Source organism: Morone saxatilis, unplaced genomic scaffold (genome assembly GCF_004916995.1).
Source record: "Morone saxatilis isolate NCDOM2014 unplaced genomic scaffold, NCSU_SB_2.0 Contig20, whole genome shotgun sequence".
Taxonomy (NCBI): Eukaryota; Metazoa; Chordata; class Actinopteri; family Moronidae; genus Morone; species Morone saxatilis.
In genome coordinates, this window is record NW_023339763.1 from 18,207,917 (window position 1) to 18,280,005 (window position 72,089).

At 39.9% G+C, this 72,089-nt stretch overlaps 3 protein-coding genes across 6 annotated transcripts in view; all 3 read left to right on the forward strand.

Moving 5' to 3' along the window:
• Window positions 1–32,191: 32,191 nt before the first annotated feature.
• Window positions 32,192–37,106, forward strand: LOC118331378 (protocadherin beta-15-like). Its single transcript, XM_035666257.1, has 4 exons — window positions 32,192–34,803; window positions 35,473–35,534; window positions 35,634–35,746; window positions 35,953–37,106. The coding sequence occupies exons 1-4, from the start codon at window positions 32,275–32,277 to the stop codon at window positions 36,222–36,224; spliced, it is 2,976 nt and encodes a 991-aa protein (XP_035522150.1). The 5' UTR covers window positions 32,192–32,274; the 3' UTR covers window positions 36,225–37,106.
• Window positions 37,107–40,831: 3,725 nt separating this feature from the next.
• On the forward strand, window positions 40,832–48,783 carry LOC118331379 (protocadherin alpha-C2-like). Of its 4 annotated transcripts, none has more exons than XM_035666260.1 (3): window positions 40,832–43,434; window positions 45,011–45,047; window positions 46,027–48,783. In XM_035666260.1, exons 1-2 carry the CDS (start codon window positions 41,002–41,004, stop codon window positions 45,020–45,022), a joined length of 2,445 nt encoding a protein of 814 aa, XP_035522153.1. In that variant the 5' UTR covers window positions 40,832–41,001; the 3' UTR covers window positions 45,023–45,047; window positions 46,027–48,783. The 4 variants fall into 4 exon arrangements, with proteins under 4 accessions (XP_035522153.1, XP_035522156.1, XP_035522152.1 ...); XM_035666263.1 differs by having other exon boundaries at window positions 46,030–48,783; XM_035666259.1 differs by lacking the exon at window positions 45,011–45,047 and having other exon boundaries at window positions 46,030–48,783.
• An 8,926-nt stretch (window positions 48,784–57,709) lies between these two features.
• The window catches only part of LOC118331412 (protocadherin alpha-C2-like), a gene marked incomplete in the record, with an annotated part of 17,592 nt that continues 3,212 nt past the window's right edge, over window positions 57,710–72,089 (forward strand). Inside the window, 3 exon segments of the mRNA XM_035666328.1 lie at window positions 57,710–60,500; window positions 62,782–62,840; window positions 66,376–66,461. Of these exon segments, the coding sequence (XP_035522221.1) occupies window positions 57,957–60,500; window positions 62,782–62,840; window positions 66,376–66,461 (2,689 nt within the window).

Sequence of the window (72,089 nt, forward strand, 5' to 3'; positions counted from 1 at the left end):
ACCAAGATGAGTTCCCCTTGCATTATGCAGCAATGCGACAAAGACAAGCTCAGAACTGGAGATAAAAAAATACATTTTAAAAATTGAACATCCACATTACCCTTTACCAAACCACTATGTCATCATGGCTAATCTGGTAGGAGCATGCCATTTCCCTTTTTATGGATACCATCTGGCCAATGGGCCATAAAGTTAAAAGAAAAAGAAAAAAAAATCACCCAAACTGACCAATCTTGTTTGGATGCTACAGGTTTGTGAGACAACTAGCCCTATTTTCAGCAAAATGCTTAAATGGGTTGCAGGATGTTAATATACATAGGGGACATACATAAAATCTTATGTGGGAGACACTAATATTTTACATTTTGTTACACGCTTAACCAAATTAATATGAAATTAATATGAGTAAGTACGCTTTATTTGTTGAGAATATAATTCAAAATGTAATAGGATTTCCATGTGGTCATTTTATTTACACAATTTATTGATTGCATTTACATTAAAAGTGCTATATCATGATATATATTGTTATCGGGATATAAAACGACTGATATCTGGATATACGATACATTTTGGTCATGTTACCCAGCCCTATCTCAGACACCATAATTATAAATGCACAACTGTTTCACTTTTTAAAGAGAAGTAGTGGAGTTCATCTGGGATACACAGCACAAAATATTCAGGAACATCTAAGACCTCATTCTTAAAGAGCCTGTACCAGCTAATAATCAACCACAAAGAAGAGCCAAGACTACGCCATGTTAATACATCAAAGCAGCTTAGGTCCATGCTTACTGCAAAATGGCAATTAGTCATGCATCCAAATCACTGACAGACAGTGAAGGCAACTACGAAGAAAAAGTTTTGTGCTATTTTACTTGGTTTTACACATTCCCACCACCTGTTTAAATCTACCATACCCCTGTGGACGGAAACCAGTATAAACAGTAAACTCTATCATATGAAAACTACTCACAGCAACAGAGTCCTGCAACAGGATGGGTTACCCGCAAAAATGTTGTGTATCAGGTAAAAAATCGAATTATATAAATGTACGGGTACGGGTAAAAATAAATTAATTGGGGGCAGTGGCTGAGTACAAAAAAGTGCTGTATTTTTTGGAGAAATCAATCAAATGACAATGACAGCGCACGCTTTTAACATTTAAATCAGTTAAATATCATCAAGCCTAATCGGCCGCCAGGATTTTCTTCGATTGTGAAAGCTGCAAGCTCGAACATCATCCGAGGCCATGTGTACGCAGCAGCAGCGTAGTGAGTAGCAACAGTTGGTGATTGATACAGCCAAATGGTTAATTATAATTTTAATTTATGTTTCTACATGTTACACTTATAATTGCACAAGTAAAAATATGTGACGCACAGGCCACGGTTCGGATTGTGCATCTAATAATAACAGGTCGAGTCCGGATTTGACTAACGGGTCGGGTCCGGTCTAGAGCTCTGTGGGTGCGGGCGGGTCTGCACAGCTGTACCTCCTAGGCTTCAAACGATGAATGGTAAAGCTTTGCCATCATCCACAAACCTGTACTACTATTACTTTAGTACCATGTCCAGAAATATAATATTTGGTCTGTGCCAGGTTTGTGCTTCTTTCAATAACAAACAAAGAAAATCCCAAAACCCCAAAAATCCAGTAAAGCAGACTGAAAAGCCATACTACTGCCTGGACTAGCTTTTCATCATCATTTTAAACTAAATGTGGATTATACTTTTTGTACCATGACTTCATAAAGCCAAAATCATTGCAAGTGTAGTCGTATCAAACAACCCCCGCTGACAGATGTGAAGATGAAGTGATCATTATATGCATTTGCCTCCCACTCTTCCTAGAAGTGGTAATGACGAAGCAGTGCACTGCTGGAAAAGGAAAGAGAGTCCTCAATAAAAGTCAATGATTAGTTGCGTGATGAAGTCATGTGTGAAAAAAATTGAAGTACACGTGCTTTTGAACTTGTGTGTTGCCGTTCTACCACAGAGCAGAATGTACAGACACAATGTAATTTCTAATTGCATGTGCTTGATTTCCACCAACATAAGTCTTGGCACGTGTTGTACTTTGTAAAGTAAGTCACTGGTTTAGAACTGGCTGTAATGGCTTATGCTGCATGGATTTATATAATGTATTGTGAGAAACCCTATAACAAAATACACATACACATCTTCCCACACTCAAATTTTCCCAAAATGCTTTCTTGGTCAGGATTATGTGTATGTATATTTTCAGTAGTGAAATATTAGTAAATTCATCAATTTGTTGAGCAGTAGAAAATTAGTCATTAACAAATTTGACCAAGGAAAAATATGAAACATTAGCTGGCTTCTGTTTCTGACAGGTATTTAGTATGCCGAAATATACTGTCAGCCTGGGTTGTACATGAAGGTTCAACTGTAATGAGGGAAAAAGCTCTCTGGTGAGAATTCATTTGATTATTGAAAACAAAATCTATAATCAAAGGACGTCAACCCAAAGCCAGCCAGCATCTACCCCTAGCCCAGCGCAATTATAGTCAACACAAACCACAGAATAAATAAAGGGGCTTGCTGTGCCTCTGGATAACAACAAAGGCCAGAGGGTCACAGCAATACGCCTGTCAATCAAACAGCATGGTGTTCAGCCCAGATTGGGTTTAATAAAGCCCAATGACTCATGTACTGAATGGGATACGACTCCAGTGGTGCATCTGTTATGGATTACCAGGCTTTGTTCCAAGTGTATATTCAGTGAGGGTCTTTGCTGGATAAAACATTTTGTTGTAAGCATGCGTTAAAATCACCAAAACATCTTTTGCCAGCAGATAACAACAAAGTAGACAGAATAGGGCTGCAGCCAACCGTTAATTAAGAAAGTAATAGAGTATTCTATCAATTATTCCATAGATGAATCAGTAGTATCAACTAGTAACGTTAGGTTGCAGTATAATAGTTACTGAAAGGCTGTGTGTTGTGTTTCCTGCCACAGAAAAGAAACAAAAACTCCCTGTTTATGTAACGTTAATGTTACTACGGCGTCTTCTTGTACTGTTCACAGCTGAGTTGGTGCAGACTGTGGACAGTTAGCTATCGAGCAGCCACGAATCAGGTTAAAAGAAAATTAAAATAGCCTAAATTGGATGTAAAACATTTCGGAGCTGCAGAGCTGGATGCGGCACACGCTCAAAGTAAAGCACTAACAGTGAGCAATCGATTCAGCCCTAAGACAGTAGATGCATCCATATACAGCTAGGAACTGCTTTTATTTGATTATAATCTATTCATTTTCAAGTAATGAATCCATGAATTCATTAAGAAATAATGAATTCCTTAATGAATTAATAGATTCATCCATATTAATGAAAGATCAGTTATTACTAGTGTAGCAGTATTACATTTTGTCTGATAAACTAAACTAAGTAGACTAACAAGTAGTGTAGGGCTGGCCCCAGGATTTTTGAGCATGTTAGATCCCTCAGTTGCTTACTGCAGTCTACTTACAAAAATGTCTTAGTTGTTTTGTTTCATTTCATTCAAATTATGTTGCAGACTTGCTATGATTTGATTTGTAAAGCATGGCTAAATACACTTTTACAAGTTTATTTCTGAGTCATAAGCAATCACAGTTTGGCAAATCGAAGTCTGGAAGTAGAAAATAAAAAATATATACAAACTATATAACCCATGTAAACTACCACACAAGGATGTGATTGAAGACACCCTGGTAAAAGAGGAAATGATGGCCGATATCTGTCAAGATTACACCAAGGGTGGTGTGATTCCTGAATATGATGCATTTCCCAGATGAGGTCCCACTTACTATAATATTACTGCATGGATGTTAAGGTACAAGGTCCTTCAGATAAAATAAGTTTTTCTTACCGTGTTGCCAAGTTTGCAAAACTCTGGAATAGTTGCATAATCTCTCTGGTACTTTACCGAAAGACCCGCAGTAGACTGGGGCATCTTTGCTCAGTAGATCCTGTCTCTCCTGGCTTTTTTTTATTATAAATTTGTGAAAAGCCAGAGCAAGGCATTACTATTTCTGTCTTCAGGAGGTTGAGAGCACTCTTCTGAATGAATACTGCACAATACTGGACACATCAATAATAATGAAATTTCCAAGGTGACTTATAATTTTTGAATAGTTCCTCAACAATGTATTTAACAGAAAGGGGCTTTAGATGTGCAATATGTAAGAATGAGAAGCACTTTGTATTGCTAATGTATGAACAGATTTTAACTTAACTTAAAAACAAAAAACTCTCTTCTCTGACTTTCTCGTTTGCCTATAACAGCCTGTCAGTTACACATCCAATTAAAAGGATGGGAAGTTTATGCATGCTCCAGAGTGCCTTGTTTCAGCTCCCCTACAGTGCCAACAATCACAAGGATAATTTATTGTCATTCCAGATCACAGTACACATGAAAGGAACCAAAATTAAGTACTCAGGTCCTGGTGAATGAATCAATATATCCAGTGCGGGCCACCCCACAGCACCAGCCAGCAAAGCAACACGCAAACAGCAAGCCAGCCAATCTACAAGCCAGATCAGCCCCGGGATACTGGGAGAATTAGCTGATATTACCTTCTCAAGACAGTATTTTACTAAATTAGCTATCAAGCAATTCCTCTCAGCAAGCAGCTAATCTAACATCAGCTAATTCATTCAGACTAGCGAACTGTATATATCTTTATACTTTGCAGTATTATCTGCTGGGTCCCCCCGCTCCTACGCTAGACAACTCCCCTTGTCTTTCAAGCCCCCAGTACAGGAATAGTCAGCTAATAAGACCACTAACTAACTAGCGGCAGCAGCTAGTACAGTTAGCATATGAAACGGCGCACCGTTAATTGACTTGTGTTACAAGAGAAAAGGTCCGTGTTGCAACAATCTCCTGGCAAGGTGCACCTCCTGAAAGGAATTTTGGAATTTTGTTTTTCTGTGACTATGCGAAAAGTGGGGTAGCCCAGATATCATGATTGTCTGAATTGGTATTTTTATTCTGAGCTGGTTGCTTAATATTTAGGTTGCTGAATATTATTCCATTCAAATAGATTTGCATATCACTTTGTAAGGTACAGTTACTGTAGCCTGTATGTTGTAAAGTATAGTATCAGAGTTTCCTACATTAGTATGTGACCTTGTCACTGTACTATAAGCTGACCCAACAGTGCTACATCATCATCTCCATAAGAGTCTTATCAAATGTGAACTTAAACAGTTAGTCAAAGTGTTAATGCCCCTTTTTGATGAGGTATTCAAAATAATGGTCCCAAGACGGTTTAGTGTAAGTGATAAATCTAGGGTATTTGTAGGTGCTCTTTGTATTTAAAGTGCCTCTTACCCAGTGTAACAAAAGCATTCAATGTTCTTGCACAAGCCATCTTACACCAACAACACTACCAACAAAAAATACCCTGAATACCTTGAATATACCAAGTATTGGTATTGCTTTGTTCACACAGGAATGCCTTGAAAGCTGCAGTTCTTTTGGGTGTTGTTAATAACACTGGTAACTGCAGTTTTAAGAGACAGTGGGATTAGGTGCATTATACTTTAATGTGAATGAAAATTGAGAAACTGAGTAAAGCAAAAATAGAAGAATAGCAAAGATGAAGTTATAAACATAGAAATGAATTGAAAGGTATATAAACTGGTCAATCATTCTATCACATTATTGCCAGTCTTCTTAGCCGTTCACATTTATTGGCACAATTCAGTCAAATTTAGGGATGTAGAAATCAGGGTCAGGGTGGTGACTAATTTAATTTAATACTAATTTGTCCTCAAAACACACACAACTGGGTATGTGTCCCTTGCAACACTTATGAGTTTTTCTGGCAAAAAGCATGCTGTGTGCAAGTGTATGCTGTCTCATTTCCCAGGAGCACTACAACCACGTAATGTGAGGATACACTTACATCTGCTTCAAGAGCGGGGATGAGCTTCTACCAGTGCAATGGACATAGGAAAATCACTTAGAGCTATAAACAACTATCAATCACTATAAAAACTAGTATATTGATTATTCCAAACTATATCAACAACATGTCACATCAATATTTGTTTTATTCAATCATCGTGTCCATCAGCACCAAGCTTAGGGTTAGGGGTATACAGGTGTGGTTGGGGTAAGGGTTAGGGCTAAGGTTAGGTTGAGGCTGACTCTTAACAGGTTAAAATGGGTCTAATATCCTCATTACTGCAGTGTTAACAATAGTACACCCTCTTTTTAAGACGTCTAAACAGAAAAATATGGGACACATAATGCAGATCAATGTATTTCCATATTCGATTATGTGGATTACACCAAGGAGTTGCCCCAGCCCTAGAAATCCCACAAACATTAGAAAAGACGAGATTAAAGACTACCATACATTACCATATTATATCAATGGTACATTATTATTGCATCATGTTAATAGTGCAGGTACCCCTCTGTTCTATGACTGTTTTTATATACGTATTTCTTATTTGGGCCCATTCAACTGAAAGAAAAATCTAATTAAGGTATATTTACACTTGAAAGTGTAATAACCTTCTTAACACAGTGACAAGACCTTCACCTGAAAAGAAAGAGACAACAAAGTTGTGTCTTCAGCCCTAAATCCATGTCTGACTTAATACTTTCACTAAGAAAACGTATGCTGTATGATATTGACAAACTGTTGTAGAAAGTAAGGGATGAGGCTGCCTCCAATGTGTCCTCAGGGGAGAGGGAAGCCAAACAGTGGTTACAAAATAATGACAATCTTACAATGAAGACATCTGACAATGGTGTTATCAGGGTAATAAATATATTGATGAAACCTACAGACAACTCAATAGTAGGCAAGTCTATGCCCTTCTCCCCTGTAATACACTACAACTTATCAAAGATAAACTCAAAAACATATTTGCCTCTGTCTGCTTAGTAAATGGTTGACAGGAAAATGTGTTTTTTTGTGTTGCCAAAGAGTCAGACAACGGCTATTTTTTAGCTGCTTTGTAAGACCTAAACAATCACAGACGCCGACGTATTATTAGTGTCCTAATTAGTGGCACTCGGACAATCACTGGATCTGCAGTCAAATACATAGATTTTCCTAATACATCATAAAGATGCTATTTACTTGCCTCAAAACAGAGCCGATGTTTGTTTTTTTTCTGAGGGATTTTTATGATGGCTATTGAGGCCCTGCACAAAACACTGATTAGGCAAAACAGCAGGCAGTTTTTGATGTGCCCCAACCTCAGAAAGCGGTAAACCATAGGCGCCGCTGGGGCATCGAGTATGGGGAAGCTATTTTATGATGATGAGGGGGAGGGGGCTGCTCCCGATGACAGATAAAATACGATTTCATGAACCTTCGTCAACTGTGAATATTTGACTGTAAGTTACAATCAAATGTCCTACTGTCATTCATCACACAAATTAATATTAATGTATCCTGAGCTCAATTTGCCTTCACCAGCCAGAGATGTTTGTGTTGCTACTGTTGTTTGAAGATCACAGTCATACATTTCATATGATTTTTAAAAAGTGCTTGCATGCATCTAAGTTGTAGCTTACAGATGCATCTATAAGTTGTAGGCAGCTTATAGATGCATCCATAGGTAGATGATCTCAACCCCATAATTATAACCTTTTTATTTTACCAACACATAGACATAATACATAGTGAGTTGAAAGTGAAAAGAATCATAGATTTTTCCACTACAACTATTAAAGTAGGCTATGACAAGTACGAGAAGACAATACACCATGTATGCAATATGTGAGTGAAGCCCATATAACATTAAATAACCAGCCCAGAGTGGGTTGAGCTGAGGCAAACTTGACACACAACACCCCAAAAACACTGCACATTTTCCTGAGATGTCCTAAAACAGCATATTAGTCATTACAATAGCCTAGGAGTCAAAACACATCAGCAGCAGATCAAATAGCTACTTAAAAGACCAGAGTGAGAAAGAGCATGAAACAACCGAGGCCACACAAAACACGACAAAGTCAGTATGGTTTCCAAAACGATCCTATTATAAAATATATTTAAACTCACCACTGAGGTTTTTCAAAAGTAGCACCATCTGCTGGTTGTTGTTACCCAGCACCCCTTTTGTCCAGGGATGTTGGAATACAAATCCATCCATAATTTTCCAACTTACCTAACTAATTCGGCTTACTTATTTTAGCTACAAAGAATTAACGGGAGTGACACAGTGATGTCACCAGCTGATCTAAGGACAGTGACAGCCTAATTCTTTTTCAATTCAGTTCAATTTTATTTGCATAGCACTTCATAACAAAAGCTGTTTCAGGACTCTTTTCAAATAGAGTAAGTCTAGACCATACTCCATATAAAATTATTCACAGAGGCCCAACAGTTCCCACCATGAGCAAGCACTCTTTGTTGAATACCAATATGTGGGTACTGAATGGCGGATCTGCTACTTAATCAGATTAGTGTGGTGTGATGCTTACAGAACTATAGCTACGTGAGGTAGGTGGTGAAGTGACTTTTTTTTAGCCTTTTAATCCGGATACCTACACTGTAAAGCATTTTTAAGTGGCATGGACAGTATCATTTATCAAGGTATGCTTCATTTTTTTTTCAAGTTTCAACATCATATTGATTTTCATCAGTACCTCAACAAACTCAACATAAATATTAACTCAGCTTAAAATAAAATTCTTCTGCTTTTCATTTCTTGGACCTTCAAATCTTTCAATTGCTATGGACATGCACAAATCTACTGCATCAACAATAAACAATATCTTCACCTCAGGGGCTTATTTCTAATATTCTTTTTCACCTTGACTTTGAAGGATTTAAGATAATAATACAGAGAAGATATCCCGGCAATGGATGATCAATCAGTTTTAACTAAGGTGTTATAAAGTAGATCATATTTGTATATCACATCATATTTAGTGGAGGGCAGTAAAAAAACTTAAAAATGAGTTTTCATAATCTAACCTGAATAGAATGTTTTTCATTACACAGTTCAGCAAACAAGTGTATGACATCAGACCGATAATAAGGAACATTTTGGATGTTATTCTTAGTAACCCCACCTTCACCTCTCCATCCCCAGCCTCCAGGGCTCCAACAGTAAAATAAAGCAGCTATCTCCATTTCCCCACAGCTACAGCCTTGTTTCCCCAAAAACCCATGGGCAGCTAATTCTGCAATTGTAAGAGCATGACTAGTGATAGTACAGAAAATAATGACTTTGCTAATTGCAACATAACCTCAGCATGCCAGAGTTTTAACCGTGGTTGCTTTTACTGTACAGTATATTGGTCACTCAAAACACACACTCAAAGACTCCTGCACAAAACATATGCAGCTTGATCTCAAAAAACTATCCCATAGCACAAAACTACAAAAGATGCAGGGTCACAAGCTGCAAACTGACCTAAAGTTCAGGTTATTGAAGTAATCCCAAAACAAGTCATGGCTGGGGGAGTGGCAAAGTCAAAGATCTCTTCCTGTCACAACTCCATCCAGGTTCTAAATTTCCTTTTTGTTTCTTGCTCCGTTTCTCTTTCTTCTCTGAACTCTTCCTGCTTCCTGGTCTTCTGGCAGTGGACCTTGACCATAGACGACCAGGTAAAACGGTCCTGTTCCGAACTCATCTAACCATCTATTTAGTGTGAGTGAGTCAGTGCTCCTGGTTGGCCTGTCACTGCGCTGTGGTTCCCACTCTGGCCCTGCTGCGTCAACTCTTTTGATAGGCGTCCATGGAGCAGGACACTCAAGAGTTTGTAGCCTGCCAGATTTTCTCCCAACACAAAATGGCATTACATTTCCCAACATTACATATTATGGTCACATATTACATAATTTGTGGGAAATATGGCAGTAATTGCAGTCTTGCTGTACAAATGCACACATTTCCTTTGCAAAAATGTTTTTTTCTTCTGGCTTACAATTTCATAGTCTGAGACTTTCAAATGTTATCAAAGATATGCATAATGCAATGTCCCAGTCAAACAACCTCACCTTGTCATAAGTGTATAATGGAGACACTGTGATGCGACCTGCAGTTCAGCTTGTTTCACAGTACCACAGCGTGTGTGACATGCGACAAAATAAATCCTGCAGCACTTCTTTCAAGAAAACCATATAAATAGATTTAGAGGGGAGAAATAAGATTGCCTGATGATTGCCTGATGGGATGTTAACATCAGGTAGACAAGCGATTTATTGTACCACGGAGAATTCATTGTGGACCTCACAAGATAGGAGATATACAGGTTGTTTTTGCTTTGAGCTACAAAGCAAAGCTGCCAATGTCATTTTCTCCAACTGTACTTTGGAAAGACACAATGAATCAGTCATCACTGTCCCTTAGCTCAATCCAAGCTGTCACAGTCTATGAAAGAGAAAATAAGTTATGGGAAGGTAAGCATGAGCAAGGATTGTGAAAGCAATCATCACTGGCCAAAGAACTATCTCTTGAAAGGGGCTTCAGGAGGCAGTGATGTGTTGCTTTGCAGTCTAACATATTTAGAGATTACAAATACAAGTATTATATAAACTCCATACACTTGTTGGTTCCAATTCATCTGCAAATCTGAAAGGATGGAACAGTTAACAAAAACATTTCTTTGGTTAAATTCATGTTATTCAACTAACACTAAAAAAACTAGGACTTCCGAGTGGAAACTTTAACTTGAGGAAATGACACACAGAGCTGCTAATAAATGAACACGTACTACATGAACATGGAAATTCACAGACTTGCAATGCACAGTAGGTGATACTGTAGGTAATTCGTGTCAGGATCCAAACTTCCGCTGCATGTACCCCAACCTGCTGATCACAGGAATTATGGGTAAAGGGAAGAATGGGCAATGGACCCCAGTGAAAAATCCTCACCCTCTGGCAGTGCCCCATGGAAACGCTCCAAACGGTGTACGGATTCAAACATATCAGGGATTATTAGGAGACCTGAGAACAAGGTCAAAGACTTGCAGAAGAACACAGAGCAAGTTAAACTTAACTTCCACTTCATCCCTGAGGCTCTGAAAATACTTAGGAGATAGTTGAGGCAGGCTCTGTTGAAAGCTCCCCCGCCGGCACGCAAAGCTTTACTTTTGATGTTAATTCCTTGAAAGCTGTTTCTTTAGCTGGGGATTAGTGCATGAAGAGCTAGGCTTACCATGCTCTGGCTAATAAAGATGAAACATCTAACACAGGTACTCGTACATACACTCGCCTGGGAACAGTGCCTATAAAGTTGCCTTAATTATAGGGAACTCACTTCGCTTCAGTAAGTATAAGAATAGGACGACATTTGTACTTTGAAAATACTGTGGTATTAAATGTTGAAAATCCTTTGTATTCTTTAGACACAAGTCTTGAGGTAAAATAATGAGTATATAGGCACATCACTTTCTGTGATCAAAGCTGCCTGCACTTCATAGTATGCTCCGAGCCTCCCCACCTTAGGTCTCCTTACCATACCACAAAAGACTGACAATTATGAAGTGTGTCCATTACAGCTGCTGATTAGCCTCCATGTCTGTTCTGGCTTGAGCGACTGTTGTAGCTAATGATTCCGTGGCAACGTGCATAGAAAACCGACACTACAATTCATCTGCTCGGCCAAAATCTCCATGATTAATAGGTGTTTCACAAGAACATTCGCCCCTTTGAATATTTGAAATGGTTCTCCCCATCGCTGAGTCCTCTGCTTTGACAGTTTAAGAAGTAAATTAATCAATCCAATCACTGCATCCATCCTGCTTTCAAGTACAATGAATGGCTTTCCTTTCATCACTTACTTGGGTATTTTCCAAAAACTAATACCAGGATGATTAATTTCACTGACCTTTATTTACTAAAAGTATAGGTATTATTGAACATCACATCAGCTAATTACCTCAATAAGCTTTAAAACCTGAACTGTGCATTAAATGTACTAAAGCAGTATACAGGTAACCATATATAAAATCCTTTTATCACAATTCGGCTTAACGGAGATTCATTAGTTGTTGGACCACAATAAATGTGGCTCTGTTTGTTCATTCCCGGATCATCCTTGCCGCTTGTTTCCTATGAAAACCTCTATTACAAGGTATATTTTGATTATGGATAAATCTATGACCCAGTTTGCTCTTACGGGACATGCATTAATATACTGTCGTCACGGTTGTCAACTTGCATACAGTTATATCATAAGGCAGGAAGGCACAATTATGTAAAAGCCAATGAGGTCTGTAAGAGGGTGCTAAATCTTATCTATCTAATCTATAATGATAGGGATGGAAAACACATTTGCCCCACTTGTCATCATGCATATTTTGTCTAGCTAAAAAAAACATTAAACATCTGCAAAAGACTCGAAGGGAAAATGGCTGCTGAAATTCCTGTCAAGTTGTAAATTTAAAAAGCTGTTAATTAAACCATTCATTTCCTTGTTTCATGGGGCCAAATTGCCTCACCGGCAAACATTCCCATAGAGTTTCATAGTCTATGTTGTAATTACTGATTGTCAACAATTCAGTCCTTGCATAATTGCCCCAACTTTGTTTCCCTGGGTAACAAATCTAACATCAGGTATCCTTCACATTTCACTGGCATTTTACATTCTATGTAGGACTGTTCCTGAATACTCAAGCACAGTGGAGAAAAGGTGATTCACCTGTATACAGATGACAGAGTCCATTTCCTCGGGGCTCCAAAGAAAACATAAATCATCACCCGTCTGTCACAATAAATGTGCTCTTTGCTGCATTTTCACGATGGAAGTCAGGGCTGGTTCACTTAGTGCCCAAAGCCAAATGTAAGATTGAACAACCCGCTCAATTCCCTGGAAAACAGCCTTTATCAGTCAGTGCCAGTTAAAATCTTAACACAATAATTATCTTTAACCCTTACCTTTACATATTCAGTGAGTGACACATATACTGTAAGGTGACACATAAGAACCATATGCATGGTGGCATGGTGGTTTAAATAGAGACAGAGAGAGGGGAAAAAAGTGCATTGTCTTATTTTTTGCATACTGTGTCTGGAGGGTTTATATTTTCTTTGACACCTCAGGACTTGCACCCAAATGTCACCCATTAGTGTATCAAGGCATACATCACTACACATAAACATAAGCACACTGAAATAGAAAAATGCAAAGAGCCGCAGATTTAGCGCCTAGGGAAGTTAAGGCACTGGGTGGATAGTCCGAAATACAGCTCGGAAAGTTATGCGGTGCATCATGGGATATATGAAAGCATCAATCTATTTAGCCTAAGGTCTGTCAAGTGCCAATGATCTGTCTTGCTTTCTGACAATTCCAGTAGAATGTTCTTGTTTTACATAAAAAATAGCTGTTATATACTCTGAATTCCACAATGCAGAACACAGCACTTGGTGCGGACAAAAACCTTTCTTTAAACACTTGTGGTACACACATTTAAGGATGTGCCTGTTCAAATTCAAAGGTACAAACGGTTAAGGAAAAGATAATTCATAACAGTATATAAACATTTAGGCATTGCTCTAAATGTGATATTACAATTTTCTGGCATATAAGTTGTTCAAATAAAATACCTGCCTATGTTACCCATAATATGCTGTGCCAGATATATACCAAGTGGCTTTGATTTGTATTAAAAGTGAATATTAACTAGTGTCATACTACAAACTAGTGTATAGCTGACATCATTTTTGAGATTCCTGTAATTATCTTATTTTTAAATAGTATAAAACGCATTGCTATGAATTGCATCACATGAGAATTCAATTCTTTCACCCTGGCAAAACAAGGGAGAGAATTGCATTACTCTGTGATGTCATCAGATAAGTTGGCATGGAGAGGCACTATTAAAACAGTAGGGATGAACGTAGCTTGTATTACTCTGACATGTCATCAGCACATAGGTAGAAGAGATTCTCAATGCATTTTTTCCATCAGGTGTGTGAGTAAATCTGGAACTATTAAAAATGATAAACTGATAAAGGCCAAATTTGTCCCAGTGAAGCAGGCTGAACACACAAGGTCAAGTTCTTTGATAGACAACAGAGAAAATGTGTGCAGTATATTTTCCCCTCAGGACTTCCCCTAAATATGATTAATGTATTGTGTTAGTTTTGAATGGAAGAGCAATATAGCACTTCACATGTTATCTAATAGCTCTAAAGAGAGCAGCAGCCCAAGAAAGTCTAAATGTGCACTATTATTAACTATTCACTTTATTTTCCCCTCCCTACTGTTAAGATGTTTTTTTAACAAAGCATCTAACCTTAAGTTCACCAGAAAATAAAATGAATTCATATAACCATTAAAAAGCCCAGCAATTTAGCTGCTGCAATTCCATCCCAGCCGCCTCCAAAACAAGTGTAATGAACTGGGTCCAAAACAGGCCATCTTTTTCAACCATTAAATAATTCAATGAACAATTCATTGTTGTGCAGGCAGCTTGAAACTTTGTGTTGAATTGTTATGTCAGCACATTTTACTGCTACTACTGACATCTACTGATTTTTGGTTTTTGTTTGCCCGGCACTAATTGATGAGCGATGCCAGCTTATGTGATAGTGCGTGTTTTATATCTGGTTCAGTGAGTCTGGAGTAGGGGAGTGAGTTAAATTACCTAGCTTAATTAGCCCTGAATTACTGTAAGAGACTTAAATAACATTATTGGACAAACTGACCTGCATCCATTAAAAATGCTCGTTGATTTTATTGGACAGCACCTAGGTGTCACATCATGCATACATTAGCTGTTAAAAGGGCAGCTTCCAGTTGCCAAAAACTCACTAAGTGAGTGTAGCCTGTTGTTTGAGGACATCAAATTAAAAGCTCTGGCACTCATTAAGCTGTTGGTCTTTTAGACTGGCAAGGCAAAGATGCAAGCCCTGGACATGACATGGACATGTGCCTGGCTAAAAACCGTAATTATAGCAACAGTACATACAGTATGTACTTGACAACCCTGATCAAACAACGGTGAAAAATTGCCTCTCCAATTAACTACAACAGTTGACATAGTGCAGGTTTAGGGAGTTAAGACTGACACTAATCATTCGTTCAGTCATTACTGAACGAAAAACCTAATCTTTTAAAGCATCTTACAAGACATATCACATAGATAATTAATTTTAATGGTAGTCTATACTTGGGCATTACCTCATTAAGAACACTTTGTTTCATGTGATAACTGTGGAATGAGATGGCAGTTGATTGAGTACCTTTGTCTGTTAATTGCAATTGGGGTTTTTTTAAGCTGCAAAATGGATTGACTTGTTGAGGAGATGAATGTTTTTCTTATCCAACCTAGTCCCTGGGCTGTTGTGTTATTAATAGCATCACTATTGATGAACTGTCAAATGCTCAGCATTCGGCAGATGGACACTACTTGATAACATGTTCGAGGCTGGGGGCCATGTTCCATTTACAGAGCTGAGGGACAGTAGTGTACGTGCTGTATCATACCTGACAGCTGCATCAACACTAATTTAGAGTTAGCACATGTTTATTACTGTAGGATGCATGTAGTATTGTAAGATTAATACCCCAGACTTGCTTAACGACGCATGTTCGCCTTTAAAGAAATTTGCTTCAGTATGTGTGTGTCAATGTCTGATGTGATGCATTTCTTTAACAAGGATCACTCTGTTTAAAAAGAAGACAGCAGAAAGGGGGGGGGGGGGGATAAAAGTGAGCTAACCACCTTACCAGTTTTAACACTGATGTCCCTGTAGTAGTGCCCAATCAGGATAAGTGCTTTATATCGATTCAGCAGTCTGTTTCAGCCCCTGCTTTTGATTTCCCTCATTAGGTCAACAGAGAAGGTGAACCTATTATCAGCATGCTTCATCTTGATAGCTACCGTTTGTTTTTTGCTTGTTGATACAGGTTTATTCTGCGCTGGATTGTGTGTATAAGGGTGCGTATGTGTGCATGCGTGCATATGCAAAAAAAAAAAAAGAGCAAGAGACCGCTTCAGTCTCTCAAAGTGTGACATTTACATGTGCGCTTGATGTACGAGATTTATGAGTTGTACTCATCCGTCTCTGATATTCAGTATTAAGTCTCTAAATGCTAAAAGCGAAAGGAAATAAGAGTGAGTAATTTGGAATGAGGACTGTTAAGAAGAAGTTGAATTATAATCTCATCAAGAGCCTGTAGTTAATCCTCTATACGTCAGTTCATGAAAAATCGAAGGCCCTGGATTTTGAGCTTCTGTCAAAGCCTGGTAGCTCATTTTTTGCAGTTGCACTGAAAAAGTTGAATGTGATATTTTTTTTGTGCAAACTTTGTTAAAGTTGTTTTAAAACATCTATATTGTAGCTCTGTAAATTGCCTCGTGAACTGTAAATATCATAGCGTGCTTTCAGGAACTAGGATAAGCCCAAATCCTAATATGAAAAACAAACGTTCTAGTTTGGATACACTGATAGTAATCAGTAAATTCTGGCAAGATAAATCTCACCAAGCGGTAGAGACAATATGAAAAATAGGGCTGCACGATTAATCTAATCGCGATGTCACCCTGTGCGATTACAGAAACGCGAAAGGGTGCAATTTAATTAAGTAAAAAGGTGCACTATGAGTGTGACACTCTTTTCTCTTGTGCACTGCACTCTGCTCATTACCCACGCCCACAAAAGCTATGACCTATCAGTCTCTGTTTAGAGAGTAGCATGTATGCCGTGTATGGTCGCGTGAGTAACAGGAGTGTAGACCTGGGGGGTGCCGAGCATGCAGAGAGGTGCACACAGGAGCCCACGTGAAAAATGGAAGATAACGAGCTGGCTGACGGCACTGGATTGGTGGCCAAAAAAATGCGACCTCTGTCATATGGCTATATTTTGGATTTAGGCTCAGCGACATCGAGCAGAGGTACTGTGCAAAACATGCAAAGTAATAGTCTCCACATCACACAGCAACACGACAAATTTCTATCAGCACCTGAGGCAGCACAGAGAAAAGTAGATGAAAGTAAAAGGCCTGATCAGTAAAGAGACAACTGAACATCAGTATAAGCCAAATTATTATTACTAATTATTATGTTACATCCAGCTTAAATGTCCTTTCAGAAGGTCTTATTTGAATGATTTGCATTTGTATTTTTCACTATTTATTAGTGGGGATGCTAACACAGCAGCCACACTATTGGTTTTTTTTTTTAATCTTTTTTCATTTAGCTGTACTGTTGAGCAAAGCATGTTTGCAAAAATGTCTATTTTGACAATAGATTTGATTGAATTTGTAAAGTTATTTCAAAAAGTGGATATTTTTAGTTTTGGTACTTCTTATGTTAATTTAACTTTGCATGTTCAAGTTGAGAAATAAGCAAGTAGACTAATAATACCATTTTTTTACCATTATATCGCAATCACAAAATGACCTTTTCTCTAAATCATGAAGCCCTAATTAAAAACACACATCCACACCTAAAATCCCATCTGAATAGGGTTTCAGACCATAAGCAGGTCAAAGCTCACATTTTGAATATTAATTAACATAAGCTACTCTAATGGGCATCACTGTGTGCTGAAAACACATCTACAATCAGCACATCAAACAGCAGAAACGATGCCTGACTTTTATATCCGTGCAGCCATATTATCCTTAAAATCTTCAGTGAAAAACAAATACATTTATTATGGAGCTTGTTCAAATAAAAAATCTACCACTTTCTTTAAAAAGAGTGGCACATGTGTTTTTCTCTGTAACAAATAAGGAGGATAAACATATCAGGACCTATCCTGTCCGGGGATAAAGATCGACAATCAGACTGTCCTGATATCCTCTGCAGTCTGCCACAGCTCCATTTCTTCTTGCTCCAGGGGAAAAACTGCAGCATGTCATCCAGCTGAGAGGGTCATTGCTTGCCAGTTGCTCTCCACTGAGCAGTCGCCTAATGCCAGAGCAAAGAGGAGGGCAGGGAGGATTGCCTCCGACACTGCCCACCCAGGCAATCAACTGTTGGAGGATTTGTGGGAGGTGGAATTAGTCCATCTCCACTGGCTCCGTCTGCCGCTTCTGCAGCCTCTTCCCAATACCTGTCCGCCTACTCAGCTAGCCCTCCAACCTGAACTACATCTCTCAACTGACTGCCTCCATACAAACCCTACATGCTGAATGATCTTTTCTATTTATCCACCCAAACTAGTTGCACTGCCACATTTTGCTTTACAGTGCTGTCACCTTTTTTTAGAAAGAAAAGCTTCTCTGCTGACTGTTTAGTTTCTGTGAGATTAGGGATGCAATTTAATGTACTCCATTTATTTATTTTTATCTAAAATCTAAAGTCTTAAGTCTGTCTCCCGTACATTATTGTGGCCCTGCATTGTATTGTCTACTCCAGTGGTTCCCAACCTTTATGGTATGACATATTATCACAGCCCTGTCAGCTGAGCTCAAGTACACCTTCAATGGCAACAACAGTTCCAATTGAATGAGCTGAATTTTGATTTGATTTTATCACTGCTTATTACATATCGGCATCCACACATACATAGTGGATACAGTTGCAACTGTTTCTTCTTTAAGTAGGTTCAGTAATTTGTGCTACTGTACTAGGATGCTACCATGTATCTGTAGACTTTAGCTATTTCGACTTGGCATATATAGTTGTGTGTTAACTCAGGTTGGCGGGAGAAGCTGGGTCCTCTACGTTACAACCTTTTCATAATGGTGAAACTATAACACGATGGTAACTGTAGACGGGTTAGGGGTTGTCAATATGTTTTGATTAAATTGCTGCACAGGAAATATAGATGGAAAAAGGGAAAGATGAATGCTTTTCTCTCCCTCTAACTACTCACTGGCTCTGGAGCATGGCCAACTGCTCCACTGAAGCTCCACACCTTCCAACAATGAGACACTGTTCTTAAACTAGGTGCCTCCCCACAGTAAATACTGTACATCAATGGAAAGCAGTGCTTTCATAGAAATTGACATTCTAGCTCAGCAGAATTTGTGAGAGTCCTGTGCATTTGTTTGCACCTGGTGTCAGCTTTCACTGGAAGTTCATGCAATACCTATGCACTTTATGACACAGTGGTAGAGGAGTTTATCGTTTTATTCCCCTCCACTTCAAAACCAAAGTCCTGCTGACAACTGGCAATGAAAACTCTCCTGGTGCAGGAGGTTGGCCCAAAGGTAGTGATGACTGAAAGGTTGCTGTTTTGACTTCTGGTAGCAGCAACCTGTAGGTGTACAGCGCTGGGAACTAGAGGGTGGCTGATATTACATCTACATTACACTAAACCACTATGGAGCCCCTTTGAATATGACACTGAAGCCCAAACTGCTCCAACACTGCTCCAGTAGAGCAGATCCTGCTCTCTGACCTTTCCAATTAAGCACACGTGTCAAATTGGCTATTTGTGTATGTATCTACGAGGGATGTTCCGATTACTCAGAGTAGATTAGCCTATGTAATGTTCATCTAGGCCTACAACTGAAAAATATACTAGTTTGGCAATCAGCCAGAAAAATGTGCCACCTTTTTTTGTGCAAATTAATTAGCAAATTAAATTGCGAAGAGTGGTAATTAATTTATATGTTACAGGCTTTACCTGAGGCATTGAACAATTACAAATTTAGATATTAATCCATTTTGGCATGTTTTGACATTGATAGATTTCAGCTAATTATAATTGGTTAGATGAAGCACTCCTATAACTGCTCCAAATACATAGGAGAGAACGGGAAGCTTTGGGAGAGGTACGCCTTCTACATATACACTACACAGTGTTTTTAAATATTGTGACTAATAAGGAATGTTACACAGAAATGCCAATCCCCGGAGGGCATTTTAGTTTTGACGAGTTCTGCCTAATAACTGTCAAGCCTTTGAATCACCATGTTGAAAAATGGCACTGGTATGACATGGACACTAACAACAACTGACGCAAAAATATTATTTTGGCATGCAGCTGCAAAAAATAAGTGTGTATTCCAGCTTGTTTTTAAGATTCATTAATATTTTCTTAAGCCATTCACCTGTCCATGTGTCGTCATGTGCAGTGTGATCTATGTGTTTATTATTACACTGAGCAAGTTAACTGAATAGCAACAACACTCAAGTAAAAATGATTATGTCGTGCCAAATACTGTTATTATTTCGTCAAAACAATAACCCAAAATAAAATTGCTGAATCATAAGCACAAATGTTTGATATTTTGCCATCATATTATTTCCTAAACTGAGTATTATGTATTGAATCCTGCTTGGAAAGCAGTTTAGTATTACAACCTCTATGGATAGTTCAGCTAATTGCTTGTTTTGGTCATTTATAAACTCATACATTGCAAGTAGGATCAACAACCATTGAGATTCCGAATATGTTGGTATTCAGTTACCAGAGAAGAAGGAATTGTCATTTATTCTGACAGTATTTGTGCATGTACCATATTTATGGCTATGGTTGAGAAATGTTTTCTGTATTTTCCCAATGAAAATACTGTTTTAGCTTTTCCAGAGGATGGCTGATAAAACTCTGTCCACATAATATCCATATTCCATTAGAAAAAGATTAGGCAGATGCTGACCTCTACAGGTATGATTCTGCCTTGCATTCCTGACAGATATCACTTCAAATTATAGAGCACATTAAGGGGCTTTTTATCAAAATCAACAACTGAAATCGACTGCCATTATTAACAACTCAAAAGCAACCAAATCTCACTAAGCAACATTTGCCTCTAAGTGCTGTTTAGATGTTTCGAGATAGGATGGCACGAGTTCATTAAATTGAGCAAAGCGATGAGCATGAGATACTGTAAGAAATGCAGTCTTGCTGAAGCACTGATAGATAATGAAATGTCTCACTGGAGTCAAAATGTAGTGGCAGAGCAACAGGGAGGCAGACAGCTAAAGCAAATAACTGGGCTATCAGCCTCTACTGACAAACAGCCACAAGCCTGACTGAACTGGGAAAAATAGAGCAGTGGAGAAGACATGGTGGCAATGGAGCAAAAAGTGGAGATGACAGCCTTTAGGACACAAGTGACAGCAATTGAGGGTAGACTGAGTACAAGTGAGTGTCAGGCAGAGGGAAAAGCCATGCTGGTGCAACAAGCGTTAATGGTGACTGGCACATGAGCTAAAGCCAGACACAGGGGTCTCATTCACAAGGTCCTCTCAGGCTGCAACTTGCTGCTTACTGGTCAACTGAGGAGTATATAATGATGTTTCACTGCACTGATTTCTAAACCGTATTTATTCAAGGAGAGTTGAAGGTTTCCTTGGTTTTTTTTTTCACTACTGACACCGTACTTTATTTACAATGGAGGTCCACAGTAGCAGTTTTGGTTGCATACCTTAGTCAAGGGCAGAAGGCGAAACAGTGCATCAGAGAGTCATTCTTCCAGTGTAAAAATGTACGCAAACAGTGCTTAGATAAAATCCAATCTAAATGCACTGAAACTTTTTCATATGCAACAGTGATTAATCATGAAGATTTGGGTGTTAGGGCTTTACCACTACCACTACCACTACCACTCACTAAGTTTAATTTTAGAAGGGAACAACAAAAGAGTGTGTGACCTTATATTGGAAGACATATGGGTCCCAGACCAGTTCACAGAGATGACCAACCTGTCACACTGACTTGACTTTATAAATAAAAATGGTTACACGTTTCCCCAACACGCTGGGAAATTAGACAATAAATCAAGGAGACATCCAAAGGTGGCAACAGAGGATCTTCTGAGGTGAAAAGAGCAGTCACCCATTATAAAGCTATGTATTGTAAAACAATCCCTACATCCTAAGAAATGCACAGAAATATATCATATCACTACTATTAAAACTGAATGACACGACCGATGTCTGATTTAATATGAACGGTATCCAGGGCAATTATGAAACTACAGTAAAACTACATCCATCGCTCATATATTTGTCATATTTTTGAGACATGTAACATTATATAATGTAATGCTCATAATATAAACCACAGAGTCAAGCTGTATGTATGGTTGGAATGTTATCCTAAGTAGCCTAACATATAATGCATTTGATCCCCTGGACCATATCAGGGCAGATTTTACGCCTTATTACGCATACTGGATGTCGAACAGACCAATCCCTAATTAATTACAATTTCATCTTCAGCATCATTATAAAATTCAGTGTTTATCACTTCCATGCAGTCAAGACAAGTCACCAACTCAGGGCTCTGTTTTAATCATGCAACGACATGCTCAAAGTGGTAAGTCTGTGTAGGTCGCTCGGACTGTGTGGGTGTCTCCAAGTGCACCTGCTGTTTTGGTTCATGTGGGTGCAGCAGCGCAAGAGGGTTTAATTAGCATTAGCAACACTAATGGGCATCATTTACGGTCAGTACATCAAACAGCAGAAATAATGCTTGACATTCTAGGCGAAGTAGACTGTAGATCTGAGGGTGTGGTGATTAATTAATATGCTCTTAGCCAGTAACAACACTGGTCTCACCGCCCTGCAACAGCTGTGCCAAGCACACTGATGCATGACAACAGAAGCTCAACAAATGAAGAATCGGCTTTTCCAGGGAATCATATTGTTGTCTGGATGGTGCACAGTACCACAATGTGAAAACACAGCACCACAAATCTGCAGCCAAAGGCAGATGGTGAGAGTTTTTTCAACAGTTAATTAGTACAAGATGATAGAAACAAAAACTAAAAAATAGCTAGGTGGAGCCATTTATATGACTGCATAAATCCAATGCTATTTCAGTCATAAAACATGAACTGCTGATTTATACTTTGAAAAAAGTTGGAAAGAAGATCGTCTCCTGTAATTTGATGTCTCTGACATAAACAGGCAGAATACATTGATGGTATAACAGACCTGTCTAATGTGTATTAGGTGGTTATTCTGTAGTAGCCTCATGTCATTTGCACTTAATCTAAGGTAAAAACAATGGAAAGTGATGTGTTGTGGTACTGTGCTCTGGCAATGCACTTGTTGTTATATAATTTCCCTCTGGGATTATTAAAGTATTTCTGAATCTGAATTCTGAATAAATCAGAAGCTGCAGATCTAAATGCACTTAACAGAAAAATATGTATAGTTATTGCTTGTTTGTGACATATTCTACAGACTCAGACACTGAAACTGGAGTGAAAAGTGTCTATGTTGCTGGTATAATGTCAGTATGGTTATGATCCTTTTCACTGTATTTTTTTTGCTGGAAACAGCTCATGAAAAAAATAGGCGAGACCTCCACTCTCTAGTGAAGTGCTGCTGCGGCAGTGCGGCTGCTCTAATCTGTTAACATGGGCGCAAAATAAAAAGCAAGACGTTCCGCCACACACACACGCACTACAGAAGCAAGCAATTTGAACCGGGCTTAATACTAAAACACCAAAAACTCGCTTTGAGCGGCCTCACTTGAATGAACCTCCCACCTGTTTTAGCTTCTCTTCCCGCCTGTACATCCTGCACTGTGGGCAACAAAATACCACACGGATGCTAAAAGTGAATTTCAAGACCAGGAAAACACCAAAGGTCTGAACACTGTTTGCAGCGGTCATTGTGTAGCCACAAAAACAATGCCCTTTGTCTTTAGGGCCAATGCAACCCCGGCCTCATGTTACCTTGATCAATTACTTCCACACAGTGAAGTATACTCCACTCTCTTTTTCCCCAACTTTAACATATGGGAAATACACAGCCCAAGTATAAGATTAAGACTGAGTATAATAAAAACGTATTATGGTACCCTGTCAAGCTATTGATTTTTTTGTTTTTTAATTAACTGCTATCGGTAAGTGGCTATTTTTACATTTTATTGTGTTGCTGTGTTGTACATTTGAATTCCTTTTGTTTGATTTACTGTTTGTTTTTGTTATGCAGTATATTTACAGCAAGGCTTGAACATGAACTGTTATTCTTGTAATGCTTTAAGATAGGGTTTATCAGCTTGTTGTCCAGTGGTATATGAATATAGCATTTTTATCGCTGCCATCTTCAGAATGCAATTTTCTTTAAAGCCTACAGCTGTTTTCCCTCTTATCACCTGGGCTAACTGATTCACTGATGAAAGCAAAGGTCAAAAATACATTATTTTTGCTTATTATTTTAGATTGCTTATCCAAGGCCTTGCTTAACACAGACTAACACAAAAAAATAATACAGGGTTTGTTGCAAACAGTTTGCCAGGATTGGTAGAGTAAATATTAGTTTTAGGTCCCCAGAGTACCCATGTAACAGCATATAGTGTGAACATATGGTTAAGACATGATAGTAGTGCCATAACCCAGTATTTTCATTACACTAAAGGCATAAGAATTCTGACTTCCAAAGCACATTTTTACTTAAATTGTAAGAAAAATGTGTCAGATATGAGAAGCCTAAATTAAAAAAGTTTAAAATTCTGTTTTAATCCATTACAATTAGCAAATTCCAATTGCATGCAGTTCGTGACAGCTATAACAGCCCTTGTTCAGTGCACTGGAAGTGATTTGTTTCAGAATTTGTGTGTTAGCAGTCCATGCTATCCTGTCTGGGTCTTAGTTGGTTTGCTTGAAGCACTGGCATGAACGAGTCAAAGCGGCAGGTCCCACTTGAGAGACACGGACACCTATGCCACTGAAGGGATGATACCGCTCAGCAGGAAAATAAAAGACTTTACTTAGATTTGCTTGGTTAACAAATAGTCAGTTATTGATTGTCTGACACAGGAGGAGTGCACTCCTCTGACATAATAACAGGTTTGGGTTGGTAGAGGATGAGAGGAGAGATCAAAGGAGCCAACAATAAAGAAAAAGCAGGCTGCTGTATTAAAATGCAAATATACTATTGAAATGCAAGTTAAATTTAAATGCTGATGCAGACATTTTGTACTTTAAAAAGTCACTAAAACATTAAGAAGATATACATATTTAAATGTCCTGGGCCTAGGGACTGCACATTCTACAAGCAAGTTTAAAACAAAATGTGAAGGCTTACAGTAAGGGGCTGCACTGTCTGAGCCCGAGCAAATGGGATGGACAGGCCTCAGATTTGCACTCAGGTACCAGTTTATTAGCTGCACCTACCTTAAATGAATGCAGTCTAATACACTGGCCAAATAATAAATCTAGTCTGCTTTACATATTTTGCCCTTTATATCAATGAGGCTAAGCTAAATACCTCTAACCATGTAGTATTGTATAGTATAATAGTATTTTTTTATGGCTGCTGTATTGTACTGCCATGGTCTCCGCTAGGTGTACTGAATGTAATTCCATAAAAAGGGTCACGCAAAGTTTCACAAATATTTATAGGCAAGCTAAGAGGCTGTTGAACAAGGACACATTACCAGACAGCTCTCTCTACGAAGGGCATCGTGACCAAACCAAAACCAAAAAAACAAGCTAATGGCTGTCTTATTACATTGAACACAATGGACAGCCATAATGTGGAGAGTTCAACAGCAAGAAGCAGCTTCTTTTTTGTGTTTTTTCAAATGAACATTTTACTCACCATTAAAAAAGGTGACGGTGTGGACAGTCTCAGGATAATATCCGTCCAGTCTTTAGTGCACCTGGGGGGGTCCTTGTGTGAAGCATGGCTCGCCTATGTGTAGGAAATATGTGGGGAAAGTATGGGAAAGCAAACTTTCACACGTAGCCAGGCAGGTACATTTGAACAGGCAATGTTACAGAGAAAGCTGTTGTGTCCCCGCTACTGCAGGGAAATAATAACAGTGACAACAATATGTCTATGCAGGACCTACCTGAGCCGGTTTTTGTCCTTACACCATGCACTACGCCCGTTTAACATTATAAAGAGACGCTTGGTTTGTCAACTTTAAAATAACTACAGCGGTCAGGCGCAGTACGAGGGGGGCGGCAGAAGCAGCCTGTGGGGGACGTAGGAGAGGGTCAACCAGTGTAGCCTGTAGTTGTTTCTGCTAGCAGCTGAGGGGTTAGCTTCGCTGGCATTGTGTAAACCTAACTTGGCTGGTTTTCCTAACTTTAGTATCAGTCCTAACCGGGTGCTCAGTTGCTGCTGTGTCTCGCCTCCATAATGGCGGTGTAAACTTGTTTCACAAGCAAACTGTTTGTTCACTTCATATGTGATATTAGCGATATGTTTTGCGCGCGCGTTTGGTGTCAAATTGCTACCATATTAATTAGTTGACTACAAAATCTAACCCGCATGCGCAGAATGACGCGTGGTTTCAACCGTGGGCAGCGCAGTGGGCCTAAACAAAATACCACCGGAAGTTAACTTCAGAGACTGGTAAACATGGTTGACGTCATTGAATCCCAAGTAGTGGAGTGTAACAAATTCTACTTTACTTGAGCTTTTTTACCTTACTTTATACTTCTGTTTCACTAGGTTACATTGTCAAAACTTTACTCAGCTACCTTTCAACAGCTACTAGTTATTTTGCTGTATATTTGCTGCTTTACATACAAAACATACAGTATCCCATAATCAGTAAATTATGATGCATCACTATTAAAGCTGCAGTAGGTCATTTTTAAAAAAATTTTTGTAATTTTTCTGAAACTCACTTGTTTTCATCCAGGTCCGGTAGATTCTTTCAAATGCCATTTGGAGCACTACAATTCAAAGGGAACCTGATTTTTTTTTCACAGATTATCTGTGTCTGTGTCTCATGTGCTAATGTCACATGGACACAGTGAAAATTCAAGCAAATATGACAAAAGTTGTAATTATTAAACTTAACTGCTGGAGCTTTTAACTACGTACTGAAACAGTTCATAAAGTAGTTCAAATTATCTGAGCCAACACGTTACAGGAATAATAATATTAGATAATATACCATTTATTTTTTTCTGCATAATGAATCCTTTCACATTTAATATTTTCATACTTATATACCTGTGAATGTAGGATTTTTTTTTTCTTGTAATAGAGTACTGCTACACTGGCCTTCTACAAAGCAGACGTTTAAGATTGTCACGTTGGAAAAGCATAGATGTTACTCATATCTTTAACAATGACTTTGTACAGAATGGCAGTGTGACAGTGAGCCAGCAGGCACAATAGGTATACGTATGCTGCATCTAAATGGAACCCAGCCATCATTAGTTTTATTGTTTATTTAAGGTCTATTGCTACTTTCACTTTAAAGTCTTTCTCACCGACACAGGTTGATCAGACCTCTGCTCAGACTGACAACAACACTAACACGAGAGTGAGGGAGACGTGAATCAAGAACTGTCCGTACAAGCACAGTCCTGACAAATGGTCTAATCAGCCAAAATAATTAAAATCATCTGTGTGGGTTTAGCATGGGTGTGCAAAGCCTTAAAGAATCTGAATACTTCCTAGACGTTTTGGTGCTCAAACGATTAGTCGATTGACAGAAAATAAATCACCATAAAAAAAAAAAATATTAAGTAAAATGTCAAATAATCCAAACATTCGTTGGTTTCACCTTTTCAAATATTCACATTTTTGCAGTGTTTTTGCTGTTTTATATATTGTAAATTGAATATCCTTAGTTGAACAAAACATACATAAGAAATCACCCTCTGATCTGACAGAAACGTCACTATGTTCTGACATTTAATACACTGAAGGACTAATCAATTAATTGAAAAAATATATACGCATTAATCCATTATCAGTTTTATGGTGTTGAATGTATGCAGTACCCAAGGGTAGAAAACCACCCAACAGAAAGATTGTTTTGATCCAGCAACCCAGTGATGTAAAAATAATACTGACACTGAGTCACAACACCACATAAAGTTAACCCAGTATTGCATCAGTGCTATGTTGTGTCAGTTTTTAACCAGTTATTTCTGGTGTGTAATTGGCAGTCCAATGACAAAAGGATCTTACAGTCTTTGCAGGCTGTCTGAAGATGAAATAAAGGTTTCTTTTTAGTGGTCTGAATGACAGTTGCATAGGTATCATACACAGAGGTTGTATATCCTCAGCCCTAGCTGTCACATCACAGTAGTGTCCAGATGGCAAATTGTAGTCCGTGTAGTTGGCAGGACAGTATAATAAAAAATTTAGCATATAAAACGGAACTGGAACGCAGGATAAGACTGACCGCCCTGGTGCTTCATGCAAGTGTAGCATATACAAGGGGCTCTTTTTGTCACTGACTTTGCTATGATGTAATTTTCTAAATAATTTTCTTGAAATCTCCCATGCCACGTTTAGTAATGATAAACAAAGAACATCATAAACCACATTTTATAGTGAATTTTGGAAATAGTATCAAAATAGGCAAGTGGAAGTGAGAAAATGACATCTATGATCTTGTTCATTGGGACTGCAAAAATGATAGCTGAAAGCCTTTGAATATAAATACCAAGCGTTTATGATAGGTTAACTCAGCAGGTCAAACAGTCAAGAGCAGACTCTACTCCTGTCTGCAATCTGCCTCTCCTTCCTGCAAAAGTAATGATCAGAGCAACAGAAGAGAAGATTCTTAAATTGGCTGTCTAACAGTGTGTCCTCTTGAGAAGAAGACCATGTTACACACACTGAGCAGTCTCTCTATTGATGCATGCTGTTGGTATGGTATGTTGTAGCACAGAGAATCTGCTTGTTTGTTGTTTGTTTGTTTATAGTTCCTCCGTATCCGGCAGGTGACCTGAATTGCTCTGTAATCTCTGAGTCTGCATTTTAAGAACCACTTTCTTCCACATATGCAAAGTTGTCCTCATTGTCTGCTCCTGATGTGTGCATGTTTTTTTGATGCTTCTTAGCTGGCTTCTAAAGTATTTGGTCCAGATAACATCAGAGTGGACGTAAGAATTGGAGCTGCATTCATGAGCAAACCATGGGAATCCAGTTATTAATGTTGGGAAGTCATTAATAAAGGGTACCATTTCAATTACCCATCTACTGTGGAGTTACAAATATTTAAAAAGTATTTAATCAAGGATCACAGGTTTTTTCACTTTTAGTCATGTCTACATATTTAGATATTATAAAAAGTTATAGTAATAATAAATAATTAATGGGTTCTTACAGTCTGCAGATGTAAATTTAACTATTAATATTTCTGGTTGGGATCTGGCTGGGATCTTTGGTGTATTTTTAACTTCCTTGTTTCCTGTTTCTCTTCAGTATTGCCATCTAATAATAATAATATAATAATAAAATTATAATAACATTTTGTACACATGTCCTGCAACCAAATGATCAAACAATCAATTGTAGGGGTCTTCTTGATGACTCAAAGAACTAGCTACTGTAAAAAGCCAAAGCAAGTGTCATGTTGGAGGAGGATTTTCCACATGCTCTAATGGCTTATAGGGGATAAAGCCATTATTTACAATATATACACTCTTTATAGAGGGTGTCTTACTAGAAAGTGGTAATGCAGTTTTTGAGGTAGTTTTGAAAGAGGACATGAAGCATCAGATTAGAATGGGGAAGTCTGAAATGCCAAGAGATAGCATTTTATTCCCATATGTCACTGTCAGCTTCCCTCTGTGGACTGCATGCATGACATGACTCTTGCAGTTGATGCCATGGCAACAACATGTCACAATGTCACTGTTCGGTGAGGTGGTGGTTGCCTCATGCACACCTCAATTTGTCGGTGGAAAAAAGAGAAGCGAACAGGTTCTTTTCACTGGCTCTGCCTTTCACTTCCCTGTGGCTGTGGGTTGCCCATACAAGAATTTACTGTTGATGGTTTTGGAGGCTTTGTGAGCCCGCTATCAGTGTCAAGAGGTCCCCATGTGACAAGTCCAATAACAACTCAGCTCTCTAGCTGTCCCTCTTTCCTCTGACATTCATATCAACTTTCAACAAACACATTGAACCTACTTTAATAACTCAGGTGATGGCCTCATGAAAACCCATGTGCAGCTGAATTTACAGGGGCCTGGGAGAAGGGTAGATTCACATGAAACTGTGAAGCAACTTTAGAGACAGCATAGGCACAATCTGAGTTTAAGGTTGGTTATAATACCCATGAACAGAATATTGATATAATGATAAGTATCAAAATACTGTCTCCATTACAATTTCTGTAAAAATCAATTGAGGACAAAGGACGTTACATCTGTTCTTCTCTAATTCCCACTGATTTTCTTGTACTCTGAGGGAAAAGGGAACATTTTTGTGGTGCAACAAAGACTTAAATCATAAACACAATCAACCATGCGCATGAGGTAATATCCAAATGGATTTTTTGCAGACTATTGAATTGCTTAATTTATTAATGAAAATCTATGTTTACAGATGGAATACCCAAATTGGATCCAAAATCCCCTTTTCTGGTAGCGTTATTTGTTCTAATGAGTGCATCTGATGAACTCAAACCATCACTTTCTTTCTGACCAACCCACATTTGAATGTGTGCACATACTCCCACACAAGAGCAGAACCTCTCCCTGTTCACCAGACTGTTGAAAATCATACTGTGTGTAACAATCCCATACTATTCCATGTCTCTGTTTAGCACCAGTCCTGCAGCAATGTCTGTCAGTAATACAACAAACAAGATGCATTTGTATACTATGTGGGAAGACAAACTGGAGAATAGATGTTACAATCTCCCTCATAACCATAGCAGTCAATCATGTGAGAAGTCCTTGCAGTTGGTTTGCTGTTGGCTCTTCATACCAGGTGGTGCAGAGCATCTGTAATGTTTCACGAGAGGTTAAATAGAATTCAGAGTAATTAGTTGCACTCAGAACATGTTACATGACAGACATTTTTTTCCTTCCATTTAAGTGGAATGCACAACACTGTTTCCAGCTAAAACCGCTTAAGTGTTAAAAGCTGCAGAATATAGGCTAACCTATTCTAATCCTACAGTTTTAAAGCTGGAAAGTAGTTAAAGACAAAGGGATTGATATTCTACTTTTGCCCTTGAGTGAGAGAAAGAGGGAGGGGGAGAGGGACAAAGTGAGAGAGCGTGTGTGGGTGTGTGTGTCTGAGAGAGAGGGAGAGTGACAGAGAGATAATCTCTTTTGTATTTTTGATCCCTAAATGTGGTGGTTGTGTCCCCTTATCCCAGCTACTTAGTTTCTGCAGTGCGTAAGTGATGCCATGCACTTAGGCTGTGTAAAGCAGGTCAGTATGACCACTGAGAGAAAACCACATGTGCATCACATGGATAGCCCTGGGATTATTTCTCACAAAATGTCTTAATTCCTCTGTTCACTAATGATCCAGGGAAAATGCCCTCTAATCTCCATTCCATTAATTAAAAAGAGCATGAGCCCATGGAAAACCTCACCATCTGCTGCAGTTTCATTCCTGCAGACAGATTGTGTTTTCAGTTTTTAACCTAGGGAACAGGGGTTTCAGAGCAAACGGGTGGAGCATGCATTGAGGTGGATGGTAAACAGCTAGAACTGCTCTATTTAAGTATTAATACTCTGAAATATGGTGAAAAAAAATCTGTTTCAAACAGGAGCAATCCCTGCCAGACTACCATGATAATTTACGTGAATTTGAGCTGCTCCCTAAAGACAATTTTACAACTTACTGACTTTAAACCTATACAGTACCATAACATTCTTCTTTAGAGACTTCATAGTCGTTTTATAGTACATTTATAGTAACTGTGTCTATGATAAATATATGGACGACCTTTTTTTAATGTGAATTCTTTAATACAGTCTCTTCTAAAGGACTGCTATCATTTTTAAGGTCTTGGTTTGAATTGAGGCTTCCACTCCTCTTTTATTCCTCTTTTTTTCTCAGATTTGATGAAGGTTCAACTGAATTTCTCACTTCTAATAACATAAACAAAAATTAGCAATTATGACAATGAGTTGAAAAGTCTCTTATAGAATCCTTTCATTCCAAATATCTAAAAGGACCATCTAATTTCCCTGCACAGTAATTTCTCATTAAGTATATAAAAAAAAAACAATAAAAGTAGCATGATTATGAATTAAAAGTCTACCACAGAAACTTTTCACAAGCTGTGTGAGTTATACTGACTATGCTGCAGGAAGACTTTGTTTGTATCCGATTATGCTGAACTATATCAGTTCAAAATGATGAAACACTCTTATAAGAAATTGAATCAAGTACGTTTGACCTGCGGTCAGAGCCTAGAGACTGTGACATGAATTTGATCGGGCTAGTAGGCAGGAAAGATTATCCGACCAGATGTTGTTCCCCCCCTATTGGAATAGTAGGGCCAATAATAAACACACGCACACACAGACACACACACACTAATCTGAGATAGGCTAGTAGCCCTTGCACATCCCTTTCTCTCTCCTCTCTTTTCTCTCAGGCAGACAGTCGCTGTTCCAGTCTCACCAATGTCAAGTTTTTTCCAGACTGTATTTTGCAGACTTCTGCCTTAATCATCTCGTATGAGTACACAGCAGACACAGTCCTCCTTGGTGTGAGTTTGCGGGATCGCTTCAGCCTACAGATGGACACACAAGGGGCGAAGAAAAGACTATATTGGAGATGGCATGTGTGCCGTTTTGCGCTGTTCACTTGTTTCTTGGACGCAGTCTGGGGACAGATCCGCTACTCAATCCCTGAGGAACTGGAGCATGGAGCGTTTGTTGGCAACATTGCAGAGGACCTGGGTTTGGATTTGGACAAGCTCTCTGCGCGCAGATTCCGGATAGTATCGGGTGCCAAGAAGCAATATGTAGAGGTAAATTTAGAAAACGGAGTTTTATTTGTCAACGAAAGAATTGATCGTGAAGAACTATGCGAGCAGAGTTTGTCCTGTTCTTTTCACTTGCAAGTTGTCATAGAAAACCCTCTGGAACTGTACAGGGTAGAGATGGAAATTCTGGACGTGAACGACAACTCTCCCAGTTTCCCATGGACCGAGTTTAATCTGGACATATCGGAGTCCGCTGCACCAGGATCACGTTTCCCACTTGAGAGCGCACAGGACTTAGACGTCGGATCCAACTCGCTCCGCACCTATTTGCTGAGTGTTAATGAACATTTCCTTTTGGATATACAGACGCGCAGTGATGGCAGTAAATTTGCAGAACTAGTCCTACAAACCCCGCTGGACAGAGAGCAGCAAAGTGCGCATCAAATGGTACTAACGGCGGTGGATGGGGGCGCGCCGGAGAGATCCGGCACTGCGCAAATTGATATCACAGTTTTGGATGCAAATGATAACGCGCCTGTGTTTGATCAGTCGTTTTACAGAGTGAGGCTTGCTGAGAACGCACCCAAAGGCACCGTTGTCATAAAACTCAATGCGTCCGACTTAGATGAGGGCCCCAATGCTGATATCACATATTCGTTCAGTGGCCACGCTCCCATCAAGGTGCGCCAGCTTTTCAGCGTAGACTCGCGCACTGGGGAAATCAAAGTCAAAGGAGTGATCGATTATGAAAAGGCCAGGATGCATGAAATTTATGTGCAGGCTAAAGATAAAGGCCCCTCCGCTGTAGCAGTTCATTGTAAAGTGCTGGTGAACGTTTTGGATAAAAATGACAACCTCCCAGAGGTGATATTGACATCAGTCTCCACACCTGTGCAGGAGGACGCGCCCCCGGGGACGGTGATAGCAGTCATCAGCGTGATGGACAAAGACTCAGGTGAAAACGGGAATGTGGACTGTGAGATCCCCCATCACGTCCCGTTTCAGCTGCACTCATCCTTTAAGAACTACTACACATTAGTAACTTGTGATTTTCTGGACAGAGAGGCAGTGGCAGAGTACAACATCACCCTCACCGCCCGAGATATGGGCTCCCCACCTTTATTCACCAGGAAAACTATCTTGGTCCAAGTGTCTGATGTGAATGATAACGCGCCTCACTTCAAACAGCCTTCATATACTGTGTATTTGACAGAGAATAACGCGCCCGGAGCATCCATTTGCTCTGTGACTGCTCTGGATCCAGATTCTGGTCAAAACGCATACCTGTCTTACTCTATACAGGAAGGTGACATCCTGGGAATGCCCGTGTCCACATACGTGTCCATCAACTCAGACAACGGTAACATTTACGCGCTGCGATCCTTTGACCACGAGCAACTTAAAAACTTTCAGATCACAGTTCAAGCTCAAGACGCCGGTTTTCCGCCTCTGACCAACAACGTTTCCGTAAATATCTTTATTTTGGACCAAAACGACAATACACCTGTAATCCTGTCACCAGTTCCCCAGAACGGCACGGCACCCATCGAGGCAGTGCCCAGATCAGCCGATGCCGGTCACCTTGTCACCAAAATCAGAGCGGTGGACGCAGACGCAGGGCAAAACTCGCGTCTTTTTTATCAAATGCTCCAAGCGACGGACCCGAGCTTGTTCAGCATCGCTCTGTACACGGGCGAAATCAGGACAATACGCCAGTTGGTGGAGAAAGACCCCGCGAGGCACAGACTGGTCATTCTCGTGAAGGACAATGGTCAGCCACCCCTCTCGGCCACAGTTTCCATCATCCTGTCAGTGGTTGACAGCCTGCCAGATTCGCAGCCCGATTTGGGTGACCTGTCACTAAGCCCGCATCACAGCTCCAACCTCACCCTGTACTTAATCGTGTCTCTGGGCGCAATCTCCTTCACATTCCTGGTGGCTATCATCGTCCTGGTTGCGATGCGGAGACTGAAGGGCAGGCCGTCCAACAGAGAGTCCAACTTCCCTTCCTCCATCAGCGGGTGCTGCTGCTGCTGCTCTCGCTCCGAAACGTCCACCACCACGGAGGTGTTCAAAAAGTCCAACTTGAATGTGAGGATGTCCTCAGGCGCGTCCGGCTGCGCGGAGGCGAACAGCAACGGCGCCCTCCCTCAGGTGTACTGCTACAAAATGTGTCTGACACCGGAATCGTCCAAAAGCGACTTCATGTTCCTCAAGCCTTGCAGTCCGGTAATGTCAGTTCAACAGAATAACGCCAAGAGCACAGATTACCTGACTTCTGGCTGGAGCGCGCTGGACCGTAATGAACTGGCCAACAACAGAGCAACAACCCCGAACGAGGTAGGGTACTGAAACATAACAGAGGACTTATCTCTCTTATCATCACACTTTAAGAATGACACTCATCCCAAAAACTCTATCCACTCTGCCAAGTCTCTAACTAGTCGTCCTGCTGCTTCACGTCTATTAGAAATGACAGAAAAGTTGACTGCAGGGGCAAATGTCACAATGCATTTGACACGCTAGGGGACGCTCTAACTCTTGATCTTGCTGCTGTATCTGTGCTCCAGTCAGCAGCATCAGTCTCCATCAGCATTAAACCTCACATTAGTCACATGAGAAGATGAATTACTTACTCATTTTTCAGTTTTTAGGAGATGTGGCATCTTATTCCTCGTTACAATGTTGCATTAGAGAGCCATTTATGTCATTTATCAATGTAAACAATGTAGTGGAAATTAATAGAGTGGTGAAAAATGAATAGCCTCCAGTTTTCCAGCTGTTGCACTACAACGTGACTTTGATTTTCTTTCTATGGAACTTATGAACTGTTGGCTTTCAACATGAACAACAGACAAAAAGGCATGTCAGTCATCTGACTTTGACCATACAGCCCCCATGTATTGACAGCTCCCATATCTGATACATGACTGCCTCTAGACACAAATGCAGTGGAACTGATCTTCTTGAGCTGGCCACTAAGTTTTTCTTCATGTTTCAACTGTGCAGCTGAAGTATTCCAACAAGGACTGGACCTGGACCAAGAACCAACGCAACTCAGCATACAAGAGGTGAATAGTAAAGCCAAGGCACACACACACACACACACACACACACACAAACACGTACACTGCTAAAATTATCCTTGTGCTGTATCTTTATCTCTTCAGGTATAGTTCGGGAAACATGGAGGGCACGCTTTCGCGTCAACAGAAATATGATGCCGATGGGTTTTCCTGCTCTGTACCGCCCCAGTACTGGACCTGGGGAAACCATATGAAGGGTAGGCGGCAACTGTTTTATTTGGGCTCGTTATTCTTAAGAATTAAGTCCCTGCACGCAAGTGTTTTGCTTTTTTTGTGAAAATGCTTAAATTAAGAAGACACCTTTAAAGCCATCTTATACACATCAAGTATACTGTATGCAAATATGGGCTCTTTGCAGAAATAATCTTCCAATACAAACTGTAATTTATGCGCATTTTTACAGACTGCAAGATGTCTCTTCAAGAGGGAGCAGTTCCTCACTACTCATGGGCTCCGAAGTACACGCAGCCTCACTCTGAGCCACCAGATTACCAGCACAATGTATACATACCTGGCACCACGTCTGACTACAGTACTCTGAAGCTGGCACCCAGAGGAGATCTGGATGTGTACAACACTTTCTCTACTTTTGGAAAGAAAAAGAGATTCATCTCACACTATGAACAGTCTATTGACAGAGACGATGGTCTCATAAGCAATGCCATTTTCAAATGATACACCAGCTAGTTTGTATTCTGTGTATGCTATATATGCCACCAACTAGTTCCATTAACAACTTTAAATTGCTTCTCCAGTGGAAGTATTGCTCTCAGAGGCTGGCAGACTATCGTTTCTCCATTTTACAGTGGAATTTAATACCACTCATTAACACAAGTATATTTTTATTTTTGTAAATACTGGAATAAAGTATAAATAAAGTTAATAATATCTATTTTGAGGCATAGTAGGATCTCCATGTAGCAGACTTTTCCATCATTAAGTTGTAGTGTAGTTTAAAGGCAGTAAACTGGAACAAAAAGAAAAAGACTTCTCTTGTCCAGCAGCGAGCTCAGTATAACTGCTATACTCAACAGCAAGCAGAACCTCTGTGGGCATTATTTTTCACAAATGCTGCAAATCCTGGTTGGATAATTAAGCTGTGCTACAGCTACGGTTGTCTTATGAGTTCAGCTTCCACTGAGCTTCCAATAATGCCTGGCGCATTTAGTGACAGGTCATCTGTTCAAAAGGGTGAATGCAGTCCAGGCACAATGCACAAGCAATGCAAGCAGATGGTAGAGGCAACATAATACAAACGTTATGCAGCACAGATTCATTTAGAACAGAAGAGCAGATTTCAGAAATATGACACTGAAATGAGGAGTGTAACCATCAGAAAGTAAACATCCAGGAATCAGGATTTATTGTGTTGCCGGGAGTAGCATCCCATCTGTCATTTTTTTCATTTGGCTTGTGCAGAGTATCAAATTATTTGACGCTCAGAAGGGCAATAACACAGATGGAACAGGTTATATGCATTCCAGATTTGTATTCATCATTGTATGGTATGAATTGTATATTTAAAGATGATTACACAGTTGTGCTTAATGGGACTAAATGCTCTGTATGGTCCTATGTACTGTATATATTAAGATCAATAAATCTGTCCTCAACTCTGTGGTTGTTGGTTTTGATTTTTTTACTTTTATTCCTATTATTGGTAGATCCTAGTAGAACCGATATGTGTATGTAGCTCTGAAATAACTAATAGATTAACTTCCACTATTAATCAATAAATAAATAAAAATCAGGAAAACAGTAAAAGTCTTTTTTTATCTCCTGGCATTGAGAGCATTGAATAAAAAGTGTCAGGACCCTGATTAACTAACTCACAGAAAACAAGGCGAAGGAGGCAGAACTGGCAAGGCTCATCTTACCTGCCCTGGCCTTGCATGGTGTTTGTAAAAGACCTGAAATTCAGTAATTTTGTTCCCAGATGCTGACTCCAGAGGGGTGATGTATTTGGGACACCTACTATCAATCCCACTGCACGATTTTAACCATTTTCCCCAGTTCCCTGCTGAGATGGAATCAAGAGTAGGAATTTCAGCCTGCAAGAGCCCAGGATTAGTTGGGGGGACTGTCACTCTACAACCTGGACACATGACCTGTTTATATGAGGCCTATGGGAAAAGAAGCTGTTATTATTATTGTTGTGTTGTGACTTATGGCTCTGAGTGTCATTTAACCTTTTTCTCTTGACGTTCTGGTGAGTAAACCCAGGGTTTCAACCACTACTCTGGAGATAATCCTCACGATCCATCGCCTCTGAGCTATTGCAGACTAGTGGGTTAATCTTGGGCTTGGACTTGACTGCCTCAGTGAACTGCTTCATGTTCAAAAAGCTGAGTGCCAAGGGCCAGTTTCAGATTTATTTTGAACTCTCTGAAGATCGAATAAAAAAAAAAAGAGTATATATCTGTATCATTTAGAGACTACCAGGAATTGAAAATACAAATCCAGATAGGCCCACATTTATATCCTGCCAATAATTACAGACAATCAAGCCAAGATTTATCTTTGTCTGTATCAACCAATACCAAAAACAGCCAGGCTTATGCAAGCAGAGGCACATAACATATGTCTAGCTTCTGTGCCAGAGCCCAATCTGTGTCGTTTTTATTTCTCTCTATCTCCCTCTTATCTCTCCCAGCAATCCATAGCTTCCCCAACTCCAGTTGAGAAGAGAGGTCTGCCCCTTTTTACCCACTAGAGGGCGCCTTTCCCTCACAGATACCTCTGTGAGAAATTAACCATACTGAACCTAAAGTTTATCTGTGCATGGTATGCATTTTGGCATTCACTATTTTATTTCCAGTCTAAAACACTATTTTCTCTTTTTTTTTTTTTTACTTTTGTACATGCATATATAAAAAAATCATAAACAGGTCTGATTATGACTTATATATCACTTAACATGCTAAAATTGCCACATACTCTCCTTCTCTCTTGTTCAATTAGCAACCGGTTGAGAATGGCCCCTGGAAATACATGCCCTTGAAACAAAAAAGGGCACTGTATGACATGAACATTAACAGACAATAAGAAATAAAGATAAGAATAAACTAAATAGACCACAATAATAAATCAAGCAATCAAACAAAGCAATCAATATGAAGCATACAGGACTCTACCACTACGTCATACCCCACCCACTACATAACGTCCCTATTATAGGCAATACCTGCGCAAAACAAACAAGAAATACTATTTAGATTGAGTCCATCGACAACTTCACCTTCGAAGGTGACTAATAATATTAAAAATGCCATCAATAGCATTTTTGTTCATCGATACACGTGATCATTAAGATGCTGTAGGGCTCGTGCTGGATGGGCTCAGGGAGGTGATGAAGGCTTAGTGTGGTTAAGTCCGTCTACAGTTAATACTGTAAGTCTTTTTCTCATCATTGAGTGGTTTTCACTTCACTCAATACAACATTTTAATTTACAAATTGCAGTTGACATGAAGTATCTCTCTATTTAAATAAGCATCTCTGTCTTTATGCCATACTAGTTAGCCAAAGTTAGTGTAGTGAAACAAACTTTTGATATGGCAGAAAAAATCAGGGATCTAAAATATTAAATATAATTAATATTATAATGAATATACCACTGAGGTGTACCTTTTATAAAGTGTAACTGTATAAAGTGTAGTTAGATGAATTAATCCAAAATAAACCTTTAAAAATGTATTAAAACTAACATAATATTGTGTGTGTGCTCCAGATGCTCCCTTAATTTTATAAATTGTCACTGGATGGAGCTAAAGGACAGGAATGCTGAGTAACATTGTCACGTTATCCCATCATGTCAGTATAACCAAATGCATTAAAATACAGCAGCAAGCACAAATAATGACAGGGCGTAAAAGCGTAAAAAACCATAGAACCATCCTATGCTGGATGGTTCTATGGTTCTCCCCTTGCACAGTGGTCAGTTAGACTGAGGAAGAAATGGGTTACAAGACAGAAGTGAGAACTGCAAACACAACTTGAAGTATATGTTACATCTCTTAATACAGGACCACATTTTAATACCAATGCTATTCATGATCAGCCATATAGCAAGAGCCTCTTGCAGTATGACAATATTGCTCCATAATATTGGCAGTAATCACCAAAGGGACAAAGAAGAAATGACACAACATATATACTTTATCCTTTACTGTTTCCTTATTATTTTCCTCATTGTCCCTGTTTGGCATAATTTTGATTGTAGCCCTCAAAGTAGATTCTGGGAATATCCTGGTTTGTTCAATATGTGAATTCAACAATTCAGTAATAAACAGCACTGTAACTCATTACGAGTAATAATATTACAGCAATAATGCTATTTTCCCCAGTTACTAGTAGTGTAACTAGTTACTAATACATTTCAATAATAAACCCTATCACATACTTGAATTCATTTTTGTAATCGTGGAGGAAACTAGCTTGGTAGATGGAAACGCTTATATTCAGCAGCTGGAAATATTCCATGACTTTGATTTTAACAAACAAACAGATTTTGAATTGTCGTAAGTCCGAATTTATGGTGAAAAAGAACGCAATTCCTAATTGTGTGGGGAGTAGCAGAAAATATAACTAATAATATAATACTTTTTAAACATTTTTAGAGTAACTAGCCCAACACTGATAATAAAGTAACAATCTCTTAATGTTATGTACAGTAAATACTTCTAGCATTTACACATTTAACTTTATTTTGCACATTGCTCCACAAAGGTGTCTTACAGGTGTGATAAATTAAACATTTCCAAAGAATTATATGTGAATGTTTTCTAACTTTAGAAAAAAGGTCTCGGAACAAAATAATTAAGTAATATCAGCTTTGAAATAAGGCTTTACAAATTCCTTTTATGAATATGACTTGTTTTTTTATGTCAAAGGACAAAGCCATATTATATGAGTGTATGCTCTTAGTCTATTAATGATAGTGTTTGTGAATACTTGCGTGTGTTATGTATGTTCTTGATTCTACTTTAGTGAAATTATTTTTTGCTGCCTGGAGAATTCAAGCCTGTGGAGGGTTTTTTTTAGGCAACTCTCCTTTAATTTATATATTAGATTACCTTATATGTGTAAACAAATAAACAAACCAACAGGAATACTTGTCAATCACATCAAATCCAAGCACTGTTAAAATCCAAGTTGCTGCACAAGATGTTGAAAAACACTTCAATTTTTCATTTCTAGAAATTCTGGTGTTATAAATATGTGCAGCCCTTCATTTGAATGAAGCCACCCGACCAGCCTACGCAGATGATGCCTACGCCCCTGCAGAGCATTGCCGTGAGAGCCCCGCTCCTCCAGCGGTACTGTACTGTATATGGCCTACTGCAGCTACAACGCGTGGAGGAGGCAGAAATGACACCGGCGCTCCCCTACATGAAGACAACCTGATCGTAAGGACGGATCTGTTTCATTTGTAGATTTAAAAACACCACGACGATGGCGCCTGTCAGTGCACCTTTACGGACACGATTGATCGCGGCTGCTTTTACATTCACTGCACTATGGGGATGTGCGCTCTCCATCACTCGGTACTCTATACCGGAGGAGATGGAAGAGGGCTCCTTTGTTGCCAATCTGGCCACGGATTTGGGTCTGGATGTTCGCAGTTTGGTGCAGCGCAGGGCAAAGCTCGATGTCATCCACAGCAAAAATTACCTTGACATCAACAAAGAAACGGGGGAGCTGATCATCCGCGAGAAGATCGACCGGGAGTACATATGCATGACTAAAACAACCTCGTGCTTTATGAAAATGGATGTCATACTCGAAAACCCCATACGCATTTTTAACATCGAGTTAGAAATCATGGACATCAACGACAACGCGCCGGTGTTTCGCAGAAGGACAATGCACTTGGACGTTTCAGAGGCAACCCCTCCCGGTGAGAGATTTTCATTGACAAACGCCGTGGATGCGGATGTGGGGGCGAATTCAATCAAGACCTACTATCTCAGCGAAAGCAAATACTTCAGCATCGACATACAGGCTGGCAGTGACGGTTCCAAATATGTCGATTTAGTGCTGAACGGTAATCTGGACCGAGAGGAGCATGGCAGTCATAATTTGATTTTAACCGCTGTGGATGGAGGGGTGCCTCCCCGCTCCGGCACAGCCAGCATCATTATCAACGTCCTGGATATCAATGACAACGCCCCCCTCTTCAGTCAGCCGGCATTTGAAGTCAACGTCTCCGAGAACTCGGCTGCAGGGACAGTGGTCATGACCTTAAACGCAACAGACTTGGATGAAGGCACTAATGCTCAGTTGGTGTATTCATACACTCTGTACACTTCAGAGAAGACTCAAGAGCTCTTCTCTCTTGATCCGAACTCAGGTGAGATCAAGGTGATGGGGGTGATCGATTATGAAGAGAGTCAGAGTTTTGAAATGCACATACAGGCCCAGGACAGAGGGGCCAACCCGCTGTCAGGCCACTGTAAAGTCACGGTGTTCGTCACAGATGTAAACGATAACTACCCAGAGGTGACCATCAAGTCAGTGAAAAGTGCTCTGACTGAGGACGTCTCTGTAGGGACGCTGATCGCGGTTGTCAGTGTCAGCGACAGGGACTCTGGTCTCAACGGGGAAGTGGAGCTCACTTTAAATCAGCAACAGTCTTTACCGTTCCTCCTAAACAAATCCTCTGAGGGATATTTTGAGCTGCTGGTCTCTAAGCCACTGGACAGAGAGATAAAAAGCAAATATGATATCACACTGAGGGTGACAGACAAAGGCTCGCCTCCCTTATTTGAAGATGAAACCATCACATTAGAGATTCTGGATATCAACGACAACGCACCCGCGTTCTCCCAGTCCTTCTACACTATCCATGTTGTAGAGAATAATGCGCCAGGGGCATTGTTGACATCTCTAAGTGCGTTTGACCCAGATCTCAATGAGAACCAATACTTGGTTTATTTCATAATGGAGAAGGAGATTGTTAACACGTCTATGTCAATGCTGTTCTCCATCAACCCTGAGAATGGTGATCTTTACGCCCTGAAAACCTTTGACTATGAGATAGAGAAGGAATTTCTTTTCCACATCGAGGCCAGAGACTCTGGCTCTCCTCCACTCAGCAGTAACGTGACGGTCCACATCATCATCTTGGACCAAAATGACAACACTCCTCTCATAGTGTCACCTTGGCGGGCACAGGGCTCGGTCGTAGAGGAGGTGATACCGAGGTCCACAGATAAGGGGCACTTGGTAGCCAAAGTGATCGCCATTGATGCCGATTCTGAGCAGAACTCCAGGGTCACATATCAGCTCCTGCAGATCAGCGACTCAACCCTCTTCAGCCTGGATCAGTACAACGGTGAAATCCGGACAACGAGAATGTTCAGTTACAGAGACCCAAGACAACAGCGGCTGGTGATTGTCGCCAAAGACAACGGCGAACCCGCTCTCTCTGCTACCGTCACCATCAAGATATCAACGGTGGAACATGTCATGTCCTTTTCAGAGACCACAGAGTTGCCAATAGAGTATGACGTCTTCACAGACCTAAACCTGTACTTGGTGATCGGCTTAGGGGCCGTGTCATTTCTGCTACTGATAACCATCTTGGTTATTATTGTGCTGAAGTGTCAAAAACCTAAGCCAAAGGCCATCAAGATCCCCCCAGCCAACAGAAACAGTGTGATCAGCAGGAACAGCGTGATCAGTGAGAGAAACTCCACCATCGCAGACTCCACTCTGGTCTCCAACGATGCCTACTGGTACAGTCTGTTTCTAGCAGAGACCAGGAAGGGCAAAGTGGTCGTGAGACAGCCAATAATTCCAAAAGGAGCTGGGTATTTTGTGTCCAGTATACCCAGGAGCATAGGGCCAAGTGAGACCACAGACTCCAGAGCATCCACGCTGGAGGTACGTATAAAAGAAGTGGCAGCTGGGTTCGGAGGGGATTTAGTGTCATTAATCCTGGTTGACAAACAGGTGAAGGACATTATTTTGAAGGGCAGCTTTTGATGGAGCAGAAAGAGGGAAACACACTTCTATTCATGGGTGCTTACAGAAAACACACTGTTAATTATACTGATTAGTGTGTTCTGGGGCTTACTGTAGTGTAAAAAAATCATAATGTAAAAATCTTAGACATCATGAGCAACAGATGTTTTGTTGAATTTACTGTGGATGCAAGTTGGTTAAAGTTAGTTACAGTAAGTTACAGTTAAAGCATTTTGTAGTTGATACATTCTGAATAGGTTACACCCGTTACAAAAATGCAGTGTGTAGTGTGGGGCCCCATGTCATGTTTCAGAGTTGTTAACAGTTTTTCCAAACATATTTCCACTCTAAGCATCTCAGATGTGTTTGCCTAAAATGGTTTGAGACTTGAAAAGCTTTAGAATTTATCTTGTGACCCTATGCAGGGGGCCTGACCTCTGGGTTGGGACCTACTGCACTTAACTACACAACTGCATATAAAGCTCTTAATATACAGTCTGCAATATAAAGTAGTTAAAACTCTATTGCTCTAGTGCATCGAGCTGGTGCAAAAATTTAATAGTGTCATATATATATATATATATATAATAGTCACAGTGACCACTTTTCCTGCAGAGCAAGAAGTTTTATTTGTGATGCTTTTAAGTAAATTCTTCCACTAACACTTCTTTGAATATGGGACTTTTATTTGGAAATTAGTATTTTTAAGATTTTTACTCATCTCAAGGATTTGAGTACTTGCATTTCAGCTAACATCACTGAAAAAAACATTATTATTGTTTAGGGTATGAGTCTTTTGAGGGTTTTAAGCATGACATGTCAACTAGCTGATGCACTCTGAGGGCAATTACATTTTTTGGTGTAGTCTAAGTAAAACTGAAATTTGCAAATAAAAACACACACACATATATATACACATATATGAACTGAAATGCACCATTTTCCAAAGGGAACAGAAAAAAAGTTCCAACTCAGACAAGCACTCTGCACTTTCATTGCATAATTAGGCTAAACAAATAACCCCCCAAACAGAAAATGTGCCACTGTTCGATGTCTTATGCAGTATGTAGGTCATTTATTGCAGATGCATAATACACAATCAGAGCATAACTAGTGGGCGTAGGGGGGGGCCGTACTTCAAAGAAGCCCAGACATGGAGGGGTTTTGTACAAGGACAAGAGATATGTATATCGCTGTGCTAAGTGAGATGCATCATGCTGGGTGTCTGTAGAATCTTTATCAGCGCTCCTGCAGACAGTAGACTGTAATCGGTGTAGAACCGCTGAAACTGATCCAGATGTTGTTTGCTTTTGTACAGCTGGCCCTGAAGACTGCAACAAGTGATCCACCGAAAGATTAAACGATATGAATGTGCATAGGTGCATGTGGTGAGAGAGAGAGAGAGAGATGTGTATGATGTGTGTGTCCTGTAAGTGTGAGTTGTGTTTGAAATTCACACGTACAACTGAACTTGTCTCTTTTTTCTGTTCTTAAGTACTCAAAATGAAAGGAAGTCCATTCTACAACTGGAGGTATGCTGGTTGCTAACTACATTCTGTAGAGCCACTATAATTATGTAGACATGTTCTATCCTTTTCTATTTGGTATACGTTCTTGGTTTGGCTCAAAAATCTGGTTTGATAACCTGTCACAGTTCCCAATGCAAACCTTAGGCGTAATCCTTTGGTCAACATGTTCTCCCGATTAAATAGAGCAGAATCAAATATTTCCATTTGTCACCGGTCGGACTCTGTCCCTCACAAATACGACACTCTGTTCCAGTGCAACGCCATTGTGAGCACTCAAATTTAAATTGGCCGGTCTCTCAAGTGCGAAAACCTATCAGCTTACTGAGAGCTGAGATTAGAATAAAATTGGCTGCTGGTCAGACTTTGTGTTGTGCACATCTGGCTGGCTTGGTGGAGATCCAGGGCAAAGTGATGGCACAGACAGGAAAAAGGGGATTAGGGAATGAATTGTCCTGCATTGGTTCTCAGCATGTAACATACCTGAGAGCAGTGACTATCAACTCCACATCCCTGCACATGAGCTCTGTTTGGGCATGTCTCATATTTGTGGTTATTGTCCTACAATAATAATGTGGAGTCTATTCTGTTTTTTTCCCTCTATAGTTGTAATATTGGCCCACCAAATACCAAATAGCACATTGTGATGCCTGCTTGTGCATGCTTTAATTACACCCCCTGCTTCCCTATTCTAGTTAATAGCTTTGTCATATTTTATTTTAGCTTTGTGTGTTAGTCTGATTTCTATGGGTGATTTGGTGAAAACTCCGCAACGAACATTCAGGAAAAAAAAAAAAAGGAACCTAAATATAGAAACGAGTTATTAATTTAGCCCTGAATTTAAATGTCCCTGAAACCCAATGATATGTCAATGATGGTGGCAGTAACCAGTCACGATCCACTGTTGCATGAGTGAGGACTTTCTATAAGTTTATATCGAGGTTGACTTTCTGTTTTGGCTAATTCTGTGTTCTGTCTCTCTTAGCAGGAACCCAGAAGAGAACTGCCATGATATAATCATCTCTTCATGGGAGTCTCTGGCTGAAACCCTGTGACTCACAAAGAAGATGTAAAACAACTGTCCTCCCTCAGTCCCTCTGCTCCAGCTGTTCTTTATCTCTCCAGCTCCTCCAATCCCCCATACAAACATCAACCACTAATCACCTCAGTTTTCTACCTTCTTTTCCCTTTTAAGCATGGATCTGCATGATTCTACAACGTGTTCAAATTATTTGGACAGAATTGAAACCATTTATGGCAGGATATTTGGACATTTCTAGAGTTGCCTCATGTAGTAAATCATTCTCTTCTTAACACTTTGAAACTCCTCAATGGGCAAATTTGCCTTCTCTCCAGGGTTTACGCTGTGTGCTGTAGTTCTAGAAACCATCTGTTGCTTACCACGTACGTAAGTCGCCATCATGCAACATTTTTTAAGCAAAAGTTCAAGACACGCCTATTTACAAATACACATACGAATCAGGGTGAATAGAATTCTTCCATAAATCTAAACTGTAGCTGGTTATGTCACTGATTCAGGCTTTGCACTTGGTGTTTTTTAATTTCTACTGTATTATGAGTCTTGCTGTTCTGCAAGGCTCACACTGTCAACTAGAAACTTGCAGATGAAATAACCAGTAATCTGATTTTAGATTTCTCAACCTTTTTTACAATGTACGTACTCAACAGTTATGAATGTGAAAAAGACAAAAAAAGAATGAAAGGAAAGAAAACTGTAAAATGGGAAAAAAAATATATACAAAAATAGGAGATACACCGTTTCTCTTTTTATTTGATTGTAGATACAGTAGTTCTATAGAAAATCATGAGGAGGTCAGAGGAGCAAAAATAATTTTGACACCATCACTAACATCAGATGTGCTAGTCATACTTTATACACACATCTGTGCAGATATGAACCATCTGACAGGGCACACAATTATCTGGCTGTATTGGGGAAACATGACTGAAACTGTTTTGAATTTTCTGATCATGTGATCGTGTTCATGATCAAAATCTAGTCTACACTGTTTCAGCTTGTCTCCATTTGTTGGGGTGAGGTAGTGAGGGTGCATGGGGGGAGGTGCGGCCTCAGATTACATTTTTCATTCAGTGGCACTCTGACATCACAAATTTGGGTGGACAGTGTGTAAAACATCCAAACACGATGAACCATATTTCTCAACAAAGTCAAATGTCAATTCAACTTTATTTGTAAGAAGATATTATCACATATATTAGCTATTATGTACCCAATGTCATTCTCTCATGTTTTTCCCAGGCTGATGAAGCTGGCAAATCAAATATGAAGCCCAAATACTCATTGCACATAGTGCAAATCTTATTAATCAATTAAAAAAAATGCAATTACAGTGGCAAAAAAAATATTTTGTAATGATAAAAGAGTAAAAATATTAAAATGTATTTATCTTTGCCATGGTACAAGGGAATATAAGGTCCAGGCAAGGTATTGTTTTATGAATATTCATGTTTTTATAGATATTTTATGTATTAACTTTTAATGCTGCTTTTGTGAGCTTCTTTAAGGGCATTTTGTGTTGCATATTTGTAGTTTAGTGCATATGATGTGGTTTTGATAGTGTACATAAGTTAAAACTGAAACTAGAGTACATCTCTTGACCTCAAAGGTAGTGCTGTTGCACTACTGTGAAGCCCAGGACTTTCATTTTCTCAGAAACAAGGAGCTTATTAGGACCACTTATTAGGGTGCTAAATGATCAGATCTAATTGGTTGAGGTAAGGAGACTGGATTGTGGGAGAACGTAGCGATAATTATAGTTGCAGTATTATAGTGCTGACTTTGCGAGTAAGAAAAGCCCACTGCTGAACCCATAGACAGTGCATAAAGAGTATTACGCAGATGACAGCACTTTGAAATATGCACCAAATCTAAATGTGATCGCAGCACTCACTCAGTAATGCAGTGACTATTTCTAGATGTATTGCTGCATTATTCTGAGTCAGTGAAATCTAACCTCTCTCTTCCTCTCTCACTGTTGCCCGGTGCTAGTGTTACACCAGGCTGCCCAGACATAAACACAGCTGGCTGTCTGTCTGTCAGACTAAAGATGTCACATAATGAGGAATCTCTTGCTGTGGAGTACATGTTATGTGTGCAATCAATGCCTGATTCCAACAGTGTTTAGAAGAATTGATAAATTGCACATATGATGAGCTCCTTGTGTGCCTTCTGCATTGTAAAAGATGTGTGTTGATGAATGAAATAATGGCATGTCATACAGTATTACCAATTACAGTTACCCCAGTGATCAAGTACCTTGCATTGTTGGATAGGGGCTCAGCCTTTTGGTTTCAGAGCAGATGTTCTATGAAGAACCAGTAGATGCATTTACTGTAAATTGAACTGCTTTATACTTTGTGTTTTTTATACAGTAGACTTTTTTGATATCTTCTGTATTCACTGTGATCGGATGGCACAGGAGGCTCTTGTGCTTGGCATAGTAAAAGTGTGTTATTTCTCATTTGTGTATACAGCTCAGTTTTTTCCTCTGCTAATTTGCCAGTCAGATTGTACAGTATGCTTCGAGAGTTGCATCAAACCGAATCCAGTTCCATCCCACTTGGTGGATCAGAGACAGTATGGGAGAGAATGGTCTTGCTTTATTTTAAAGTCTGGTTAATTGTCGGATTTTGATGTTGCTTATTTGGCTTAAATGTTCTGCCTGATCATACTAGTTTGAATAAAGCTTTTTAATCTGTCTTTCTGTCGTGTCTGTGATAAAAAATAAAACAGAGTTATCAAAAGTGACTTCTGGAATGTGACACACATGCTCTGTCTCTCACTCTCTCCCTCTCTTCCTCTCACTCTCTCTGAAATTCTCTTGCATACACACATTTTGACCCAGTTTCTCTGTATAACGCTCTGTACTAATTCTTGGAAATTGAAAACTAAATAAAGGAGATGTGCCTGCAGTTCAAATCGCAGAAGCAGACAAATAATAGCTTTGTCAGGATTAGTAAAAGCCTAGAGCCAAATTGCGCAGTCTGCTCTTCACTGTGACCACACAGGGCTATCAGTCAGCAGTCCCACATGAGACTGATGTGTGAGGGCCCCATGAATTTGTATGGTTATTTGTATTGCATCAATCCTGTGTTGTCTACCATTGTAATAGTTCAGTTTAAAAGGGTTTTTATGTATTATTACTCATTTTTGCCAACGGAAGTGCATTTGCACACAGCTGGGGCCTAAATAGAGTATGTATCTTAGTGCTAAAATGTAAATTTAATTTCCACAGCACTCCTGATAGAATAATAAAGTTATGTGAGAAATTCTATTGATATGTAATAAAGAGGTAAAAAGCTAAATTTGGGACATGAAATTCAAAATACTTACATCATATGTTGGATAGGAGGTGACCCACTCATCTCACCAGCACTTTGCCAAATTGGCAACACTATATTAAAGGCCTTAAGGTCTTCTGGTTACTTGTTCTTTAAAAGGATTGGAAGTAGGTCGGAGGAAATAAGCAGTGCACTTGTGGCTTACATCCATGTGTGCTGAAGTACTGATGTAATACTTGCCATCAATTCATCCTCCCCAGTGAACTGCAGTTTCAGAGCTGGTGCTGAAAGTGTTGTGTGACCCAGCTGTGGTGCTAAAGACTGCTTTATATTACAGTAATACTGCTATTTTTTTTTGTTAAACAATTTACTCAATTTACTCTGTGCCATGCAAAAGGTTTTCATACACATATTGCATATATTTTATATTTCTGTTATTCTCTATACAGTATCTTAGGTAAGCATGGTATGTGGGGCAGCTGTGAATAGCCACCCACACCTTGTGATTCAAATAGTATGAATGGTGTGACATTAAATGGCAGTTCAGTTTGAGCTAGGCTAGAATCTAGTTCCCACATGACCCCGACCAAAAACAGGCCAGTTTAGAAAATCAATAAATACACTGTGAATGTTGTTAGTATTGTCTATATATGTGTATTATGGGTGGGTGGGATTAGGAGTTTACAGAACCACCAACCCTGTTTTTCATTAGGTGGCAGCAGCCCTCAGTAGCTAGCCTTCACAGTGTACTTATCAATCACAGAGAAGCAGCAGCACTGAAAAAACTTTCTCATCTCCACAGTAAAGTAGTAGAAGCTTTATCAGATAATTTATGGTCTAGATGAGGTATGCAATTAGGCACCCCATTATACATCATCAGGGTTTCTGTGGGGAGTGCTGCAGTGCTTTCATTTCTAGTCTTTGGGCTTCATCATAAATCACTTAAAAATCTTCCCGATCAAAGAACTGCTTTTGTTTGCATAGAGCTAGAGTAGTGCACGGCGGCAGCAGTGTATTGATCCAGTATTTCACTATTGAGTACTGTCTGTTTCACTATTGAATACCGGATTAGAATATTATAAATGGAGATTTTCAGAGATGGGTGCAAGCCGTTTAAGCATAATTTAACCAGATTATGTGGATTTGCACAATCCTGTCTAGATCTGGTCAGTGTAAAAGTCAGTTTTAAATCAGTTTCATTGCATGTATTTGCATTACTTTCCAACATTAATCTTAAACTTAAAACTATAGTCTCCTTAATATGTGTAATGTTGGTTTGTTCTTTAATAGTTGGAGGCCAATTCCCTGCCCCCTGAAGTTTGTAGATGGCAACAGTTAATTCAAATTTTGGCATGCAGTGGCATTTTAGCAAAAGGGGTTCTCTGGTGGTACGTGGAGGATGAGAGGGTTAGTGATGTGTCAAGGATTTTAGTATTATCATAATCAGTGCAAATCAGTATTATTACACTATTACAATTACAGTTGCAACAATATCAGTCAAAGTGTGAGACAGGCTGTGGGTGCTTGACCCATTTGTATGAGTGAGTCAGATCAGCAGAGTAGATACCCTGGCTGGGGCCCATGCACAATGGGGTCATTAGTCTTATAATACCTAGAGCCTCAGTTTCCACCACAGCTGTGAGCATGAAGTAAAGAGGTCTCAAGCAAGTGTCCACTAATGTACTGCTCCAGCAGAAGTCAGAGGTAGCACTGATGTGTCATTTGTTTTATTTTGTGACTGATGTGTCATTTGTTTTATTTTGTGAGTGGGCTGTGTGAAAAGATAAAACATTTGTTGCACTGTTGCAGCAGAAATGGACATGAACAGGTTGTCACTCTGATTAAGAGACACGCGCCAGACAAGGCAGGAATACAAATCTATTGCTACATCTGCAAAGTCTGTGATTTTTCTACACGAGATCTCCACAGACAAAATCTGTCTGGCCTTTATATGACATCTGTAAAACCTTGTTTTGATGAAGCAAACGCTACTGTAGATTTGAGTGAATTTATGTCTTGATTATTATAATATTTAAATATAGAAGTGTATGCATGAATAAGGAACAAGTTTCACAGTCATTGGTGATGCAGTAATTGAAATAGTCTGATCTGATGGCCAGGCCGATGGAGTACTATAATGGAGTAAAGTGCAGTTAGATTTAGGACCCATCTTGAGTGACGCCTGTGGCTGGTTTTTTTATGTGTGGCTGCCCTTGCCATGGGGTCACTGCTGCACTACTCTGTGTCGGCCATTCTGTGTTGGCTGTTTCAGATGACTGGAGTCCAGCACAAACACTCTACATGAAGGCAAAATGACCATGTGAATCTAAACTTAAAGAAAGGTGGATCATTATAACCTTTAATACTGCAAGAGTCGTGTTTGTGAATCTTTTAGACAATTGGTACCACATGTGAGGGACAGATGGACAGACAGACACAGACTTGCTTAAGGACATTGCATCTGTCTCTCTCTACAATCACTCCACCCTGCTGCCCAACAACTGCCCTCACATTTAAATAAAAAATGTCAATTGTAAAGGAATATCACTGTGTGTGTGTGTGTGTGTTCTATTTTTGGTATGCATACTTTTCATTACAATGGGATGTAAATAAGCATAGTTTTGTGCAGGGAAGGCACAGAAAATTTAGAATGTTGATCACAGCTGGCACAGAAACATTCATCAAATTGTTGTTGCTATGGAAACACAATTTTCTGAGTCTTATGCAACAAATCCAAAATAGTTCCTACAACAAAGCAGGTGAACAGTGCGTATTCAGTGGGAATGCATATTCTGTCTATAATTGTTGCATATCTGTTGTACAGTCAGTGCAGGGGGGTTAGTGTGTGACTGGTAATTTCCAGAAGTGACGCTCAAACATGAGGAGCTCAGTGGTTGTTTGTAAGTACTATGTACTTGCATATGATTTTATATCATGTTTTTCCTCATTAATATGATACTTTCCTGCTCCCATAAACAACTGATAATCAGGCAAGGAACTTTCACATTGTAGACTTCTGGTGCAAGATTGGACCAAACACAGTCAGTCAGGACCATAATGCTCCTACTGTATTGCAGCTCAAACCGTATTGCAGCTCCCACATCTACCACAGGCTGTAATTTATGTCAAGGTGAAACACATATAGATCCCTGAGCAGCTTAAGGAGATGGCAGAGTCAGTGAAATCTTATCAATCAATGTTCAATGTATCTTTTAAAAACATTTATTTCTGGCTATTCTATTTCTAGTTTTCTCTTTTATTTTTTTTCCTGTTCTTGTTTTGATTGACCTTTATATTACTGATGTTTTCTGTTTCTTTTTTAAATTTGGCATGTATTAACCGATATATTGTTGAGTGAAACATTTTGTAAACTGTATTTATTATTTTGACAACATTTTATAATAGTCCAGCTGACTGCGCATGGATTATTCAAAATGAGCCATTGTGGCTCTCCTCCATTAGATGCATTCACCCAGTGATCTATTCTGCTCAAGGCTATCAGGGCAGCCTTGCCCTGCCAGATGTTGTGACCGACTTTACTTGTCTGTTTTGGACGAATTTCCCAGACTCCCTTAGTGTCAGCCAAAGATAATCTAGCTTCACTCTCACAGAGAAATGCTGGTACTGATTTTTTTTAGGGGTTGACAAGACATCATTTACAGCTACTGTTCCTTGTTACTTACTAAAAGCTATGTGTGTCCCATATTCAGTGGTGTCCTGCCAGTTTCTTTTTTGGTACACGAAGCAGTGGCTGCTAGTTCATTCACTGCCTGAACGTTGTTATCTCTAGGCTCTACCCCAAATTTTACACAAGAGAGCCATGGTTACTGACCTAGCAATCCCTCTTTAGTCTAATTTTTTATGACTCCGTTGCTCCTTCAATATGTTTCCATAACAAGTCCTGTTTTAGAGACAAACATAATGCAGAAAGGGATATTTTCCACAATTCTATGTAGTAACCCAGGTATATTTTACAGTAAAGATAAAATAGGTAATTTCAATACATTCAACCATGTTTATGCATTTTTTAATTTTGTACATCATCCTTGGAGGGCTGTTAGAAAGCAAAAATCATTATGTTGCTTGCAACCATGGTGTTTACATATCAGAAGATACTTTCATACAAACAGACTGTCTTTGTCTGTCTCTGTCTCCATCTCACTGTTGTTGATCCATTCACATTGTTTGCTATGTGAAAGCATAACAAGTTATTTTTCTCATCCAAGTAATACAGCCAGTTATAGATTATATTTCAAAATAAGTAAATAGGGATTGTGATCTAAATGAACACAACTTCTGGCTTTAACACAAGTAAATAACTAATTATTATAATTAATATTGGAGTAGGCCATACATCTTCACTAGATCAGTCTTAATTAGATGATGACCTTTACTGGAATTTTACATGCAAAGAACCCAAAGTGGGTTAAATGCACAATGACAAACATATTTACCTTTGCATGTAGTGAGTAATTATACTGTGCCGAGATTTATGCACATGCCAAGTGTTGGACCTGTCCCTGGTGCTGAAGTGATTCTTTAACGGTTGCTTCCTTTGTTATGCCACACATTCCTGGTTTGTGTAAGTAATCAGCAAATATCAAGCAGTTCTAAAATATATAAATATAAAATACAGAGTAAAGATGCAGTTTCATTGTCACATTTGAAGATCATCATGTTGCATTTCAGTAAAGCTGTAAAAAAAAATTATGATGGCTCTGCTCTAAAAAAATGCTCTAATTGACTTGTAGGTTGGGTAGAAAGACATCAGCAGTATGTATGTGTAACCATTAAGTGCACTTAGAGCCTGTGGATGTCAACATCTTTGAGAACGCTACTCCCATTAATGCTTTAGCAAAAATACATGTGCACTGCACCAGAACTGCTTCCTATGGTGTGATTTTTTACCTGGTCTCTGCAGGGAAATTAACCATGGACCACAAGTCATCAGGATGTTGCATGTGTGTTCTGTTTAAACTTTCCCTATTCATCACACACCAACAGGGCAGAGCTCATGGGGTGGCCAGAGGTTGCCATGGAGACTTTAAGGGGTGGCAGAAATATGCTGATTTAAACAATAGCATATATCAATATTTGCTTGGAAAAGCCCCTAAACTAAGATATTTGAACTCAAAAACGTCACATTATTGTAACACAGAATAGAAAGCACTGAATTTTTTTTGTTGAACTTAACTCTAAACAGTCTAAAATGTGGTCATAACAGATCATTAAATTAAATGTGTTCTTTTGTTTTTAACACATTCTTTTTAAAACCAATCTCAGTTAATGTGTTAAATCTGACAGTATTTGTCACTAAACTGGACTGGCAGCTGGGATGGACAGGCATTTTTAAAGGGGCAGACAGACTTACTGACCAGGGTGAGGATGCACCAAGATAGGGGGTACACAGAGGAAGATCCACTTAAAAAAGATAGGTAGGGTGGGTAGATGGTATGGGTAAACAGATTAAATAAAAGCCTCTAATGTAAAACACACACAGTATAGACAAAACCTTTGGCAAAACAGAAAGTTTTCTACAAGAAAAGAACAAAAGAAGCAATTACACATTGAAGAATGACATGTTTTACCTCAACTGTAACCAAATGTGTTCCATCAGTTCTCACCCAGGGGAGGAGCAGTCAGTCACATCTGCAGTCAGCGACATCTGCATAAAGGAACCGGTGACTGAAAGAAGTGTGCTGCCAAAATGCAGAGTATCCTCGATACCTCCGTCATCATCAGTCACAAACAACCCAGGGAATGTGCTGGCAGTCAAGGGAAGACCTGACATTAAAACAAGTCAGCCAGTCGTCCAAAAGCATAGAATGGTTATTAAGTAGCTCAAAATAACTCTTAACAAAGGACCAAAGCATAAGCAGCAGTGTCTTTAACAGCCTGAAAATGTATATATATGTAGAGCATATATATGGGAGCATAAGGAAGCTTCACCTGGTGCCTATTTGAGCCTAATCAGGCTTATGGTGGACCAGGTAACCCTTCTAAAACATCCATCTATTTTCTATGACCTCTTCAATTATACAGGTCTTGAGCAGCTGGGGCTTACTTCAGTATGCACTGGGTAAGATACAGTTCACTCCTGTGAGTTTCACTGTTTCAGTACATTGTGTCAGAGCCTGTGTCAAACAGAGAATACCACGTGGCTGATGACGTCTGAAGCTTAAAACGTCACTGGTGCTTCAGACAGCTTCATTCAGTTCGGATGCTGTAAAGTTTTGCAGGTAAACGATGGGATTGGTTCATAAGTGGGCAAAACATAATCGGATGTACGAGAACTTCCACCTGATGTCAAGTAATAATGTAATAAAAGTAATAGGCTCTCCACTCACATCACATTGAAACGTTAACGATATCAACCATAAAGTCTGACTGAGACCACAGTTACACTGGGCCTCAACTACACTAATAAGGTACATTTATCAGAAAAAATATATCATATCTAGGCCTATATATCTTGGATTGTACATTTTTGAATCATTTTACTGTAACATATTGCTCAATCACATCTACATTAATTAAACAAAGGGTCTTACAGGTTTAATAATAACACACAGGCTTCTCGGACACATATGAGACTAAAACTATTAAAATGAGAGAGGTTGACATTCTGGGTTTGAAGCCCCAAAGCTTTGAATTTGTTTTTGACACAAATTGAAAGAAAGGCTTCATAAAGCTTCTTCTGCCCATCACTATCAGTGGGGTCAGAATAGACAACCACATATTCTCACATTACACAGTGTGAGCACTTGCTTGTGTATCCCTAATTTCATCACGTTTTTCCTTGAGTTTTGACCACCAGCTGTAGGGTTGGAAAGCTAATTCATAGAAATTCAGCTCTCAGAATAAGTGAAAAGAGGGGATTGTTGCATTTTCTTGCAGAGTGGAAATATAAGAATGAGCCCTGGAAGCAGAAAGCTGAATTGTAGGCTGGACCTTCCTGTGACAAAGGCAAATGGTCTACCCCTGAATCATGTATGTCGATTAATACAACCTCAGTATTTATTTATTTTGCTTTATATTAGGTTGTATTCAGCAGACTATCAGCCTCTATATGTTTCCGTGCCCATATATGACCCTATATCATGTTTCTCTCCAGGATACAGCCTACTGTAGAGAGGAAATTAGACATGTGCTTTGTGGGGTCCACCACGGGCATCTGAAATACGATTACGTGACCTGACAGTCCGAGGTCTACCACTGACAGTGATCCGTGTGCAGGGAAGGTTGTGATTGTCAGTGCAATGCTTTCTTTCTGTTACGCCTTGCCCAAACGCTCGCCATGCGGTAGGCTGCGCTGCGGAATCGCTACCGGCAAATGAACCATCCTTGCGTCTCCAGTGCAGACAAAGGAAGACAAACATAAGCCTGTCCCCCAAAACATGTGTCTATGTGTGTGGCCACGTTTTTTTCTCTCGCGTATTTCTTCCATTTTGGGGGAGGTGGTGCACATTACGCTTTGACCTTGCCTTTAAGAGCAACAGAGTCCAGACACATTTAACAGGGGGGGGGGAATTAAACGTTTTAGCCACATCTCCGGGTTATATTTCCCATTCAATAATCCCAGATCCTTAAATCATGTGCTGCACCGCAATTCTGATGGATGCATGGCTGGTGTAGCGGAATACAGAAGTGTGTGTGTGTTTGTGTGTGTTTTGTGTGACCACCGTTCTTTATTCTGGAGGTGCTTTAATGTGTCGGTCGTCTATCAGCTCTCAGACCCTACACCGACATCGTAATGGAGGGATGAGAGGAGAGCAATGGGTGGGGAGGGAGGAGGGGAGCTGCGCCACAGTGGAGAGGAGAGAGCTGGAGTCTGAGTGCGCGCTAGGGTGGGATACGGTCCCTCCAATGTCAAGTCAGCAGCGTTGGATTACATGAATTCCGGTAAGCGTTTTCAAAATAAAATCTCTCCAAAGGCACGCTCTGCTGCTGGGTTTTCAGTGAAACACATCCACACAGGAACCTTTGGTACATGCTTCATGGCAACATAAGCAAAGTTGTATTTATACAGCACAAACACCTTACAAAAGTAAGTGTAAGTCTATGCGTAATTGAAAAACATGTTAAAAACTAAACTTTGATTTAGGATTTGAGGAAAAACCTGACAAGCTATGACTCCCAGTCCCTTATTTAACAACTTCATTAAAAGCTCTCCAGTTTTGGGCTTCCTGGACGCATGTCTTCCTTTCTTCCCTCTAGTAGAGCTAACTGAATTTACTGTAGAGAAAAAAAATTTACACTTTTAATTATTTTACTTTGAAAGGCACACGCTTCTATTCCGGTTTCATCGGCGCAGATTTCCACAGTCTTGACAGATTTCACAGCTCCAGAGGCAGGGAAACACACCCGTCAGCAGCGCGCACTGGAGACAAAAAAGCGCATCACGGACAAAAGAAATATGGGTGCGCTGGAGAGGATTCACCTCAGCCGGGTAACACAATGGATGAGCCGCTTCTGTTTCATTTACCGGGAGACCAATTAGCCCACCTTAATGAGGTGCTGGGATGCAAGATACTGCAAGCTAAAAAGGCGGAGGGCTGCGTTTAATCCGTCTGCGGATCCTATGAGCTTGCAATGGCTGTGGCGGGGATATGCAACTGGATAGGGAATAATGTGCCTTTTTATTTTGTGATATTTTCCTTATTTTGTGGCCTTTCGTTTGGACAGTTGAGATATTCTATTACGGAAGAACTAGAAAATGGGGCACTGGTCGGTGATCTGGCGCATGACTTGGGGCTGGATATTCGAAAGCTCGCCACCCGAAAAATTAAGGTAACCTCCAACAGCGGTAAACGCTATGTGATTGTCAACCCCAAAAACGGGAAATTACTCGTCAATGAAAGGATCGACAGAGAGGCACTGTGTGATTTTTCCAACACCTGCCTCATTAACCTGGAGGTGATGGTCGAAAACCCCACTGAGGTACACCCTGTCGAGGTGGAGATTGTGGATGCCAATGATAATGCGCCGCAGTTCCCCAGAGACGAGTACCAACTGGAAATCATAGAGTCTGCTTTACCAGGATCTCGTTACCCGATTGAAAACGCGCAAGATCCAGACATTGGGTCCAATTCAGTTCGTATGTATCAGCTTAGCACAAACGACCATTTCGCGCTGGTATCTAACAAACCCTCCCTCAATACAAAGCACATCGAGCTTGTGCTCAAAAAGCCCCTTGATCGCGAACAGACGCCTTACCACCAATTAATTCTGAGTGCTGTGGATGGTGGGACGCCAGAGAAAACTGGCACGGCTAAAATCAATGTCCGTGTCCTGGACTCTAATGACAATATGCCCACGTTTGACAGCTCCGTGTACAAGGTGAAACTGTTGGAAAATTCTCCCAAAGACACACTGGTAATTAAACTGAATGCAACTGATCTAGATGAGGGCACAAATGGAGAGGTGTACTACTCTTTCAGCAGCTACACTCCAGAGAGAGTGAGGCAGATGTTCAGCATGGACACTAACACAGGAGAAATAAGAGTTAGGAGCAATGTTGACTATGAAGAGACCAACTCCTATGAGATGTACATCCAGGCGATGGACAAGGGCCCTGGGGCTGTGGCATCACATTGTAAGGTAGTGGCAGAGGTGGTGGATGTGAATGACAACGTCCCTCAGATAGTGTTGTCATCCCTGTCGAGCCCAGTGAGGGAGGATGCCCGTGCAGACACAGTCGTGGCCCTCATTAGCGTTACTGATCGAGACTCTGGCGCTAACAAGCAGGTGAGCTTAGAGATCCCAGCAGGCCTTCCTTTCAAGATCAAGTCATTCAGAAATTACTACACTCTGGTTACCTCAGCCTTCCTGGACCGCGAGACCACCGATGCCTACAATGTCACTCTGAGTGCCACAGATGGAGGGAACCCTCCCCTTTCCTCCCAGAAGACCATACAGGTGGATGTGGCTGATGTTAATGACAACCCACCGCGATTTGAGCAGACTTCATATACTGTCTATGTGGCTGAGAACAACGCCCCTGGGGCCTCTTTGTGTACCGTGAAAGCTCAAGATGCAGACATCAAAGAGAACGCACGCATCACCTACACAGTGCTCAATGACAACAACCATGGCATCCCTGTCACCTCGTATGTGTCTGTGAAGGCCGATACTGGGGAGGCTTATGCCCTGCGAGCCTTTGACTATGAGTCACTGAGAGAGTTTCACTTCCAGGTCAAAGCCCAGGATGGGGGCATTCCTCCACTCAGCCGCGTTGCCACAGTCTACATCTACATAATGGATCAGAATGACCATTCACCATTGATAGTCAACCCTCCCGGCAACGGCACACGCTCCTTGGAGACTGTACAAAAGAACGCAGAGCCTGGTGTCTTGGTGACTAAAGTGGTGGCATATGATGCAGACGCTGGTCCAAATGCCTGGCTGGTCTACGTACTGGAGACGGCCACTGACCTGGACTTGTTCAAGGTGCACGAACACACCGGTGAGATCAGAACCACTCGGAGGATCCTGGAGGACAACTTCACCTCCTTTGCTCTAACCGTTGTAGTGAAGGACCATGGGCAGCCTACTCTCTCCTCCACCGCCACCATCAACGTGGCCGTCATGGAGGTCCCACCCAAAGTGGCTCCTGATCCCAAGAGGATCATCCGACCTCACAGCACGCTGCTCTTCTCCAACGTGACCCTCTACCTGATTGTGGCTTTGAGTGCCACCACCTTTGTTTTCCTGGTCACTGTGGTGGTGCTGGCAATAGTCCGCTGTCATGCCTACTGCACCCAGCCTGGGTCCTGCTCTCCTTGCTGTGTGTCACAGAAGCCCCCTCCAGATGGTGGGAGCAGCAGCGTAAGTGCTGGTGGGGGAGGCGGCGGTGGTGGAGCCGGGGCACAGCCTAATAACAATGTGGTGCTTCGGAGAGACCTTAAAGTGGAGCCTCACTACATCGAAGTGCGCGGGAATGGCTCCCTAACAAAGACTTACTGCTACAAGACCTGCCTGACAGCCACCTCTGGCAGTGACACCTTTATGTTCTACAACACAGGACGTCCCATCAGTGGCACCTGGGGCAGCGGTGCTGACCGCTTCTTCACCAGTGGAAGTGGATTTGTACGCAGACTGAGTATGCCTGATGCCTCGATGCAACTCTGCCCAGAGGTTTGTCATTAATTTTTTATGTTCACCTTTGTCTGCATAACTGGAAGGTCATGAATCATCATGTTTACAATTTAGGGGCTTTAATGAATTTTTTATTTAGTTCCAAACAATAGAAACCCCCTTTTAAGGACATACTAGACATGACTTTCCATTAAGGTTACTGCTACAACATGCATTGTTGGCGTAATGTTTGTCCGTGCTATGTTTTTACAGCATTGTGAGGATATTCATGTATGTCTAGTTTGATACCCCCTGCCATGAATTGACTCCTTGCAGGCCCCATTTTCTTTGTTCGGTTCCCACTTGTACTGTGCAGTCACTCAGCCCAGCCTAGCTCAACACTCACACTGCATTAGTGTCAGGCCTGATGCTTTTCAGGGTCCTGTGTTATTTCTGATGATTCAGAGATTTGTGTTTCAGTTTGAGGTTGTCATCACATTTACACTGAGAACAGGTCACGTATATCCTTCACTACTTGCTCATTCCCAGTGCAAGTAGGTTTGACTTGTGTGTATGTGTGTGTGTGTGTGTGTGTGTGTTTGTGAGTAATACTGTTACACTGGAGCAGTTGGGGTTAATTGACTTGATCAAAGGCCCTGCAAGACTAGTTGTTGAACTGACTATGGGAAAGATATGCAGTTATCTTGCAATGACACTGTGGTGAGATTTATTGAGATTTAATCATGATACAGATTAAATGTTTTATTTTATTTTTTGTTCTTAAAGGCTGCATTACACAAATTATAGAGAGATTGGTGGTTCAAATATTGGAATAATATCATTTTTAATGTCAGATTATTGAGGCAAAGGCTTCTAAGGTGAAGAGGGTATCACTGGATGCATCATCATAATTATCAGGTGCCAGTCACTGGTACATTAGTTATATGAAAAACTCTTACCAAGACAAGTGTAGCAGTGTAAATTAAATTAACCTCCAGCCTCTGTTCCCCAGCCCTGCAAATTAGATTTACTCAAAGAGGCTGGGTCTACCAGCACAAAATACTCCCCTCTGAATTGAACTGAGGAACATAATGTGCCATCTTTATCTGGGACACTTGCTACTGCTTGAGCAGGTTTGTGCTTTAAACACAGCTTTTTTTATTCAGTCCTCTTGATGTCTAAGGCTGCAAACCACATGATGCTGACAGATTTTAGCATTAACTGTAATACAGATGTTTCCAACTGTTTTATGCGGTGCATATGCACAGTATCTACTCATAAGGAAAATAATTATGAAAGAGTATAATTAATGGCCACGGAGGATTGGCTCATTAAAAATATGACTTTTCCCCCTAAGGTTCTTTTTAACTCAAAGGCATAATCATCATAGTCCTGGCAGCCTTAACATTCTGACTCCAATAGCCCAAACTCTATACAATTAGAACTGGTAATTTAAAATACATTGAAATAGTTCAAAAAGTATGTGACTAAGCAGTTAATTTGCATCTTAGAAACAAGTGTCATATTCTTTATCAGGTCTTAAGTGCAAATGTGTACTGCCAAAAAAGCTGTCTATACAGTAGTTTCAGTTGAATGATAGCAACGTTTTGGATATATACAGTCATCAAAATCAAGTACATCTCCAATAGAAGAAAGATGGAAGAAGATGGAATCAATACAAGACTATACAGTGATCATTTGTAAATTATTATTAAAGACTTATCCCACACATTGTCTTCTATACATGCAATACAATATTTGTACATATGATTGCCCTGATAAAGAACACCACAGGATGTGGTTGCCCTGGCGATGGTGGCTCTTGCTTATTGGTTTTTAAAGCAACAATCTACCAGCAGACTACTTGGAGTTTCAAGCACTCATCCCAGGTTCATCAGGAGTGAACAGATTTACTGAAGTTACACATAAACACAAACACCCTCTCGCTCAGGGAAAGGCATAACTCTCCCAGCTCTCACATTTATAGAGCCACAGAGTGAGAGGCTGTCCAAGAACTCATCAATATGGCTTTCAGTCAGTGCCCTTTTTAAAGTCCTTCTTTGTCCATGTCTGTGTGTAAATATCAATATGTATGAGTGTGTGTGTGTGTGTACTTGCAATGGGGGACTCGACTGCAGTGTCCCTATCACGTCCAGAGCTGGGATATGTGTCATGATTAATTGATGAGACCATGGCCCAGCCAGGCTGCACTGTATGAGATCAAACTAAACCCTTTTTCTTCCCTCCTCTCTCTGTCTCTCTCTCGTATCGCCTCTCTCGTCTCTCTCTCCTCCTCCGGTCTCTCTCTCTCTCACTTTCTCTGTACCTCTTGCTCGCTCAGCCAAAAGCCCCGAATGCTGACTGGCGATATTCTGCATCTTTGAGGGCAGGGATGCAGAGGTAAGCACTTTCCATCTTTAACTCTTTTGCAACTTTTGATCATCTAGAAGAAGTTAACACCTATTCATCCTACACACACTGTCTACACCCATACTCTGTTACTACTACAATGAGCCCTCATGTTGCTTACAGCTGCAATGCAATTTATCTGAAAGCAAAATATTTATTGACACACCAGACGTCCCACAGATATCTGCGCCTCAAAATGACCTCTCTGGACATCTGTTGACAACCTTAACCCCATCTTCTTCCTTTGGGAAAAGCCATGTGCAGCTCCCATCAGTGGAAGCATAGCACTTTTCCTCTGCAGTGTAATACTATATAGGTCATCTACATTCTGAGCGTTGCTTCCCCCACTTACAGTCTTTAAGCAGGAAGCATGAAGGACAAATGAGCTGACTATGACCTTTCTTAGATTATCAGATGCACACATGCAGTGTCTGCATGTACAACTGCCCAGCATGCACATATGTGTGTGTTTCTGTGTGTGTACAAAGACAGCAGAGGACATTTTGGACTCCATTAATAGTTGTTAATTCACTGGATGTGCTTGCATGCACTCTGTTTTTCCAGATATGGTTTCACAAGGCCTTAGTGCTTGACCAAATTCCAATTATAGATTGATCTAAAGATTGATAGATACACTATGGTTGAACACAATATGCCAATTATTACACTGAAACAGGACTTAATTAGGTTGTTAGCATTTATAAATGGGTTCAGGTTTAAACAAGATTGTCATCTCCCAACAGTAATGAGAAGGTCTGGAGTATTATATTTTAAAAATGAGAATAAAATATTTGCAGATTCCCAGTAATGTCTTAGTAATGAAGTGCTACACATGTCAGCATTCTCATTAGCTATCAACTACAAATCACAGAATACCAGATTAGGAGGATCAGTCAACAGTTTGGGTAAAGAAGTAGGCTTTTTGCATCTACATCTGTCACTTAAAGTTTGTAAGGATCAAATTTCAAAAGTTGTATTAAAATATGTAATGAAGTGTTTTCTTAATTTGATATGAGGACAGCTGGAACATCAGGGACCTCCATATGTCTATCATTTGTACTGAATTTTCATAATTGCATGCTAACAATGCTTACTGCTCAGTTGTGCAGTCTTCTGCTCAGTATAAGTTTGATTTAATCGGATATTAGTGTTAATTTTTATGCTGCCGAGGGTATCATAATGTGCATCATGTCATCAAGTCACTGTAACATGACATGGATTAACATAAATCATCATTGCAATTTGCCGCTGCCATCTCTGAAATGGCAATGCCCGTAATAAACATAGACACAGAGAGGCTCATAGTAACGCTTAACCCCAACACACGCATACTGTAATGTATCACACTACACACAGCATGTAGCACCAACATTACTGACCCACATTCCTGGTGTAGTCAGTCAGTGTAGAAAACACCAGTCCTATCTGTGTCATATTCTCACACATTAAACCAGCACCTCTGCTTATGAAAAAGCTTAAAAACCCACCCTGCTCAGAATATACGTTGCCATTTTATATTCATGACAAATCCCTATTCAACATAACAAGTGTGTAATGCAGTTTGAGATAGATGCTGGATGTGCTGCATTGCAGAGGCCCCAGTCAGGGTAGGTCCTCCTATACAGAAAGCTCTATACTCATTATGAATGTATGGGGGGAAATTTCAGTCAGGGTTGGAAGCTACATCCATGCACCTGGCTTTACAGCATTATAAGAGTTTATAAATTTAAAGAAACATTTTTTTCTTTTGGTCACAGTTTGCCTTTATTATTATGTTTCTGAAGGAAAGCTTGGGATTTTTTTCTTTAGCTATAGGTGTTTGCTAACATTATTGTGATTCATTTATACACACATTAATGAAGGAATATTTCAACATTTTGGGAAATAGGCGTATTCACACTTACTGAGAGCTAGATGAGAAGATTGATATCACTTGTGTCTCTGTCTGTTAAATATGAAGTTATAGACACCAGTCAGTTATTTTAGCTTAGTGTGAAGACTCTTACAAAAAGAAACTTACAAGCTCATCTCTTTCATTAAACCCTTACAAAAGTGGAACTGTGCAAATGACAAATTGTGGTTTCACGGGGGGCTTATGTGTGGGACTGTTTCTGTGCCAGGTCCAGTGACTTACTGGATTCTCTGCTGGTTGCCTGGCAACTTCACTGTTACACCAAGACTCCCAAAAGTCACAGATTTTGTAACTTTTGTACAGAACCAGAAACATTGTATATTGAAAAGTGTCTATAAAATACAATTTTCAATTTTAATTCAACACAAGGTGACCTTAACAGGGAAAGTACTTGTTCATGCATTTAGAGATGCACCGATCCACTTTTTTTGCGATACAAATGTAATACCTGAATTTGTATATCTGCCAATACTGAACTAACTAACTTCCACCCCTCGGAATGTTGGCTTTACACACATTAGAAGTTGCTTGTATATAAATATCTCCAAACTAAGGACATGTTGAGTTAGCCAACTATTCTAGCTCACTAAGTTGTAGACTCATGTCTCATGTTACATTACGGTGGGTTTATGGTCCAGCACAAGCTCCGGCTGTATGTCTAACCTATAAAATTCTATACAAATTGCGAGTACTGGATATTTAATTAGCTAGTTCTACAACATTCACAGCTATGGGCCTAAAATGGCATTATTCCATCATTCATAAAACTATCAAAATATGGAATCTGGAATGCTACGTGGATCAGTGACGTCAGTCCGATATCAGATATGTGTGTTAGCAGCACTTGATAGGATTGGATCGGATCAGCCCCAACATGCATTGCCACCTCTCAGTGGGCTGCATGCCCACCAACTAAGTAGAATGACAAGGTAGAGCTCAGAAAAGTACTGCCTCTGGGTTTCTATTGAAAAAATATAAAAATAAAAAAAACTTCAAGAGCTCCACTTTGATGCTATCCTGTGAGTCTATGTTGTGCTTGTAGTGTGAAATTTTAAGATTTTTCATTTGGGTGTGGTAGGAGTGTCCTACTTTTTATACACATAATTATTAAAATATAACTACTAACAAGATCAGCTGAAAATACTTACAGCATGCCATTAATGACATTAAATATGTTATGTATCCCAATTGAATATGTAACTAAATGTTACATATTGTAAGTATGTTGACAAAACAACGTACAATGTACAATAAACAAATACATATATGTATATGTGTATACATATATATACACATATACATATATATAAAACAAAAAGTGGAAAGTGGTTGCTCGTGGCAACAAGACCACAAGAAATGGGTGACAGAAGTCTAAACCTGGTTGCCTAGGCAACGAGGGAACTATTCCTGTCAAGGCCTGAAACTGTGACCAATACTGCTTGACATTTTTACACTGTAAACTATTTCTTCTGTTGGATTACCATTTTCAGTTACCAAATATCTATACTATCAAGGACAACAAACTTCTTTAATGAAGAAATAATTAACAGCTGGGGGTTTGGATTTTGATTTGATGTGTCTCACTAAGTTTGCTGAATGTGTTCTGCCTTTCAGCTCGGTTCACATGGAGGAGTCCTCTGTGATGCAGGGAGCACAGGGGATGCTGGTTCAGAACTGGCCCACTGTGTCCAGCGCTGCAGGTGAGTATGAGTGTAGGGTAACTGGAGGGTAAATGATTTTTCCTTGTTGTACTACTACATCTACATTAAAATTGAAGGAAACTAAGCAAGATGCTTTAAAATGTATCGGAAGTAGAGGATGTTTAAGTCAGGTGTACTGAAATAGCTTTACTGTTTATATCATATAAAACTAGATGACGTAATGCATCCATTAGTACCAATGTCATGCTAGCATTTAGAGAAGGAAAATAATGCTACAAAGTTAGGCAACATTTTTGCAATGAAGAAACTGGTATGGCCATATTCAAATGGAACCATTGATTTCTGACCTCAAGATCTTTGAATGAAAATTGGTTGTATGGGTACAAGTCTCCCCTTTGCAGACATGCCCACTTTAGGCTAATCTCAGTTTTGGGTGTAAATGTGTTATTTGTGCTAGTATATTGGAATATTTCTGCATACTAGGGTCCATAAAAAGTATTGGAATTATAAATGAATTGGTATTGACTGGAAATCAGAGACACATACGTCATGCCCTACTGGTGCCACCCCAATCAAAAATTATGTGACAGTAATCAAAATTCGGGTGGTCCAGGAGTAAAGTTCTTCCCCTCCACCACAGGCACCTGGGAGTTGAACCTCTGGTACCTTGGTTGTGCCTGTCAAAAACATAATGGGTGGGAAGCCAGCGAGTCGTGTTCTTGTCGTTGTACTTGTGACTTGTGTTATCTCTCCCAGAAGCTAATGGCTGGCAGGTGAAGAGAATCAATAATAGGGTTCATAAATATAGTAGACTGTGGAAGCTATTAATATATAACAAAAACAAATTACACAGAAGGACATAATCTACCACTGTCCATACTAAAAACTATTATGTTAGCTATTTGAGTAATCATATAGTTAGACAACGGCAACAATGAATGAGTTGAATATGAATATTTTTTAGATGATGTATGTTCTGTCGCGCCCCGTAATCAGCAAGACACAATTTTACACAAAGTTAAGCCCTGAAGAAAGATAGACTACAGTAAGGTAATCTTGCTCAATTGGTAATTAAGAATTCTTGCAACTTGTGTTGGATTCTCATGCAATTGGCTCTCGTTCATACTGGTTATAGTAACTTCAAGGAATAGTTTAACATCTTGGAAATAAGCTTCTCATTCTTGGAGGGGGAAGGTTTGATTCAGCTCTCATGTCTGTATGCTAAATATGAAGCCAGAGCCAGAAGACAGTTAGTTTAGCAATAAAGACTGGATAGGTGCAAAAGGTAGAAAGAAAATATGCCTAGTAGCACCTCTAAAGCTTGCTAATCAACACACTATATCTATTTTGTTTAATCCATACAAGAACCAAAGTGTAAAAATACAAAAATAAAATAATAAAAATAAAAGTTGCAGTTTAAAGGTTTCAGTTTCACATTTTGTTTTTTGTACACATTAAAGAAACAATATATAGTGTTTAATCAGTGAGCTGTAAAGGCAGACCTTTGGACAGAGCCAGGTTAGCTGTGTCCCCATACTTCTGGTCTTTATGCTGAGCACAGCTAACAGTCTCCTTGCTATAGCTTCATATTTACTGTACAGACATGGCATGGGTATCAATCATATCATATAACTTAGTTTGACATTTTGACAGATAGGCTTATTTGCTTTCTTGCTATTACGTTACCAATATGTAGGATAATGGGGTGAGACAATCACTGACGATCACATTTTAGTGTCACCACACCTAAATGCCCATTACAATCACAAATTCAAATTTGACCCTTTGATTAAAGTATACTTAAGATGTTGAATTCATTAAGTTGAATTAATCATTGTTAGTACTTTGGTTTAGATCATATGGTAAAACTGGTGATTTGAGAGAATTGTCCTTTGAATATCTACATGATCTTGAATTCCAGTGTGATGTTCATGCAGAGCTTAGCTGAGGTGCCAAAAGCCTGGGGCCCTTATGCAGAGCCACAGATAAACAACTGCATCCTCCCATAAAAGCAGCTGGCAGCATGGAGAGCCACAGACTGAAAAAGGCAACTGTTTTTTAATGAGAAATTAGTTGTCCTGAGTGGGTGGCAACGCTGAAAATGTGTAGCAACACAACATAAGTGCAAGCAGAACTGGCCTAAAATATGACCTGTGTTTTACCATTCACAGACATAATGTCTCAGAGCTAATGACTAACAGCTTTTGTCGGTTTACTGGCAGACTTTTGTAAGTACGATTTCAAAACAGTGTTTGGAGCATGGGTGAGCTGCTCCCTCCTTCCTTCAGCCAAGCTTCCATTCATTGATTTTCTGTCTAGCTGCAGGAATTAAAACATAGGTACAGACTTGAGGGTGAGGGGTAGCATCACAGTCAATCACTCAACGAGTCAGTGACAGAATATGTCTTACTGTCTGTCAGCTTTTCTCTCTGTGGAAAAGAGAGCTAGGGAATTGTTCGAGATACAAGCTGTACCAGTTTCCAGTATCTCTGTGCCGGTTTGCTGCGGAGAAATTTGGATGGAAAGCTCTCTGATCATGTAAAGACTCAAATATTGTCTTTAAACAGAGAGCACAGTGTGTACTGCAGACCTATCAGGGGTGCATGGTTGCATTAGGAAATTATATGTTATGAGTGGCTCAGTGCTAAGGCATAGACATGTACTGGATTGCAGGTTGATCCTCTTTACTATGCACAAAGAGGTGGAGGCTTTTTGTGACACATTTTCAAGTCTGCGGTAAATTGTTATCATGATTAAGTTGTCTGATATGCTGGGATGCATCTAAATGCGGCACTCTCAGAACTGTGTTTATGTAAGTGACCCATGGTGCAGATGAGGAGACATTTGTCTACTGCCAGAGGGGGAGAGAAGCTATAATCAGTAATAAGAGAGTACCATAAAAAAAAGAGAGATCCAGTAACATTAAAAGCAATTTTGGAGAGGAAGAGCAGAGGAGACGTACAGAGGATGGAGGAAAAAAAAAGCGAGGTGTGGGGGGATGGAGAAAGAGAAAGGTTAAGAGGATTGGCAGGTTCCTGCAGTAGTGTTGTTGCTAGGGAACGCCATGTGACCTGTTGCCTGGCAACACTGTCTAACTGAGAGATTGCTGCAGCAGCCGCACCCTCCATCAGCAGGGAGTGGGCGAAGGCAGTTTCCATGGCAACCGGTCATATCTCTGAATGGAAGATTTAGAGACAGAAAAAAAGGAAGGAGTAGGGAGCGGAAAAGGGAAGGGGAGTCGGCAAGGGCAGGTATTAAGAGCAAAAAGAGGGCACGCAGTAATTAAGAGGAAATAGTGAAAGAATGGTTATGGGTAGATGGGTGTCATGCAGAATACATGCGATGTACTGCATATATTTACACGAGCACTACAGACTGTCAGATATGTGCCACAAACCACCAGAGGGATTCATTTTAGATGGAATGGTATCTTGGACTAGACAGGAAATAAGACAGCCTATTTTAAATGTAGGACATCAGGTTACATGGAAGGGGGCTTCAAACGCCCACATATCTACATCAGGTGTCATGGCAACCTCCTCACAAGGAGCTGTACTGACCTGCTTAGCAGCAGTTACACGATAATCTGTTTCAGATGTGTGTTTTTGCTGTGAAATTTGGGCTACTATGAAGCAATGGCAGAGTTACAAATAATCCTCCACGCTAGAGAAACAGTAGCACAGGGGAAGCAAAGCTCTTCATATTTGTACTCTCTCTGACTCCTCTGACCTGCTCGTTATAAATTAATTTTTCCCACACACGTACTCACACACACACGCACTGGAATATCTCAGATTAATACCTGGGCTAGGATTCTAATTAACAATGTCAGGGGTTTGGATTTGTCACAGTCAGTGCAGAGAGCCCGGGGATGTCCCAAGACGCCAAGACAATATTCACTTGATTAGGCGCTACACAGCCACTTGCCATTCTAGCTCAGTTGGTCATGCAAAGGGATATGAACTTCTCTAGCCCCATCAGGTGTATAAACAGAAAAACAGTCCATGTTGTATGTCTTGTTTTTTCTAACATAAGAAATTGTCCAGCACTCAATCTAGCCACTATAGTTTAAGATTCCGCACACTGTGATCAAATCAAAGTATCTAAAACTGGCCAGATTTGTATAAAACCTCAAGTTAATATTCCATTAATGCCACAGAGGATGAAACCTAATGGTTCAGTGAACCCCTCACCTTCTCCAACATGTAATCTTTGCACATCGAAATGAAATGTTAAAGGAATATCTCAGTATATTCCAACCTGGCAAATTATTATGAAAAAGGCCTACATTTAAATCCCCATGCAACATGGCTACTCCACTGTGCCACTTTCTGTGTTTACTTTTGGTTGGACTGACTTACTTGGAAAGCTGTACGAGGCTTGAGCAGCACAGTTAGCAGGATGCATAGTCCCAAAGGCCACATTTATGTAAAATAAACAAGGATGAAATATATTGGAATTTTACTTGAATGGCCCCATGACTATCCTCTAGCACCATCATTAGGATGGATTAGGTTTAATGCTATGGTTACATATAGTAACCTAAAAATTAAATGTAAAATGTGAAAGGAAGTAGCCTTCGGGATCTGTCAGTACAAAACTGTCCATTCCCAAATTCTTCTGACTGAACATCAAATCACAATCCTTAGCAACAGTAGCATCAGGTAACAGGAGATTGTGTGTCAGTTATATAAAATGGAGGTGCTTTGTGTACAGCAATGCAATGCACTGCACAACTGGCTCGATAAGCTCATCCACATTCTGCCTCACAGTATTTTTCACATCTCCTTTAACTCACCGGCTGTCTTTTCAGTTTATTTTAAGCATGGTTGTCCTCCTCCACATGAGAAGCAATCTTCCTAACCATTGAGAGCCATTGAATGGGACTTATTTAAAATACCAGATCCTCTTCCTGGGTTTAATACCCAGATTAAATACAAACAGCTCTGTCTGTACCATCAAATGTCATAATCCTCAGAAACAGACTAGCATTACAGTATTAAAGCGTTAACTCCACTAATGGTAAGATAAGATGATAACATCTGACACTGACTAATCATTAAACAAGATAAATTACATAGGTCAAAATTAGCTGCGATGAATCTGGAATTTCCTCCGCAGTGGTTTATTTGTTATCCTGGCCCTTCACATGCTAATTATTTAATGTAACTTAAAAATGAATACTTCTATTTTTGCAAGTAGAGAACAAATTATTTATGTGCGTGTGTCCTTATGTTCTTTATTACATTTTCATGTGTCAATATATGATCAATTCTTAGTGAGTCATGGCTCCATAATATATGATAGCGCTCTGTGAAAGGTGTCCAGTGCTCCACTTTGCAGGAGTGGTTAAACAGGGCAACAATGCAGAGCTATCTATTGAACAGTGTGGTAGTGCCCATTACATCTGCTCTTATTATATCCTACACTATATTATTCATTCTCATACTTGGTGAGCTCACTGTAGGGAATCAGTGGGACACTGTGTGTATGGACAGTGTGTATTTTCAAAAGAGTGTACTTCCCAATGGGACAGTGGTTGAAATCATTTCAGTTCTCCAGCAATGTCATAAATAGCCTACAAAGAAAAATCAAACAGAATCTTTTTGCAAGGGCTTGTGTTTGATCTAAATAAATTCCAGACGGAAAGTAGGTCAGTGCAGAGGG

Coding starts and splice junctions, on each gene's coding strand:
- LOC118331378 (XM_035666257.1), top strand. CDS start 32,275: ATGGACACACAAGGGGCGAAGAAAAGACTATATTGGAGATGGCATGTG. Junction 35,535..35,633: donor CGCAACTCAGCATACAAGAG/GTGAATAGTAAA, acceptor TTATCTCTTCAG/GTATAGTTCGGGAAACATGG. Junction 35,747..35,952: donor CTGGGGAAACCATATGAAGG/GTAGGCGGCAAC, acceptor GCATTTTTACAG/ACTGCAAGATGTCTCTTCAA.
- LOC118331379 (XM_035666258.1), top strand. CDS start 41,002: ATGGCGCCTGTCAGTGCACCTTTACGGACACGATTGATCGCGGCTGCT. Junction 43,435..46,026: donor CCAGAGCATCCACGCTGGAG/GTACGTATAAAA, acceptor TGTCTCTCTTAG/CAGGAACCCAGAAGAGAACT.